The sequence below is a fragment of the Lepisosteus platostomus genome, chromosome 16 (genome assembly GCF_059453375.1).
Source record: "Lepisosteus platostomus isolate fLepPlt1 chromosome 16, fLepPlt1.hap1, whole genome shotgun sequence".
Classification (NCBI taxonomy): Eukaryota; Metazoa; Chordata; class Actinopteri; order Semionotiformes; family Lepisosteidae; genus Lepisosteus; species Lepisosteus platostomus.
In genome coordinates, this window is record NC_142626.1 from 9,584,235 (window position 1) to 9,639,668 (window position 55,434).

A 55,434-nucleotide genomic window follows, 5' to 3' on the forward strand; every position below is an offset into this window, starting at 1 on the left:
AAATGTAATACTGAGAGAGGAGGACAAAGTGAGTAGTGCTTAAATACATTGAGAGGAGAGGGTGTGTTGGTAAGTGAGCAAAGCGGTAGGTTATGCGGTTAGCGCTGTCTTGATCAGGACATCTGGGTCGTAACATGGAAGACAGGGGCCTCTTTAGCTACATTCTTGTGCCCTTTCTGCTTGGTCAATACACACAAAGATGATTAGAAAAGTATTAGAATGATCCTTTGAAAAGCTCAGATATAAAAAATGGAATTAACAGGGGACTAATTAAACAGGTTTTACAATATACAGTAAATAAAAAAATAAAGATAATCAGAAACCTTGTATGAGGAAATTGCAATTAGGATGTACTTTTTATTAAAAATAATTACTATGATTTCAGATGAGAGTCACTGGTATTTATAGAATATCTGGCAAGTGGAAGGGGGTTCAGAAACTTACATTTTGTAGCAAAAACAAAATACAGAAATAAAAAGTTAATAAAAGTTTGGTAGTTAGGGATATTCCAATAGTATCTGCTAATTAACATAACATGATAAGAATTTGGAAACATAATTGATATCATAATGAACAATTGGATTGCTCTGATTGAGAATGATTTGAAAAGCACAAGAATCAAACTTCACGTATAGAATTATACAGTGTCTAGATGTCTAGATGCTCATCAATTGCCACACAGTCAAAATTGATGTACGCAGTACAGCCCACAACTGGAATAGAGGGACAGACAGAACACTAAAGGAACTAAAGGGAAAATGACTCAGCACTCCACAACACTTGCCAGTCATCATATAATAATAGTCCTATGAATCACCACACAATTTGCAGTCATATCCCTAAAGTCCTATTAAAACCCACCTGAAATATGGTCCCCAAGTGTATGGTATGCATCTTAAATAACAAAACGAACAGCCTTTACCAAACCACAACTTACGTATTATGTCTTTAGAAGGTCCTTCAAAATAGATAGCCTTTCAATGGTAAGAACTTTGGGAACGTCAGACGTGAACAAAACTATCGTTTGTATGCCAAAAATTTGATACTTCAAGATAGTGAAAGCATATTTACTTGTATGTGTGAATAAATGTGACTTAACTGGTTGAGACTGATATAACCTAAAAGGTTGACAACAGCAAATTTATAGTCGATATACAGATCCTGCCATTCAGAATGTCACAGCTTTTTAAAAAAATACTCAGTTGTGGGGCTGCACTATTTTGTAAAACCACCAGGTGGTGAAAGTTTAACAGGGGGTGTGGAGCATTTGGGCTTTTGCCAGAAAATACCTGGTTTCAAATCCCATTCAATACTGAGGGATGATCTTTTTCAAATTACAGAACTTAAGTTGTATACTCTTTGACTTTTATTAATTTTACTGTATTACGGCATGGTAAATATTGATCTAATTAAAAAGGAGGCATATTTTATAGAAGCAAGATTGCTCAGTTGGATATATAAAATAGTTTATTATTATACTGTAGTTTGTGAAAGTAATGTGCCTCTTTCAGGTTCTTAATTAGTGTGGACTGTAGTTCAGGACATGTTAGTTGAAAACAAGTTTTTTTTATCTTTCTGTCTGTGAGAGAGGTAGTGTAAATATACTTATCAATAACTTTCAAAAATAGAATTGCCTTGCACGAGCACTTGTGAAACACTATAGAATTGATAAAGATGCCAGCTCATTGCCATTTAACTATTTCCAAACAGCACTAGAAGTAATAAAGCCATAATAAATTATTTTAGATTTTTTTAGCTTTTTAGATTGGTCCTGACATCATTGTTTCTTTTTTCACTCACACAAAACACAGTCACTTGCTCTATTCTGGTGAAGTTTTGTTATTGCAATATGTTCTTTAAAATGATAATGGAATCTACAGCAATAGACCTCACTAAAATGCACGCTGAATATAAAAAAACCATGTTACAAAGGATGAAAAGAGGTACAGTACAGAGTAGAACTGTTTAATCATAATAAGACTCTAGGCTAATTTACTCTACCAGGTGCCAGCAATTGCTTATTGCTTCTATTTTCAAACAAAAGGGGGAGGTAATTAGATCTGTTAGCCAACCTTTAAAACTGCAAAGGAATATGGTGAGGGACGTATGAAGCAGCATGAGAGAGATCACTGGCTTCAAACAGGCTGGGGGTGTAACAGAGGGAAACCTGGAGATGGTCAATGAGCTGAACCAGTTTTTAATAGGTTTGATTCGGGGCCTTCTGTGGCTCACCACCTACAGTGCCTTGCGAAAGTATTCGGCCCCCTTGAACTTTTCAACCTTTTGCCACATTTCAGGCTTCAAACATAAAGATATACATTTTTTATTTTATGTGAAGAATCACCAACAAGTGGGACACAATTGTGAAGTGGAACGAAATCTATTGGATTTTTGAAACTTTTTTAACTAATAAAAAAATGAAAAGTAGGGCGTGTAAAATTATTCGGCCCCTTTACTTTCAGTGCAGCAAACTCACTCCAGAAGTTCAGCGAGGATCTCTGAATGATCCAATGTTGTCCTAAATGACTGATGGTGATAAATAGAATCCACCTGTGTGTAATCAAGTCTCTGTATAAATGCACCTGCTCTGTGATAGTCTGTTGAAAGCGCAGAGAGCATCATGAAGAGCAAGGAACACACCAGGCAGGTCCGTAATACTGTTGTGGAGAAGTTTAAAGCCGGATTTGGATACAAAAAGATTTCCCAAGCTTCAAACATCCCAAGGAGCACTTTGCAAGCGATCATCTTGAAATGGAAGGAGTATCAGACCACTGCAAATCTACCAAGACCTGGCCGTCCCTCTAAACTTTCAGCTCAGACAAGGAGAAGACTGATCAGAGATGCAGCCAAGAGGCCCATGATCACTCTGGATGAACTGCAGAGAACTACAGCTGAGGTGGGAGAGTCTGTCCATAGGACAACAATCAGTCTTACACTGCACAAATCTGGCCTTTATGGAAGAGTGGCAAGAAGAAAGCCATTTCTCAAAGATATCCATAAAAAGTCTTGTCTAAAGTTTGCCACAAGCCACCTGGGAGACACCCCAAACATGTGGAAGAAGGTGCTCTGGTCAGATGAAACCAAAATCGAACTTTTTGGCCACAATGCAAAACGATATGTTTGGCGTAAAAGCAACACAGCTCATCACCCTCAACACACCATCCCCACTGTCAAACATGGTGGTGGCAGCATCATGGTTTGGGCCTGCTTTTCTTCAGCAGGGACAGGGAAGATGGTTAAAATTGAGGGGAAGATGGATGCAGCCAAATACAGGACCATTCTGGATGAAAACCTGTTGGAGTCTGCAAAAGACCTGAAACTGGGACGGAGATTTATCTTCCAACAAGACAATGATCCCAAACATACAGCAAAATCTACAAAGGAATGGTTCACAAATAAACGTATCCAGGTGTTTGAATGGCCAAGTCAAAGTCCAGACCTGAATCCAATCGAGAATCTGTGGAAAGAGCTGAAAACTGCTGTTCACAAACGCTCTCCATCCAACCTCACTGAGCTCGAGCTGTTTTGCAAGGAAGAATGGGCAAGAATTTCAGTCTCTCGATGTGCAAAACTGATAGAGACATACCCCAAGCGACTTGCAGCTGTAATCGCAGCAAAAGGTGGCTCTACAAAGTATTAACGCAAGGGGGCCGAATAATTTTGCACGCCCCATTTTCATTTTTTTATTAGTTAAAAAAGTTTCAAAAATCCAATAAATTTCGTTCCACTTCACAATTGTGTCCCACTTGTTGGTGATTCTTCACATAAAATAAAAAATTTATATCTTTATGTTTGAAGCCTGAAATGTGGCAAAAGGTTCAAGGGGGCCGAATACTTTCGCAAGGCACCGTATCCCCCCACAGCCACATGCTTCCTAAGCCCTCGCAGGTGCGACTGCCCAACACCTCCTCCATCCCCCCACAATCATGGCCATCTACAGCTACAACCCCCAACAGCTACTCACCCCCCATCCCCTGCAGCTGCCACTCTCCAACACCTCCACCATTAACACCTGAAGCATTGACAGCGCTATGAGCACCATCCCCCAGGCCAGGCTGACCATCACGGCTGACCAGGTGAAGAGGGAGTTGAAGAGGCTTCACCAGGGTAAGGCCACAGGACCAGATAACATTTGTTCCAGAGATTTGAGGGCTTGTGCCGATCAGCTAAGCAGAGTTCTCCAGCAACTCTTCAGCCTGAGCCTGCGCTTGGAGAGAGTCCCTGTGCTCTGGAAGACATCATGCTTGGTCCCATTACCAAAGAAAGGGCACCCCTCTGTCCTCAATGACTACAGACCACTTGCGCTGATTTCTCACTTCATGATGACACTGGAGAGGCTGGTCTTGTCCCACCAGTTCACCTACCAACCCAGTATTGGTGTGGAAGATGCAATCATCTACATGCTGCAAGGGCCTACTCCCACCTGGACAAGGCTGGCAACACAGAGAGGATTACGTTTTTTGACTTCTCCAGTGCCTTCAATACTATCCAGCCCTTACTGCTAAGGAGGAAGCTGGAGGAGATGCAAGTGGGTGCCTCCATGTTCTCATGGATCACTGATTATCTGACAGGCAGACCACAGTTTGTGAGACTTCAGAACTGTGTCTGAGCAGGTAGTGAGTAACACAGGGGCTCCTCAGGGGGACAGTTCTTTCTCCGTTCCTCTTCATCCTCTATACTTCGGACTTTAAATACAACTCAAAGTCGTGCCACCTGCAAAAGTTTTCAGATGACTCTGCAATTGTGGGATGTTTCAAGGGTGGGCAGGAGGAAGAGTACAGAGGACTGGTCAGCAGCTTCGTGGAGTGGTGTGGGGAGAACCACCTGCAATTGAATGTGGCAAAGAAGAAAGAGGTGGTGACAGATTTCAGGAGGAATGGGGTCCAACCTACTCGTGTCTACATCTATGGGAATGGCGTGGAGATAGTGGACTCATACAAGTACCTGGGAGTGCACATCGATGATAGACTGGAATGGTCTAAGAACACTGAGGCCATCTTCAAGAAGGGTCAGAGCCGACTTTACTTCTTGAGGAGGCTCACGTCCTTCAGTGTGTGTAGCAAGATGCTACATATGTTCTATCAGTCAGTTGTGGCAAGCGCCATTTTCTACACTGTGGTATGCTGGCATTCTGGGATTAGAGCAGGGGCTGCTAACAGGCTGAACAAGCTCATCAGAAGAGCAAGCTCTGTCATTGGGTCTGACCTGGACCCCCTGGAGGTAGTGGCTGAGAGAAGAATGGTGTCCCATCTCCCATCCCCTCTTTGACATGCTTGTGAGAATGAAGAGCACATTCAGCAATAGGCTGATCCAACCATGGTGCGACAGGAAGTGCTACAGAAGGTCATTCTTGCCTTCTGCCATAAGACTGTACAACGCATCCATTGTGTGTTTTTGTGCAATATATGCCAGGGACTTGTGCAATACATTCATATTTCTATTGTGCAATACAACTTTTTGTGTAATGCTCTGGTTTGTTCTTTGTATATTCTGGACTGTGAGTAACTCTTCTAAGTGCACTTCTCACTGACTGTGCAGATTGTATTGTATGTATTTTAGGGTTGTATTATTGTATAATTTCATTACACTGTGCTGTGCTGACTGTGTTAAGCTGCTGTTGCACTGCAATTTCCCTCACAGGATCAATAAAGTATCTATCTTTACTTAAACTTTCCAGTACAGTCTATCAGTGTTCGGTCATGCTGCGCAAGTTGTTTTGTGAAATGTCTCCTTCTAGTGGTTGGAAGTTGAAATGTCGTTTCAGAGTGTGAAAATTAGCTCCGGTGTTGTGCTGGGGACACCCAGGCGCGCCTGTCTCTGTGGATTGTGATTTATTTCAGACAAGGACACATCAGATCATCACCGCATTTTTCCCCAGATTACTACGGTGAGGAGTGTAGCTGCACACGCTCATTCAGCAAGCAGAGCACCAAGCAACAAGACAGCCCCCGCGGGACACACTGAACATATGCCATCTCATGTCAGCAAAGATCACCAGATATAATAAGAAGGATTCCACAAATTTAATTTTCTTGTCATTTTATTTAATATACTTAATTGTATAATTGTTTAGCTGAAGGTATAGTGATACTGGCAACAAATGCAGTAAAGCAATTGCTCTTAATATCACAGATCACGGGTTCATGGGCACCCCTGACATGGCCTTCCCCTTGCTAGGCAATAATGCAGCACAAGTTACTTTATAATGAATAGATGGAAAGGTCAGTGAGTTCCACTTAATGATAAATTTTTTGCATAGCTGACTGTCTGAACCTGCTCTGTCCTAATACACTTTAGAGTTGCTGAAGAAAACGGAATTAATTTTCTTTTATTTGTTCATATTAAGCATACAAAAAAAAATCAGCAAATACAGTCTGAAGAAACCAGGAGTGATAATGTCTGTGTGACACAATGCATACTATATAAGATTATTTGCAGGAATAGGAGGAAATAATATTTTGACATTACCAGATGATATTTGACAGTTTGATGGCAGCACAAAATATAGAGAAACTTAACGTTAAGTAGATATTATCCATGCTGATATTGGTAGATTTGTTTTATTTTTAATGTTTCTAATTCTTGATTATGTTGCACTGTGCATTCCAGCAAAAAGGAAAAAAAAAACAGCTTTATGAATTTCATATCTTCCTCTTCACTGGAATTATAAGTGCAAAAACAATGAGGGAGGGTATATGCTCCGTACAATCATGTACCACTGTGTGTGTGGCGTGTGAACAGTGTGGTGTTATGTGTCTGTGATGTACAGTGAGGGAGTACGTGTGCTCTGTACAGTCATGTGCAGCACAGCAGGAAGTTGCAGGAAGAGTCAGGATCATCTCGGGCCGCCTCTATGTTCTCCTTGCCCTGACGGGGGTTCCTGCACAGGAACTTCCCATTATCGGCTCTGAAGACAAAATACTCCCCGCAGGTGAAGACCTCAAACTCACAGTAGACATCAGCCTCAGCCTTGGCAGCCATGATGGAGTCAACCCCACCAACGCCCCCCCAGTTGATCCGACTGAGGTACACGCCTCTGAGGTCCTGCAGCAGCAGCTTCCCGCTGGGGGCCAACAGAGCCCTGAACTGGCTCCACTGGCCCCTGCTGGTCCCTGCAGCCTCAATGTTGCGGCCGACAGAGCTGTGCTCGGTGCTGCACCACAGCAAGCCATTGTCAGCTCTGAAGGACACCAGTGTGCCGCTGTTGATGCAGGGCAGGATTGTGCCCAGGCAGCTGGTGAGAGTCTAGGAAGGGAGATATACTATCATCACAAGCAGCAGTACTAGCGTCATAAAGCTCCACACCCTACCCGAGCAAAGAGCGCTTGTAACACACAGTAAACAGTTCCTACACCATCAGCTTTACAGCAGTAACCCAAAAAAGAAAAAGCTTTAAACTTAATATATAAAGCATAATCATTATATGTCTTCAGAGTGACCAATGCTCACTGTGTGTCCAGTGGACTGGTTAAACACACTGGTCTGTATGTCCTCATAGTGACCAATACTCACTGTGTCAAGAGGGCTGGTTTAACACACTGCTCTATATATCCTGAAGGAATGGATACTTATATGTATTAGCAAAGTAATATCATAGAATGTTTTCAAGCTTCAGACTTTTCTTATCAATATTAATACGTTAAACTGAGGGAATGTGAGAATAACTGCAGACGTCTGAGTGCCTTTGAGGCTGAGTCCTCTTAAAAAGCCATTTTAAGAGGAAGCAGCTGGTAGTTTAACCCCAAGAGAATTAACAAAGTCACAGAGCAATTTTGAAGTGAGCCCAGAGCGAGTGATTATAATTTTTTTGCCATGTTGCATGATTTTCTTCTGTGTATGAGGTCTGCAAACAGGATATTGGTATATCTGGGTAGAAGTGCAGTGTAACCACCTTCCTGTTGAGAAACTCTGCTGACAGTGCCCAGTCAGAGAGGCTGTCCCAGCGTTGAGAAACCTCTACCACCTTTTCACCACAACGGTGTTGCCTGATTGTTTCTATTCCTCAAAAGAGAACTTTACCTTCTCCCAAGCTTTCAATCCTCATAGTGACCAGTGCTCACTGTGTGTCCAGTGGACTGATTTACCACACTGGTGTATAGCTTCTCACAGTGAATATATGGGCACTGCTAGAAATCAAGGGCTCTTTCTCTGTGTGAGAGCTCAAAAGAATAAACGGTCTTACTGCCGTCTGTGGTTCCACATCTGCTGGACCTCCGCAGCACAGCAGGAAGTTGCAGGAAGAGTCAGGATCATCTCGGGCCGCCTCTATGTTCTCCTTGCCCTGACGGGGGTTCCTGCACAGGAACTTCCCATTATCGGCTCTGAAGACAAAATACTCCCCGCAGGTGAAGACCTCAAACTCACAGTAGACATCAGCCTCAGCCTTGGCAGCCATGATGGAGTCAACCCCACCAACGCCCCCCCAGTTGATCCGACTGAGGTACACGCCTCTGAGGTCCTGCAGCAGCAGCTTCCCGCTGGGGGCCAACAGAGCCCTGAACTGGCTCCAATGGCCCCTGCTGGTCCCTGCAGCCTCAATGTTGCGGCCGACAGAGCTGTGCTCGGTGCTGCACCACAGCAAGCCATTGTCAGCTCTGAAGGACACCAGTGTGCCGCTGTTGATGCAGGGCAGGATTGTGCCCAGGCAGCTGGTGAGAGTCTAGGAAGGGAGATATACTATCATCACAAGCAGCAGTACTAGTGTCATAAAGCTCCACACCCTACCCGAGCAAAGAGCGCTTGTAACACACAGTAAACAGTTCCTACACCATCAGCTTTACAGCAGTAACCCAAAAAAAAAAGTTTTAAACTTAATGTATAAAGCAGAATCATTATATGTCTTCAGAGTGACCAATGCTCACTGTGTGTCCAGTGGACTGGTTAAACACACTGGTCTGTATGTCCTCATATTGACCAATACTCACTGTGTCAAGAGGGCTGGTTTAACACACTGCTCTATATATCCTGAAGGAATGGATACTTATATGTATTAGCAAAGTAATATCATAGAATGTTTTCAAGCTTCAGACTTTTCTTATCAATATTAATACGTTAAACTGAGGGTATGTGAGAATAACTGCAGACGTCTGAGTGGCCTTTGAGGCTGAGTCCTCTTAAAAAACCATTTTAAGAGGAAGCAGCTGGAAGTTTAACCCCAAGAGAATTAACAAAGTCACAGAGCAATTTTGAAGTGAGCCCAGAGTGAGTGATTATAATTTTTTTGCATGATTTTCTTCTGTGTATGAGGTCTGCAAACAGGATATTGGTATATCTGGGTAGAAGTGCAGTGTAACCACCTTCCTGTTGAGAAACTCTGCTGACAGTGCCCAGTCAGAGAGGCTGTCCCAGCGTTGAGAAACCTCTACCACTTTTTCACCACAACGGTGTTGCCTGATTGTTTCTATTCCTCAAAAGAGAACTTTACCTTCTCCCAAGCTTTCAGTCCTCATAGTGACCAGTGCTCACTGTGTGTCCAGTGGACTGATTTACCACACTGGTGCATAGCTTCTCACAGTGAATATATGGGCACTGCTAGAAATCAAGGGCTCTGTCTCTGTGTGAGAGCTCAAAAGAATAAACGGTCTTACTGCGGTCTGTGGTTCCACATCTGCTGGACCTCCGCAGCACAGCAGGAAGTTGCAGGAAGAGTCAGGATCATCTCGGGCATCCTCTATGTTCTCCTTGCCCTGACGGGGGTTCCTGCACAGGAACTTCCCATTATCGGCTCTGAAGACAAAATACTCCCCGCGGGTGAAGACCTCAAACTCACAGTAGACATCAGCCTCAGCCTTGGCAGCCATGATGGAGTCAACCCCACCAACGCCCCCCCAGTTGATCCGACTGAGGTACACGCCTCTGAGGTCCTGCAGCAGCAGCTTCCCACTGGGGGCCAACAGAGCCCTGAACTGGCTCCACTGGCCCCTGCTGGTCCCTGCAGCCTCAATGTTGCGGCCGACAGAGCTGTGCTCGGTGCTGCACCACAGCAAGCCATTGTCAGCTCTGAAGGACACCAGTGTGCCGCTGTTGATGCAGGGCAGGATTGTGCCCAGGCAGCTGGTGAGAGTCTAGGAAGGGAGATATGCTATCAACACAAGCAGCAGTACTAGTGTCATAAAACTCCACACCCTACCCGAGCAAAGAGCGCTTGTAACACAAAGCAAACAGTTCCTACACCATCAGCTTTACAGCAGTAACCCAAAAATGAAAATCTTAATATATAAAGCAAAGTCATTAAGAGCATCTGAACTGCTGCACACTAAATTGAAAACAGTTACAGGAGCTCAGGTTGTTACAGTACACAGGTCAGACTTTTTGAGTCAAGAAAAAACATAAGAATGCCATTCGGTTGCTTCTTTTTTGTTTCAAGTTCAAAGTTTAAGTGAATCTGAAACTTCTTCCCTTACTTTGTTAGGAATTCCCAAAGTTAGAATTCACTGTTTATTGATAACCTTTTTCTTTGCTAAACTGAAGCCTTAAGTAATTTACCTGCTATTGAGTGTAATTGATATCTGGAGAAGGCCTATCTCATGGCATAATCAAGATTTGTCAAAACAGTCAAGAACTCATTTGTTGTTAATATAAAAACATAAAATCTCAGTACAGATGTTGAAATGAGTACTGCAGTTCTGACACATCACAAAGGGATTTTTTTTGACAATTTGTACATCTGGTCCCGTGAAATCTAAAAACAAAAGTATCTGGTGTAGCTGCGAGGCTTGTTAATAAGACAGAATTAAGTGTTGCTGTGCTTTCCCAAATGAGGCCCCATCTCTCTCTTCATCTCTGTGGTGCAGCCACAGAGAAACTATTCATGCAGGCTGATTTAAAGATGTTTTCTTTTAATAAGGGACAGCTCCCAAATGGGGATGCACTTAGCTAAGCCTGGCTATCATGATCAATGGTCATCCATTGGCGCCTATCTGTCTAGGGAGTGCCAGATGGACATCTGGATTGCATTCTTAGGTGTCAGGAGCAAGTGACTCATATCTCACCTTGATCAACCAATCAGAAACTGATAGGGCAGAGTAACCCACGTGGGACTCTGATGCCCATAAAACTTTCAGCCAATGAACGAGCTGAAGTTCCTCCAGGTAAAAACAGGCAACACAGAGAGCCTGTAGTGGACTTTTCTGAAAAAGAGAATTCTAAGGAATTCCCAGGAGCAGAAAGGCTCCCAAGGGCAGGACATTCTCGCAGCGCACCTTCTGACCATCCTGAGACTCAGCCTGGACAACCACGGAACGCCCAGTGTGTCCGAGTGCCAGAACTTTGCTTTGTTCTAAGAGTCGAGAGCGGAGGTTGTCAGAGAGTAACCAGAGGATCCACCTGAGGTTACCACCAGCAGCAAGTCTCGTGAACAGGTCGGAACTGTGGACAGCTGAATCACTATTCAGAACTAGCGCTTCATCAGGAATGAACTGGTCCTCTTCCTGACTTGCTGGGACCCACAGTCATCTTTTCTCCTGAGCACAACTCAGGAGCCAACACTAACTAGCCGATCAGTGAGCATCATCAGCGCACCGTCGCAATCCGCACAGCACAGCCTGGCACGGAGCCAGAGAGCCCGCAGGAGATCTGAATCCCCAGAAATTGGATGAGTATTCAACTTCAATGCATTACAGCTCGAGAATTCAATTGTTATCCCAACCAGTTGATATCAACTTAATTCCTAAGAGTTATGTACTTGTTTTGACTATCTAGTGTAGAAGTTGTTACCAAGTTCACATACGAAATGGTCTAAATGAATGATATACTGAACGTATGTCCTCTTGATATATGTAACTCTTCGTGACTGATTGAATATATACCTTTTGTATTCTGATAACCCTCTCGATAAGATCTGTTAGGTTTATATGCATATTTTATGTATTAATAAATGTATTCTTGTGTATTAGTACCTGTGTGTGTGTGCGTTGTTTGAGTTATACCGCAAGGTTGGATTCTAAAGCCATTAAAAGAATCATTTTGTGACTTACGGCTACAATTAATAATTGTCCCAGTAAATGCCCAAACCCTACAGAACTAGTGCCTCGTGAGAGTACACTTCACTGGTAATTGATCTTATTTGCTAGAAGATCTGTATGAAGGAAATAGCAAAAGCAGTATAAGTATCAGATACTTTTAGAACTTAGAAAAAATAATTCAGAATTTAAATTGATCAATACGTTAAATATTAAATAGTATAATTAAAAAGTGATATTTTTACTTTACTGACTATAACAGAAATTTAAATTCAATTGCTTGGATTTTTTTGGCTTTGGTCACAACTTTTCAGAAAGTTGTTAAGAGTCTTTAAAATGGATGCAGGAACTCAGTAAGACTATTCAAAAGGACATCTCAGAGCTTTGCAATTAGAGAATCATCTGACAAGGATGCCTAATATCTCCTTTTCTGTTTTTATTAGTAACTCAGACTTTGGTTCTTCATATCAATAACAGCACTGTGAAAGTTATAAACATTTTGGGTAGAGAAAGTTAAAAAAATTTAAGATAGCAGATGACATAACTGTTTTTCATTAGGACAGAAGAGAGCTGTATGATGCAGTTTAAATTAAGGTTTAAATTTATTTTCATCTGTTTCAGGTTTATTTTTAAAATTAAAAAAGTGAACTATTTACTCGAAGATTTAGGAACAATTTGCTAAAATACCTCTAAAGGAAATGGCAACATACCCAGGTAATAAAATTTGTAAACAGCAAGAAGAAAGATGTAGCATGAATTTTACACGCATTATACAGTAAACAAAACAAAAAAAAATCAGTTCTCATTACATGACTGAAAAATCCTCAGGGCTGTAAACATTGTCAGTTACTTACAAGACACCTCGACTCAAAACAGAAATAATAATCACTTACAGACTGAGACATCTCTCCCTGGAGTCACCGTCCGTGGTGAAACTGTGTGCTGGTGTGTTATTTAACAAGCACTGCTTCCCTTCTGAAGAAGTCTGAATAATTATTTTTTTTCTGTTTTTTCTGTTTACAAATGTTGAAATCCACCAGGCCGCATCACGGCTACGCCCAGTCCGCACAGACTTCAGAAAACACATGCCCACGTTTGACAGCTACAAAGCAAGATATTTTCTCTTAAAGTTTTATGAACAACTGATAATTTACCTATACAGAAAGTGACAACATTCCTGGGTACTTATATCTGTAATTATCAAGAAGAAAGATGTAGATTGGATTTTGTACCCATTTTAAACAAAACAAAAGATTTCCATACTGGTTAATTCCAGGCTTATCGCTGGCAGACGGTGTCTTCCTGTCAAGAGTAGAGTACATTCCTCATTTTGTGTGTGCTTCCATCTCACTGGACGTTCCTAAATATAATAGTGATGATTTTGACAAATGAATTCATAAGGTGGCTTGAACGTCTTACATTTTTAAACCTCAAATATAACTTTCCACTGGATTAGAAGTGATATTTAAACGGTGGAACCCGACTCCCAATTGGTCTTTCAAAACATAAGTGATCTTGAAATAATTCGAGCCTGAAGGGTTCGTTTGTCCAGCCAAGCTTTATTGTATGCAGACAGGGAACCACAATGAGGACCATAATAGGTATAGTACCTATCGTAGCTCAAAGGGGATATGGCCCTACATAACTTATATATAGTGTGATAGCGTCGGTAGTGTTAGGAGGCTTCCTGAGCACTGGCAGAGCACATGTTGTCTTCTGTGCGGTGTGCCGGTGTGTAGTTGTCTGCAGAGGTTTCGGTTCTCTGGTACAGGAGAGAAATCTTTCTCTAATCGGAGAAATTAGTTTGTGTCGCTGGTGAGGGGAACACATTCGGTTCTACCGTGAACATCGTTTGCGGGCGTGTGGGGATCTTAAATCGCAGCGCTGATTGGCGTCAGGTGTGGAAGCTACACATTCCCACGCGCCGCTGAGTGGGAATCTTTGATGTACCTCCAGGAAATAGAAACCTTCCTTTCTCATCAGGAGTTTAGTGTAAACATTCACCGTTTGGGTAAACATTCACCATTTGAGGGTAAGTACGGTGGGGGGAAGCATCTGTGATCAAGCAAGCGTGATGGTCACACTTCAGCATGTAAAAGCTGTTAGCAGGCTCCATCAATCCCCCATTGGAAAATAGAAACATACATCTTCCATTTTCTACACAAATGCGGAGTCTGCTGTCTTTACTTCATACTTATGTACTATCCTAACATTACTATTGGACTGTTAGGACTGTGAGGCTGAACCTGGACATGGGGAACTACATATCCTAAATAACATGATCTGCCCCAATTAGTCGGAAACCATGGGTATGCACGTTTCCCACAAATAAAATACATTCCATAAGGCACTCCTAATCCAGCAGAAAACAAAAAAGCTGCACTAAACTTAGGACTGCTCTTATCCCACCCTGGGATCTGAAGAGTAGAATTTGAGAGACCAATATAAAAGGTGAGATTGCATTTACCCCAAACCATTATACCATTATATGGTGATCTTCATGGTTCTCAAAACAAATCCCCCCCCCCCCCCCCCCCGCTTATTGTTTAGGGTGATATATGCGGGATTCCGGCTTAGGTTGTATTGTGGGCCATAAGACGCAGCAAAACTGGTGCTAGGTTCTAGTCCCCATTCCCTAAAATACTGCAGCGTGGTGCAGTTTACAGTAGTATCGTTACAGCAGCCATACTTGGTCATGTTAAAATCCCCTATATGATCTCTCTATATGATCATGCCTATAACGTCTTCAGGCACCACGGGACGGCCCCCATGGCTCCATACCTTGGTAGTGTAGTGCATACCCAACAGGCGCTCTGGTTTGTCTTTTCAGCCATCAGATAAGACAGGGCCAAAAAGGTGTTAACCCCATGTTCACTTTACGGGGCTGGTGTTCGTGTACATTCTGGATACAGATACACAATGTGATAACAGAAAACAAAATTAGAACAGTCTTCATGTTTCGGACTCTTCCTTTTCCACCGGAGGTTGGGCACGTCGACAGAAGGAGGCATACAAGGGTTTTGCGGAGGGGGTCTTGCCACCTGCGTGAAAAAAACAGTAAAATGTTTGAGTGCCTATAGAGTTTCTATTTTTATTTTCGTGAGAAAAGTTGATACCATTTCCTGGACACCCAGTCCCCCATCAGTGTGCGGTGCCCAGGGAACAATCTGTAGGGGGGTGTCTGAAATTCTGGGGGGGGGGCGATATTTCGGTTGAAACGGAGCTGTACGGTGCAGCTACCCAAATGAAATCTCGCAGCTATGCAATTGATTAGTGCTTCATGATAGAAGATAACGACTAGCAATCTGGTATTTGCGATGAAGTTCAGTTTCACATTTTTCGTCACCCTCGTGGTTTATATTGCCTGGAGCGAAAAGTACCATAAGCGTTCATTTTTGCAGCTACATCGATGGAGGTTCTGAATCGTTAGGAAAAAATTGTTGTAAAACCAACAGAAAGCAAAGACTGCTATAACTAGTCCTAGTTATATAACGGTTTTAAGTATAATGATAACTGCAAGGTTTTAGTCCACCTGAGCAAACATGATCGTAATGTTGACACTCACTAACGACACTGATATGTGCAGTTCCTGGACGGATAGCCCTCCTGCCCATCAAACAGACTGAGAGACTGTTCGTGTCATTTAGTGTTGTCTGACCATTGACAAAGTACAACTATTTTTTTTAGGGCGCAAATTAAGTTAGGTAAATCTTTTTGCCCAAAACTGAAGGGGCGACATTCCTCCCTCCCCCCGTGATGCCAGGCCTGTCCCCATCCTATTCCATAATGTCATTATATATAATACCATACAACAGTGACCGATCCTTACTAACTGCATGCGTTAAAATTGCACATCAGCTCATAGCAGGGGGCACATAGCCGCGATGTATTATCAATGTTAAATTTCAACCATAATATCGACAACATTAATAAACGCATACGTTGAGAAAATATCGAACCCAGCATATTTTCCGGTTATATACCACAATGCATTGCTAGTATTCGTTGGTCACCATTTTGGACACGTTTTTCAAACGTAGAAGTATATCCGCAAATATCTCAGCAATCCTCTTTTGACGAGTAAGTATGAACAATAATAATACTATCTGAATACATACAGATCTTTCTTAATATTATTTTGATTAAAATAGTACGTGAATAAGCAAAAAATGGCACATAAAAATAGTGTGAATGGGGAAGATAACACAAAATCGTTTTGCCGTTTCTCTATTCTTATTCTATGTTGTACTTTCAAACTTTGGGTACTCTTTAATTAGGACAGACTTTATTGCTCAACTGCTATGATGCAAGCCAAATTTTATACATTTATTTCAGCTTTGAGCTTAGTAAACCGTTCATTTTTTAGATTATACTAAAGAAGATATTAATCATCATTTATTTGGGAAGTAATATTATATAATTTTCTCCTAGCTGCGGTGCTGAAGTCCCACCCTACATCAACAGAAAAAGAAATAAAGGAGCGTGCAATGTGTTACTTGAAGAATGCATATGCAAGGCAGGGGGCCAGGAGATCTGGACACTGAAAATAATAGGTTTTTGGTTCTAACTGTTAGGACAATTAGACAGGGTTTGCAAGTAGTGGACAAAAATCATCTTAACTTCCATTGTAATATTTTTTTTCTTGGAAATATAGAAGTTGTACATTTTAAAATGTATATTTGAATCAAAATGTGGTTTTGAGTTAGTGTGTTAATGTAATTAGTTTGTGTTTGTCATTACTATACTGTATATTGCCGTTACCAGAATTTGTAGCTGAAGTCTAAGACTAGTTGTGTTTTTTATGATTATTGCCCATATGTTGATTGTTGATTGATTGTATACAATGTAGAATTTGAAATACATATGTTTCAGGTGTGAATGTGTATTTTCAGAATAAATTTCTAAACCTAATCATTGGCTTGGTTTACTTGTTTCTACACCTATAAAACCAATCTTTGATGTATAATAGACCTCTACCCATATACGTATAATAGACCTCTACCCATATACGTATAATAGACCTCTAATGTTATCCGTATAATAGACCTCTAACCATATACGTATAATAGTCCTCTAAAGTTATCCGTATAATAGACCTCTAAAGTTATCCGAACTCCAACCATATATGTATAATAGTCCTCTAAATTTATCCGTATAATAGAACTCCAACCATTTATGTATAATGAACGTCTAAACATAGACGTATAATTGACGTATAACTTTAGACGTATATTAGAATTTCATTCTAGACGAATTGCAGACCACATTTAGACGTCTAAGGTATGCGTTTAATAGACGTATATTATACGTCTTTTGCCCACTGGGGAGCAGCGATCATTGTTTTTCAGTTCAATTCATTTGAAATTTAGTGTCTTTTTCATATGTTTTTCGTAGATTAATGGTACAATCTTTAGTATTTTTTATTAAAGGAAGCTCACTGCTTTTTAGTTTTCATTTACTCCGTTTCTAGCACTTGGAAAGTTGAAATTTCAAATAAATATTGATGTAATAGAACACAAGTGTTGAGGACTTTATTACTGAAGATATTGCATTTTTTCTTACTCTCCCGGGTGTAATTCCTCTTTCTCTCCATAATTACTGTATATGTTTGTGTTTTCCGAGAAAACGAAAGCTTGTAGAATGTGCTCCCACTGGCGCGGGTGACGCATTTCATTCCTCTCTTCCTCTCGCTGTCTTGGCCTGCCCCTGGATTCAAAAGAGTCCCGCTTTCTCCCTCAGTAGGATTGTCCTTTAGTCTGATCTACACGAATACTTCTGAACTAAGGCGTGCAACTAGGGGCCATAGCTAAACGATCTGATTTTAAAAACCAAGAGGCTGTAAAATATGTCAGTTTTCAAGTGTTATCCCCAACATCTCAATCGGCTGTGTTAAAATGGGTGAGAAATGATGTGTCCTGATGTTTATCGTGTTCTGGAGCCCAAACACAGTGGGTTTCAATGTCATTGTATCCACCACAGTCATTTAACACTGGTAAAGCGTGATCTGACAGACTCGACAGAAGAGAAGGCGCACCAGACTTTCAATTACATTTCACATGTGTTAGACCAGTCCACCATTCATTGCGATTTCACACACCCACCGAAGAGCAATCCCATTCTGAAACTCTAACCTGGGCACACAACACCCCAGGGTCGCTGAAGGCTCTCACACACCACAAGCCTGAGCTTAAATAAGAACAGTTTCATTGTGGAGTTGGAAATATGTCCTTTAGCATTTTACTGCCATGTTTTGTGGAGTCGTTCTTTGAGCAGTTCATGGAATTCCCATTCACCTTTCTCCACCCTCGTTTCTTGTAGCACAGCCTCTAAAACCAGCGCTCAGCGACACCTCAATTGCACTATAAATTGCGCCACCTGTAATATATTTGCAGATATTGAGGCATTCAGTTGGTGACTGTCCCTTCTAGGACGTGACTGTCAGAAAACTCCTGTTGATGCCTAATAAAATAACAGAAATATGTCTCAGTCAACTATTCAGGTTGGAATAAAATCCAGAAGACACTGTGCCCTTCAGGAACTGAGTGTGAGCCCCCTGCTTTATAAGCTCAGGGAGCTGTTGGCCTTTTGAGGAGAAATGGTGTAAATAAAGGTGTCTCTCTAAACAGAATCAGTTTATAGTGTACTGAAATAGGTGGAATTCAATCCATTTGAATAAAACATAACTGACAGAGAATTGGGCATCAGCGGGCCTGTAATTAAAGTTCCAAAACACAGAGCTTGTACAGGGATGATGCCTGTTAGAAATCTCAAACAGCGATTCAGACTGAAGAGAAACCAGGAGACACAGAATTTCCATGGGATCTGTGCTGGGAATTTTTTGGTATTGACAATTATTGACTTTGATAAAAAAAGAACAATTTCACAGTTACTTTAATAATAAACTTCACAGAAACGACTAAATGACGGATATTCAATGGGATTCAATTTAAGTAAAGGCAATCGATGGGACATCAGTCAGGTTGTGAGTTCGGCCGGTTCGGAAAGTCCCGCTGGCTCGGGTCGTCTCTCGCAGGACAGAAACCTGCGTGTGGTGTCGGGCAGCTGGATGGATGAGTCTGTTTCATACTTAAAAGGAAGGAGCAGCATCAGGCAAGGACGCTAATGATGACGAGGACCGGTTTCACACGTTCCCAAAGATTAATCCCAGCCGCTATAACTCGGGTCAGAGACCACAAAACGCGTTCTGCCCTCTCGAGAAAATCACAGCCCCTCTGTGACCAAGAGCGCGCATGAGCCTGGGCGATTGGCTCAGCTGCGGGCACGGCGCCCCTGGAGTGGAGCGCGCTGCTCAGAGAGGCACCTTCAATGCGAACGACTGTCTCCGAGGCGGTTCCCCCTGGAAAGTGAGTCATGTTGCTCATGGCGTTGAACACGGAAACAGAGTGAAGTCCCAGAGGGAACGGGCGGCACCGGGGTAAAGTTAGCTTGAAGTTCAAAAATGATTTTGGCACGCCTGTAGCGTTTTCACAAAACCTCTTAGAGTTGCGAGAACACTTGCTTTGTCTATAAAATACATCGTGAATGCTTTCTGAGCCTTCACTTTTTCGTTTTTTTTACTTTTTTTTTTACCAAGCACGAATATTCTTTTGTCCATATCTTCAGAATGGAAGCACAGAACGCCTTCAAACCAAATGCATTTTAAAGACCAAGACTTGTAGATATTTCCACAGCCTCTACATCAAACTATCAGTGAGATAATTATCTTTTTTTAAACCTCCAGTTTTTCGTCAATGAATAATTACGCACTAACTGGAACCCAGGAGACCTCTGTGTACACGCGTTCACAAGGTGAGAAATACTGTTCAATACGGCTTCGTGCGAAAAACCCATATATGACCATAGGAAGCAGAACAGCGTAGTCTCCAAATACTCAGACTGTAAACACGGGAATAAAGCTTTGTTTGATTTCTGAAACCCTTCCCTTACGTCCTGTTTTCATTCAGGTAAGGGTCAACTATATTGACAATACTACTGACAGCAGGAAGTTTAAAATATTCTTTACTCAGCAGCTTATTAAAAACAGCTCCCATGATGTTCAAACCAACTTTGTACACAGAACACTGACACAGCTTTGCGTTCTGAATCTCTTTTTCTCGTGCTTTTGGCACAATGCACTGGGATAAGGGTATTCTGTTCACAAACCAATAGCATTTAAACCACAGCACCCACAATGCTGCAAGTAAGTGTTTTGCACACTAAGCAGGTCCTCTGACCTTTCCAAGCTTTGCTTTGGATTGTGAAACCTCTTTTATTTTTTAATGATTTTTTCAATACGGCACCATTAGACATGCAATACACTGGGATAGGTGGGTCTTCTTCATGACTCAATAGCTTTTTAAGCACAACAGCCACAGTGCTGAAACCAAGTGTTTTACACACCAGACAGCCCCCCTAACCTTATACAACCTTGCCGTGGCTGTGGCCCCTTTCTTTATTTTTTTTATGATTTTTTCAATATGGCACCATTAGACAGGCGGCACATGGGGATAGGGGGGTGCTATTCACGAGTCAATAGCTCTTCAAGCACAACTGCCACAGTGCTGCAACCAGATGTTTTACACACCAGACAGCTCCCCTAACCTTATACAACCTTGCTTTGAGTTGTGGAACATTTCTTTATTTTTTATGATTTTTTGACAGTAATCAAGTGTTGTGCTCACTAGGCAGGCCTCCTGCCCTTTCACAGTCATGCTTTGTTGTGTGAAAGTTTAATTCTCTTTTTAGGATTTTTTTAACATGGCAACTTCCACCGAGATGGGTGGGGGGTGCTTTTTAATAGCTTTTTCATCTATACAGACAAATGGATGTAACCAAGACACTTAGAACCAACCTGAATTCCAAGACACCTGCACCCCCCTCCTGAACCACTCTGGTATCAACACCCCCAAACCCATCCATACCAGCTAACAAGACTCAGAATCGGTGCAATCCTCCAACCTGGACCAAGAGCAGGATGGGACAAGAACCTGCACCACACTACGTAAGAATGGAATGGAAAAGAGAGAGGAGAGGAAGAGTATGTGAGATAGGAAGAATAGAGAGGAAAAGAGAGGAGAGAGAGAGTTCAATCAAACTTTATTGACAGAAAAAAGAAACAAAAGTATTAATCAAGAGTCTTAAAACCCCATTTTAAGAATTAAGAAAATAAAATCATAATTGGAATAATATTCTTTCATTATTTACAGTCCTGCACAGGACATTTCCAAAACACCAAAGCTTTTCAAACGTTCCGAGGTCATTATGAGATTTATAAAACAAAAATTCGAACAATATTTTTTTGTACGACCCACCCCAAACACCAAAATAACGTCGTTGAAGGCCAGGCCAAGGTTGGTGAAGAGCCGGATCAGTACGGCAAACATCGGCGACAGGCGGGGGCAGGCGATGTAGCAGTGGAACACCGTCTCCCTCTGAGCGCAGAAGGGACAGGCGTCAGACACCGCTGGGTCCAGAACTGACACAAATGAGTTGACCCCCAGGATGGTGTGCAGGACCCTCCATTGCAGATCACCAGCCCTCTTGTTGAGGGGAAATCTGTAGAGGCTACCCCAGGCAGGCCGGACGTCATCCGGCACTCCCAGACGAGCCCTCCAGGGAGTGTCAGGGAGTGCGGACAGCTGGGCCTGGTGTCTAGATGTTACAACTAGTCAGACATGTCCCCCCAACACCAGCTAGAGACCTCTCCTCTGAAGCAAGGGGCTCAAGGAGAGATCCTGTCGGTCCGGGACTGAGCGCAGGAGACACTAGCAGACCAGGGAAAGGAGGCTGTGTGGTTGGAAGGCAATGGTCCTCAAACAGACCCTGGACCAGCAGCATCTCCTCGAGAGGCAGAGCAGAGCGAAGCTGACTAAGAAACCTGTCTACACACCGCCGTAAGTGTAGTCCCAGCACGTCACACACCCACTCCATGCTGCACCAGCAGCCCTGATCCACATCCAGCAGGAGGTGGAGCTGTGTGATGTTGGCGCTGACCAGTCTGCTGGTAATGTCCAAGGAGCGGCCCGGTTCTATGTCCATTCGTGGATTGTGTATTAATGGTTCTCTGAGTGTCCAGTATAGACTGGGCAGCTCCTCTTCTCTCTGCACGCGCAGATGCCGCCAGGCCTCCAGGAGACTGCGCTGGAAACGCGCAGTGGAGACAGGTCAACCCCACTGGTGTCCATCAGGAAGAGCACACAGTCGAGCCCGAGGCGTCCTGCTCGACGCAGCAGGGTGAAGGTCAGCTCCCTCCAGGACAGCGAGGCTGGGCCGAACAGCAGCTTCTGCACTGCCTGCAAGCGAAAGGCGTCCACCCAGCTCCGGATGTCAATGAGTCCTTGTCCTCCGTCCTCTCTGGGCAGATAGAGGACGCCCCTCCGCAGCCAGTGCAGTCCGTCCCAGAAGAAGTCGAGGAGCGTGGCCTGCAGCTCCTCGACCAGTCCGGCTGGTGGCTCCAGGCACACCAGGTGATGCCACAACATCGAAGCCACCAGGGTGTTGACAATCAGAACCCGGCCTCTGTACGAGATCTGGGGGAGCAGCCAGCGCCAGCGCTCCAGACGACCTTTCACTTTTTTGAGGAGCCCCTCCCAGTTCTTTTTCACGCTGGCCTCGTCCCCCAGATGCACCCCCAGGTATTTGAGTCCCCCTCTGGTCCAGCTGAGCCTCTCTGGCAAGACTGGGGGACCCATCTCGCTTCACTCCCCCAGGAGTAGGGCGCTACTCTTGGCCCAGTTTACTTTGGCTGATGATAGCCGCTGTCATCAGCGTACGCCGTGATCTTGACAGTGGAACCGGGGCAGCCCGGGATGGACAGGCCCCTGATGACCCGGCGCAGCTGATGTAGCAGAGGCTCAATGGCAAGGGAGTAGAGCATTCCTGAGAGTACACAGCCCTGCCTGACTCCACTGGAAATGGAGCACTCAGCCCTCAGTTGACCTTAAGCACACTGAAGATGTCACTGTAGAGCACCTGAATCATGGCAACAAAGACGGGGCTGAACCCGAAGGACCTCATGGTTCTCCACAAATACTGATGTTCAACCCTTTCAAAGGCCTTTTCCTGGTCTAACGAAATGAGACCAGTATCTAAACCCAATAGTCTGGAGGTAGCCAAAACATCTCGAATCAGAAATATGTTATCAAAGATTGACCTTCCGGGCACGCAGTACGATTGGTCGGAGTGCACCACGGACCCCAGCACCACCCTCAGTCTGTTGGCCAGAGCCTTGGACAGGATTTTATAATCCACACACAGCAGGGCAACAGGTCTCCAGTTCTTAATGTCACACAGGTCCCCTTTCTTAGGCAGCAGGGTGACAACAGCTCTCCTGCAGCTCAGTGGCAGGTCCCCCTGCTCCAGACTTTCCAAATATACATCGAGCAGGTCAGGTCCCAGCACAGCCCAGAAGGTACTATAGAATTCGGCCGGCAGGCCATCGAGGCCAGGGGTCTTGCCATTGCTCAAGCCACTGAGTGCAGTGGAGAGCTCCTCCAGGCAGAGAGGCCTCTCCAGCCCTGCCCTCTCCTCTTCGGGGACCTGTGGAAGGTCTTCAAGGACCGAGTCCTCCTAGCCTCGCTGGAGAAGAGCGCTTTGTAGAACTGCATGGTCCTCTCCTGGATCTGCCCGGCCTCAAGCAGCTCCTGCCCTGTCTCCGAGTGCAGGCAGTGGATTTGCCAGCTCTGGCCCGGCTTCTTCTCTGGGCCGAAGAAGTAGTGAGTCGGTGCATCTACCTGTGATGCACTCTGAACCCTAGAATTTATTAGAGCTCCTTGTACTTTTGTGTCCAGAAGGCCAATGAGTGATTCTTTTTGGGTGTGGAGGTCATCAATTAGCCTCCTGTCTGTACAACACTCCAGAGCGTCTCTCTCCAGAGCCTTCATGGACTCACGGATACCTCTCGTGACACTTCCAGTGTACTGCTGGCAGAACTGGCGAATCTGCACCTTGCCAATATCCCACCACTGCCTCAGGGAGACAAAGTGGGCTTTCTGACTCCTCCACTGCTGCTAGAAGAACACGAGGCAGTCACAGAAGTGAGCATCGTCAAGCAGTTGGGTATTAAAGTGCCAGTAGGCACTGCAGGACCTCGCTGATGGCACAACAACTGTGCAGACAGTGAGACAGTGGTCCGACAGGCCCACTGGACAGATGGAGCACTGCTTGACGATGCTGTAATGATGTTTACGGCAGTAGAATCGGTCTAGCCTGGCCAGAGAGAGGGTGTTCCCCCTGACCTGGGCCCAGGTGTACTGCCTCGTGTCCCCATGACATCTCCTCCAGATGTCAGTGAGATCAGACTTGACGAGGATCCTGCGCAGCTCCCTGGCCGATGGGCCATGTGGCTCTGCGTGATTCCTGTCCAGTGTGCTGCTCTCTGTGCAGTTAAAATCACCCCCCAGGAAGACCAGCTCTTCAGGCTGGCAGGTCGCCAGCGCATTCTCAAGCTCTCTGAAGAAGGTGACCCTCTCCCCGCCGTCGGTGGGTGCGTAAACGTTAATAAAAACAAAGGTTTTCTTCCCGAGAACTACTCGCACAAGTAGCAGGCGACCCTTCACCACCTCCTGGATTTTTATAGATGATAATTCATTTCCTCCCCACACCGTGTCTACAGTTTTCGCTGTCGCTTGGGACGCGTTTTCCTCCGTCGGTGTCACGTGTCGTCATCTCTCTCTCATCCCTCCAAAAAAGACAGAAAAACAGAAAAACACAAAACCAGTGAAGAAACACTGCCACACGATTCAAACACACCGAAGCTCCGCCCACTCACTCAGTCAGTCTTGTGAGAAAAACACAGAGAGAGGAGAGGAAGAGTGTGAGAGAGGAAGAACAGAGTGGAAAAGAGAGAGAGGAGAGGAAGAGTGTGGGAGGAAGAACAGAGTGGAAAAGAGAGAGAGGAGAGGAAGAGTGTGAGAGAGGAAGAACAGAGTGGAAAAGAGAGAGAGGAGAGGAAGAGTGTGAGAGAGGAAGAACAGAGTGGAAAAGAGAGAGGAGAGGAAGAGTGTGAGAGGAAGAACAGAGTGGAAAAGAGAGGAGAGGAAGAGTGTGAGAGGAAGAACAGAGTGGAAAAGAGGAGAGGATGAGTGTGAGAGAGGAAGAATAGAGTGGAAAAGAGAGAGATAGGAGAGGAAGAGTGTGAGAGAGGAAGAGTAGAGCAGAATAGAGAGAGGAAGAATAGAGTGGAATAGAGAGAGAGTAGAGAAAAGAGAGGAAGGAGAGTGTGAGAGAGGAAGTCTGTGGAATATAAAGTCTCACAGTAGCCCAAGGGAATTAGGGCGATTGGCTGCACCTGGGGGACACCAGCCCCCTAAATGAGCACTTGGTGTAAGAGGTTGTCTGAGAAGACCCTCACTGTCACGAATGACCCGCTGAGCAAATTGTGCGAGGGAGAAGGTGCGCTGATTGATGGAGTGTCGTGGTTGGCTGATTGGCAGGAGCACTGTCGTTTAGCAGATGTGCTCGGGGCTGGAGTGTGATTAGCGTGAGTGCGCTTCCATGTGAGAATGTGGTGGGATGAAGGCGTGACACTCACAGTTGCTTTGTACAGTGATTGTATAAGATCTAAGGAGGAGATTGTATTAAAATCAATTATCTAAAGGTTACGCAAAACAACATTGTATCGTATTCATTCCTGGGCTCTGTTTCTGCCTGAAAACACGAAATAGGAGCACAGATGGCTGATCTGATTGACTGAAAGGTGGACAAGGAGTAGAGTGATAGGTATCGTTGATGGTAGTGTAACAGTGGTCGAGTGTTATTGCCTGTAGTGGGGCAGGAGACTGCCTTCCTGGACAGCAGCTCTGACCCTCCCTGTATAAGTTCCCTTCAGGTTCAAGTTGGAGACAAGTGACACACAGGGGCTCAGTGGGAGAGGTGGACATTTCCTTAAGAATGAACAGAGAGTTATATCGCATGGTTGGATTCTAAAGCCATCAAAAGAATCAATTTTGTGATTTACTGCTACAATTAATAATTGTCCCAGTAAATGTCCAAACCCTACAGAACTGGTGCCTTCAGAGAGCACACTACAATGTCCTCTTTCTTTTTGCATCTTCTAAATGCTTTTTTGAAACATTCAAAACTAAAAAAAATAATTTCATGCCTTTTTTAAAATCATGGACAACTTTATTTCTTCAGGAAATATTTTAATACAGAGACGGCAGAAGGACAGTGCGATCTGGAGTGGGTCCTCCCTTGTCTTCTGTTCGAGTGTGCCCACAACTTGTGACCCACTCATCTCACCAGTCCAGTAGCAGCTACACTTCTTATGTTAGAGTGCTCCTCCTCTCCGGGGTCTCTTTGATCACACAGGGGTAAGAGGAAGCATTGTAACACCTGTAAAAATCCTCTGACTACACCCTGTCCCACACTGCAGAGAATAAAGACAGCACTGAGTCACTCAACAAGTTTTTCTAGGGCTTAGGGAAGAAAATACAAATAAATGAGTTCTTACCTCATGATGATTAACGATTATCATTCTATGTCATTTGAAAATACGTTTTGGTGTTAGACTTTATTGATATTCCATCCATCCATTTTCTAGCTGCTTGATCCAATTCATGATCAGGAGGGAGCCAGAATCTCTCCCAGCCAGCAAACAGCACGGGGCAGGATACAACCTGTACAGTACGTGACAGCAGTCCACCACACGGCAGACACTGAAACAAACATGGTCATTGTCAAACCACTTTCCCAGAAGCCTTGTATGTGCTTTAGACTGTGGGCTGAAACTAAAGCACCAGGAGAAAACCCACTTGAACCAGGTGAAATCATACAAAAGACATGCAGAGAGCACTACAGGAATTCAACCCAGTGCTCAAGTGCTGTGAGGCAGAGATAGTAGCTACTGTGTCAACTGTTTTTATCTGCAATAAGTGAAAGACAATCTGTGGTGCAGACTGAACTTTCACTCTGCAAGCAGATCATAATTCTTTTTGTCATATAGATATGTATAAAATAAGGTTGTTTTCATACTTCAGAAAAATCTCCCTGCTCCGAGCAACTGCTATAATAACAGTCTATGGTTTACTGACCAAGGAAACCAATTTGCATAGAAGAGACACTTTGCATTGGCAGCACATGCTTCAGTGCTCTGGGAGTGTTTATAGCCCTGTGAGTTTAACACTTCATGACTGAGAGCTGCCCTTCATGGCAACAGAACCCACAGCAACAATGACCTTCATTACCATCTTCATCTCTGTTGTCTTTCTCTACATTCAAGGTAAGAATGATATACAGCAGAAAGATTTTGTGGAAGATATATGTAAACAAATATTGTACTACATATTTGAACAAAATTCTAGTATAACTTTCAGTGTTTCTTGTTCTGTCTTATTCCTTTCAGAGTCCAGTGGACAGGTTACTGTGACTCAGTCTCCCTCAGTAAGATCAATTCTCCAAGGACAGACAGTCACTGTGAGCTGTAAAACCAGCAGTCCAGTTTGCAGTAGCTCATCAGGTGAACGCATGACCTGATACCATCAGAAATCTGAAGGAGCTCCAAGAGTTTTGATTTAGCTTGTAAATAAACTAAACTCTGGGACCCCAAGTCATTTCAGTGGGAGTGGATCTGGGACTAACTTGACTCTGACCATCACTGGAGTCCCGGCTGAAGATACAGGAGATTATTACTGCCAGAGTTACCACGGTGGTGGTCTGTTCACACATTGTTACACAGCCGTACATAAACCTCCCTCAGCAGGACTGCACAGCGACTGCACTGCTGCAGCTGGGACCTTGTGCAGGTGCTGAGAGTGAAGACAATGAAACGCAGACACACTGAATTTCTTGAATGACATATCTGTAGTAATATGGAGTTCAATAATTAGACACAGTGGCTCCAGCTATATTCATACCCCAGATAAAACAGGAACAAACAACATCATATGAAAGCTTCCTTAAAACTATTCTAAAAATGCAATACTATAACACTAATAGCACTAAACAAAATAAAAGCCATGTTTTTGATTAATAATTGATTGATTCCCATAAAACACAAGGGTCACTTCTGTTCACACCTCACGTTCAAGTTTGTTGTCGTATGTACCCGAGTACAATGAAATGCTTACTTGCCTGTTTCCTCACATAACAGATGACAGCACATGTTGTTGGAGACAGGAGCATAATGACATGTGTGCCAACAGCATAATGGTAAGAAGCAGTATAAAATAAAGCATGTGATTAATACACAATACAATAGCATTTGTATAAATCAGAAGTATAACAGCTGTAATGTTCACTAGCATTCAGCCAGCAGCAGAGTGCAAAAGCCCAGCAGAGGCAGTGCAGCGACAGTGGGGTGTGAGTGGAGATTGGAGGGTTAAAGGGTGGAGTTTAGGAGTCTAATGGCTGTGGCAAATACTTATTTTAATACTGTAAATACTTCCATTTTAAAATAAAATTCAACAAAATTAAATCAACAATAACATTCCACTGTGTAATTACAATAAACATGTCCAAGAATATATAGAGAAACATCTAGAAGCCTTTAACAGGTTACTGTTTCCCTGGGGTATAAAAAGGAGGCAACATACAGAAAACACTCAACTGCAGATGGAATTATCATAGTGAAGAGCAGAGAGCTCCTTCAACACTACAGGGAGATGGTAGTTAACCCCACAGTGTGAGGGAGTGGCTGTAAAAAAAATCTACTTGTGACAGATAGCCTAAATACCTGTGGATCATGTGGCCTCAGCAAATTAAAACTTGCAACTGTAGAATAATTATAGAACAAGGAGTTTTTATTAAAGCAAAACTTTCCTTTGGAGGCTCTTCAAACAACACCAACCTCCACCTTGAATTCCCTGTATATACTATAACAGAACCCTTCATCAGACCGGTGTGTGAAAGTGTGAACTCTATCCTCCAGCAAATGGAAAGAACAGCCCCTCAGTGTAGCTCCCTCTGCTGGTGACTGGAGGCTACAAGTCCCTGCTCTCTTCTACAGGGAGCTGAGAGCAGGCTGTGTGAGAAATTCCTCCTCCTGGGTTGAGATCGTGAGGAGAGCAGGGTTGTAATGATAATGCTCTCCTCACAGTCCCCAGCAGAGGGAGATGTTGTACAGAGTGAGATGTTTTGATCTCTCCCTGGCCCTCACCTACTGGGTCTCATGTTGGTCAATGTCTCTTTCAAATTCAGTCAGTGATCAGACAGACAGCCCCTCTATCTCATCTTTAAAAAAAATGTGACTAATGAATGATGCAGAACAGAGGAAAACTATCCGTCCATTTTCAAGTCCTACCTCTGCTCACTGCTCAGATCACAATGGCAGCTCTGGCACAGGATTTACATACAGGAGAATAAAGTGCTTTGCATACCAGAGCCACACTGTTTTAATTAACAACTACAGCAGCTGCTCTTCTCCATTTTCTACAGACACAGAAAGACAATTTGCATAGAAGAGACACTTTGCATTGGCAGAACATGCTTCAGTGCTCTGGGAGTGTTTATAGCCCTGTGAGTTTAACACTTCATGACTGAGACCTGCCCTTCATGGCAACAGAACCCACAGCAACAATGACCTTCATCACCATATTCATCTGGACTCTCCTCAACTTTGTTCAGGGTATAATTTAATACTTGGCTAGCTGTTGTCTTAAACATATTTTAAATTTGTGATGGAAGATATAGCTATTAGCATATTATATACAAGCTTTACAGAAATGTAAAAATAGCTAAAATAAATTAAAGCATTCTAGTTCTTGAATTCCTGCATTTCCTGTGTTTTGTCTTGTTTTCAGAATCCAGTGGACAGGTTACTGTAACTCAGACATCAGAAGTAAAATCTGTTCTCTCTGGACAGACAGTCACTGTGAGCTGTAAGACCAGTCCTGCAGTGCATGGTAATAACCGCCTTGCCTGGTACCAACAGAAAGCTGGAGAAGCTCCTAAACTCCTGATCTATTATGCATCTTCCCGTTATACTGGGATCCCAGAGCGTTTCAGTGGCAGTGGATCTGGGACTGACTTCACTCTGACCATCACAGGAGTCCAGTCTGAAGATGCAGCAGATTATTACTGTCAGAGTTTACACAACATCAACAGTTACTGGCCACGCACACAGTGTTACACAGCCGTACAAAAACCTCCCTCAGCAGGACTGCACAGCAACTGCACTGCTGCAGCTGGGACCTACAGTACTGCAGGTGCACTTACATGTTTATTTTAGTACTATAAGAGACCTTTTCACAAAGTTACAGTATTCAAAGAACTGTGATTAAATTATTTATCATTTGAATCATTTTGACTGTGAGGCAGGGGAGAGAGATATTGATTACATGTGCCATCTCTGATATCCAAGGGGTTTTATTTTCCTGCACCTGAGAAGTGTTGTGTTTGAAATAATAAAGATACAAAAAAAACATAGATACAGGAAGAGAAGGAAAAACATAAGTAACACATACTGTATATCCAGAATACAATATGATTCTTCATTACTTGAATTAATTGCAAAGGGTGCCAAAGCAGGATACACTCTGGATGTGAAGCCAGTCCATTACAGAGCAGACAGACACAAACACACCCACTCACAGTGGGGTCAATTTCCTCAGCAGGCAGTAATTCTACCAGCATGTATTTGGACTGTGGGAGGAGACCAGTGCACCTGGACGAAACCCACCAAACACAGGGAGAACATGCAAACTCCATACAGTTAGCACTCAGGGAATTGAATCCAGTGCCCCAATGCAGCCAGGCAGCAATGCCATAACTCAAGAAATCATTCCTACAAACTGTATTTTTAATCACACTGCTCACAGAATGACACGTGAGCTCAATACCAGACTGTAGAGCTTTTTTTCTTTTTGGAAAAAAAACATTTTCTTTAAAGTCTTTATCCTCCTCTGTTTACAGTTGAATACTTCAAAGATACATTGTAAGTGTAAGATTATATCTCCTGGTACTAATGAAACACCACTGGTCTGTTTTAGAGATAGTTGGATTGGGATAGTTTTTATTTCTTAAACTTTAGAAGAAACTAAAGAAATCTGCAGTTTTATCAGCTCAGGAACACTGTGGTGTCTGGGTCTGGCTGTTAGTACAATGTACCAGTTTTCTCTTCCGACCTCGCGGCAGTTCTACAAGTCAGCTGGTTGCCATAGTAATGCATTCGGACAGGAAGCAGGCTTCACCTGTGAATCACCACATCCTCCCCGTCCCCATGGTAAAGAAGGCTATTTAAGGTCTGAGTGAGTTCTGCTCTGGGCTGTGGTTTAGAGCTTCATCTCTGAGGCACTGCCTTGTTCCTGGCTGTATCTGAGTTTCTCCTTGGACTATCGAACAAATTTGTCTCAATTTGAGCTTTGCACTTTCCTTAAGTTTCACTGTGCTGTGTACTTGGACTGCTTCTCTAGACCTTGACTTTCAGATATTTCCTTGTTCCTTTGCTGTGTCTCTCCAGCTCCGAGCTGGGATTGTTTCCTGACTTCAGTTCTGGACTGTGCTTTGCCTGTTTGCTGCTCCTGCCTGCTGCTCACGAGCTGACCTGTTCCAGCTCTAGGGTTCATCTTATGACTGTTACAGTTCCATCTTTAACAGCCTCATTACACCCATAGGTCTTGTTTCTCTGTACCTGGATTCCATGTCATAGTTATGGGACCCTCATATAAATCACATTTAACCCCCCTCTCTCCTTGCACAAGGAAGAGACCCTGCAGAGCGTCCACTATTAGAGCTGGACTAAACTCTTCCTGATCTTCAAGGAGGAGTTCTGGGAGAAGGAAGGGATCCATAGGGGCAAGTCCATCACGGATCGCCCGTCAATCTTTTTCTACTACGTTAGCGAAGCGCTTGAGAGCGGGGTCGGGCTGGTCTGGTGTCTCACACCTGGTCGTACGAGTCCGTGTTCTTCCTGGGGATGAGCGACGAGGCTTGCCAGGAGGCGGCGCTGAGCGACCTGGCCGCCATCCACAGCAAGGGCATCCGCGCTCTGTACGAAGGCGGGCTTGTGAAAAAGTGGAGCCTGGATGAGTCCAGCCTGGGTGCCTTTGTGCTCCTCACACCGTTCCAGCTGATGGATTATCACCAGGACCTGCTCGTGCCCTTTCATAGAGTCTGCTTATTGCTCCACGCAGGGATTGAGATGTCCAGGAAGTCTGCTGTGAGGGTATGTGAATGACAAAGCATCTGCCGAAGCCGTTCCATGTATAAAGACGGAGCTTTAAAAAAATCTGCAGGGCCTCTGGGCTCTTCTTTCCAAAGCACAGTGATCTCTACAGGCTGGAGGTCTGTAGAGATCACTCCAGAGATCAGAGTCTCACTGAGAGTCAGTCTCACATTTCCCTGGACGTGAAAATAAATCCAGAGCAGTGGCTCCCAGCCCTGGGGCTGCAGGAATACAGTCTGCTGGTTTTCATTCCAGCTGAGCTCTGCTCCTCCAGTGCATTTTCATAACTTCATTGATATTCTTGCTTGTTTACACTTTTATCACACTTCAGTTGTGATATTCATTCACACTTTACACGACCTGTTTTTAATTTGTCAGCTTTTTATTCTGATTGAACAGCTCCCACTAGTTGATTAATTGAAGATGAATAGTTAGGTGGGAGTGATGTGGTATCAGACACGCCCACAGTGGGAGTGACACGTTATGAACCACTTTGGAGACAGACAAGGTATCAGACACACCCAGAGAGGTTTTTCCTTCTACAGATCCAATTGGTTGCATTTCAGGCATCAGAGTGAAACTCCAAAACATGTACAGATCTGAAACCTATTACAAATCCGATGATCTCCAGTATGTATAATTTTTAATATGATTGCATTTAGTAAGAAACCAGGATGATACTCTATTTTCCTGCCAGGACCCACAAAGAGCCTGTTCTGTACTGGATTGAGGTGCTTCAGGGGGACTGTAGTGTTTGGAAAAATAACCTCTTTAAAAGCAGGAAACACAACTGGTGCTACAAGGGAATGTTTGGCTCTCTGACGGTTTTCAGGTTTTGCACAAGGTCAGTGAGTTCTGGAGATGGAAAATTATATTGGCTTAGAAAAGTACTGTACATTCAATGTACTTTTTCACAGTTTTCGCAATTTCTTTTCACAGAAAAGTAAAATCACTTTGGTGCCACCAGAGGGCAAACTCCCCCAGAGTCAATTCTTGAAGTCAGAGATGTTCTGTTCAATGTGCTGCTCAATAGCCCAACATACTGTACAAAGTGCAGGAATTGAGGAGGGACTTAATCATCGGTGTCACTGAACATTAAGAAGAAGTTAACTGATGTCTTATAATACCAACTTACATTTTAAGCTTTAATCCTATAGTCCTGCTACAGTATGTCTGAACACACAGAGCCATTTGCTGCTTTAACCAGACTCACCAAACTCCACTCCATTCCAGCTATGTTGAGTGGAATAAGGGCTCAGCTGATTGTGTCTCAGCCTCTGCTCCTTATAGGCATACCTTAAAGAACCCACTTAAAACATGCTGGTCACAGTTAACTGTTTGGATACAGCCTCAAGGAAGATAGGTGGGATAAACTTGATTTGTCCCAGCTACAACCCTTAACTGAATACAGGTTTGTCTGGATATTCAGAATGCTGACAAAAAGAGTCCGACTTCCTCAGTTTCATCAATCAAAAATTAACAATTGGTTTGCGAAATATACTTTAAGATTTCATGTGTTGTAGGAAGAATATCTCGGGCAGAATTCTTTACTTTAGTGACTCACTGTCTGGGTCTTACAGTATGTCTTGGAGAAAAGTTAAGTCCTGATCTGGACAGTTGCAGTCACGTGGTTGGTAAAGTCCAATTTGCCAAGTTAGTCAGAGATAGAAGTGTAGCCAGTGAGTTTACCAATGCAATGAGTTGGTGGCTATATTTTAAGGTACGAAATCACAGCTGAGGACTGATTAGGATGTTATCAGGTCCATCAGTGAATGATCATGCTGAGGGTGTCTGAATGTCTTGGGCAGAAGGGCAATAGCAAACTGAGGGGAGCCAGGCTGCACCAAATATCAATAGGGTATTTCAGAATGAATAGTAATAATAGCATTGAACTAGCGGATACTTTTTTTTTCTCCACAGGCAGTATGTGCACAGCTTCTTGTTCAGCTGCTGTGCTTCCTACTGCAGTTTCCTTTCTTATTCACTGAGCAACCAGACAGTTCCTGCTCAGCAGCTCCATTGTCTGTCTTACCCCAGAGTGTCTCTGCTCTGCCACCTGCCCTTCCCCTCAACTATCAGCCTGCTTTCTGCACAGTATCAGCCTGTCTTCCACATCTCTCAGCAGGAGCTCCCTACACTTACCTTGTTGACACCCTAGGAAACTCCTGCACCTGCATTCCCACCTGACGGCTCATCCTGCTACCAATCTCCAGGACCTAGGTTGTAACTAAACATATTGCATACCTACAGGCTCTATGGACTTGAGTAGAATCCATATTGCTTACAACCCATAAATCTGGGGTTCTTGATGCGATTCAATGGCAGTGGCTCTGGAACAGCCTTTACACTGACAATAACTGAGTCCAGGCTGAAAATGTAGAAGATGTTTACTGTGGGAAGATTGGATTCTACTCTATCCTGCAGAGATGCTGACTCATTAAAAAAGAGGCACGTGTGTATAAAGATTCAGAATTAAGATTAAATAAGAGAAACAGAAGAAAGCATTTTAAAAAAAAGATTGGGTATAAAGTGTGGTTAGGTTCAGATAGTGTGAATTGTGTAGATATCTCTACGGACTACAGTAGAATCCATATTGCATACAGCCCATCTGTCTGGGTTTCCTGATTGATTCACTGGTGGTGAGTCTCGAACAGCCTTTACACTGATAATCAGTGGAGTCCAAGCTGTTCTCTCAGCTCAGGCCTTTTCTGTCTGTGACAGGATTTGCATACAGGAAGGAACTTTGCATACCTGTGCCGCCTCACTGCTCCAAACACTTTAAGACACTTTAAGAGTTTAAGACTGAAGTGTGGATCAGTCACTGTTCAGCCCTTTCAGAGCCACTGACACACACACAGGACAATGATGCCTCTGATTGTACTACTGGGGACACTGGGGCTCTTTGCTCAAGGTGAGGATTAAAAAAAATACTTCTCTAATTTTATTATATTTATTTTATTAACATTAATGTCACAACATTAACCTTTAAAAGTTAAAGTTTAAAGAACTGAATAAATTTAGAATAAATCTAAAATTTAGAATAAATCTAAAATTTAAAGAACTGAAGAGGCAAATATATTTACAAATTTGTAAAAAGTGTGTATTATAATTAATTATTGGCTAGGTGTTGACTTTAATATATTTTATGATTTGTGGAGTATATAGCTGTTAGCATATTATGTAAACAAGCTGTACAGAAAAGAGTAAAATAGCTAAAAGAAATTAAATTCCCTGTGTTTTGTCTTGTTTACAGAATCCAGTGGACAGGTAACTGTGACTCAGACTCCAACAGTGAAATCTATTCTCTCTGGACAGACAGTCACTGTGAGCTGTAAGACCAGCCCTGCAGTGTATGTTTATAACTCTAAGCACTACCTAGCCTGGTACCAACAGAAAGATGGAGAAGCTCCTAAACTATTGATCTATTATGCATCTTCCCGTTATACGGGGATCCCAGAGCGTTTCAGTGGCAGTGGATCTGGGACTGACTTTACTCTGACCATCACAGGAGTCCAGCCTGAAGATGCAGCAGATTATTACTGTCAGAGTTACCACAGTGGTGGTGTGTTCACACAGTGTTACACAGCCATACAAAAACCTCCCTCAGCAGGACTGTACAGCGACTGCACTGCTGCAGCTGGGACCTCCTGCAGGTGCATTTACAAGTTTATTACACTACTCTTAGAGATCATTTAACACAGTCACATTATTCAACTTTGATTATTCTATTTCTCATTTAAATCATTTTGACACTGAGGCTGTGGGGCAGACAGATACACAAACACAAACACTCACACACTCACACCAAGGTCCATATTCCCAGCAGCGGGGGCGCTGTGGAGTTGGCTAGTTTTACCAGTCTGGCCGGTTGCTGTGGAAACGCAGTCAGACAGGCAGCTGGGTTCACCTGTGAATTACTACGTCTTGCTGAACTTTAGTCTTTAAAAACAAAGTTTGTACACCTTTTGATTTACTGGTTCTGGCCCAAGGTAGACAGGTGAGAGAACTTGGTTTGTCCCAGCTACAACTTATTTTTGAATATATTCGGACATGCAACATGTTGACATAAGAAAGAGTCCAACTGTCTTAGACAGCAAACATAGACAGCAAAAATAACAGTTGGTTCATGAACACAAGATTTCTTCTGTTGCAGAAAGAATATCTTGGGCAGAATTCTTTACATCACAGTTGGTGATTGGCTGAGATGCTGTCAGGTTAGGTTCTGGTACAACCCTACAGATCTCCCACTGGAGGATCTTTCTTTGGGTGATGAACAGTGACCTTGGACCTTATGATCATGTCCAGATGACTCTCTGCTAGACATCCAGCCACCAGAAGCAAACATCCACCATGGAGAGTACTGGGTCATCACTATCCTGCGAAAGACAAACTCATCTCCCTCACTTCCCCACACACAAAGAGCACCAGGTCACTCAGTGGGTGAGACAGGGGCCTCTTCAGCTGCATTCTTGTGCCTTTTCAGCTTGGTCAAGGCACACCAAGATGATTAGAAAAGTATTAGAATGGTTCTGGTACTCCTCTTTCAATGTAGAAAGAACATGATCATCCGAAAAGCTCACAAAAATGGAATCAACAGGAGACAAATTAAACAGGTATCATGATAGAAATTAAAAAAATAGACAGAAAACAGACTGTGTTGTATGAGGAGATTACAAAGTAAGATGGACCTTTTATTAGAAATAATTTCTATGACTTCAGATGCGAGACACTGGTATTTCTAGAATATCTGGTGAGTGTAAGGGTATTCAGAAACTAGTACTGTGTAGCAAAAACAAAATACAAAAATAAAAAGTTAATAAACGTTTGGTAGTAAGGGATTTTCCAATAGAATCTGCTAATTAACATAGTCTGATAATAATTTGAAAACACATCATTGATATCACAATGATCAATTTGATTGCTCTGATTGAGAATGATTTACAAAATTATCTCTATTAGTAAAATTAGCACAGCAGAAGCTTCTTCACATAAAGAATCATACAGTGTGCCTAGATGTTCAATTACCATACAGTCAGAATGGATGTGTGCAGTCTGGCCCACACCTGGAACAGAGGGACAGACAAGAACACTAAAGAGAAGGAACTAAAGGAAAAAAGACACAGCACTCCACAACACTTGCCAGTCATCATATAGTAATAGTCCTATGAATCACCACACAATTGGCAGTCATATCCCTAATGTTCTATTAAAACCCGCCTGAAATGTGGTCCCCAAGCTTCTGGTCTGCATTTTAAATAACAAGTGGAACATCCTGTACGATTCCCAACCACAATATTACATCTTTCCAAAGTCCTACAAAATAGATCACTTTTCCAAGATAAGAAGTTAAGACCAAAAAAAAAAACATATGAATGCCAAAAATTGTATTGACACATGTTTGAAAATTCATGATAGTGAAAGCATATTTACTTGTATGAGAGCATCAATGTGATTTAACTGCTAGAGACTGATATAACCTTCAAGGTTGACAACAAAACTTTATATTTGATATATTTTTTGAGATATGAGATCATTAGTTAATGGATGTGAAATATATATTAATCCTGATGTTGCTAAGTTTAACCCTAACCCTGAGGGAATGATCAATCTTTCCTATCACAGCAGATCATTTCACAAATATATTTGAATAAGATTCATAGTTTATTAAGCATGTTCTTGTGTTCTATCAATAAGTTGTACACCATGTATGTTATGCTGCAGCTGCTATTAAGCCCTGCAGTGAAATGACAGGTTGAGCCCCGAGCGCAGGGCTGCAAGGATCTTTGGGAGATTAGAGAGATGAGATGGAGGTGAGGCAGTGAGCAGGAAGCAGAGAGTGAGAGATGTGTGGGCTGACTGGGCTGGGAGTGAGTGAAGGCTGCAGTCTGCAGACTGGGACCTGTCTGTGGAGAAGGTGGGGAGACCAGTAAGAGAGGAGCTGTATGGAAAGTAGACAGCAGAGTCACTGGGGAGAGTTCGCCGGGAATAAACAGACAGAGGAATAGCAGGTTCTGTAGCAGGCCAGTGGAGGACTGGGAGCCCCAAGTGCTGGCAAGAGGGCCTCTAGAGGAAGGCAAGTCTCTGCTGGATCAGTGCTTTCTGAATGCTTAGAGAAAGGACTATTGCTTTTAAGAGGTGTTTATGCAGAGTCTAAATGTGGTAGAGGTCTAACGTCAGAGTACTGATCTAGCAGTACATGCACTACACATTATATTCACAACAGACCCAACCCTTGCAGATATTGCACCTGTTCTCCCAGCTCAGGCCCTTTCTACTACATATTGTAACACTAAGGGGTTCACGTGGGCACCCTCGCCTGCTGCCGCATCAGGTCAGCCCCCCACCATCGGGGACTCGAACCCAGGCCTCCGGCGTCACTCAACAGGGACCCAGCCTGTTGAGCTAAAGAGAGATCTCCCCTCACCCCAGCGGCTGTTGTCCTGCTATTACAGGGAAAGGCAGCGACGTCACCGCTCTGGTAAGCCGGCTCTCACAATCAATGGTGGCCGTATGCGTTACACTATTATATACACATAACAGACCCAACCCTTGCAGATTGCACCTGTTCTCCTAGCTCAGGCGTTTTCTAACTGTCTGTGATAGGATTTGTATAAAGGAAGGAGCTTTGCATACCTATGCCGCCTCACTGCTCCAAACACTTTAAGACTCACAGTGTGGATCAGTCACTGTTCAGCCCTTTCAGAGTCACTGACACACACAGGACAATGATGCCACTAATTCTACTGCTGGGGACAATGGGGCTTTTTGCTCAAGGTGAGGATTAAAACCAATACTTCTCTAATTCTATTATTTTTATTTTGTTTTCATTAATTTCACAATATTAACTGTTAAAAGTTAAAGTTTAAAGAACTGAATACATTTAGAATTAATCTAAAATGTAAAGAGCTTCAACAGAAGAGTGGCAGATGTGTTTTCTGAGGCACATTTATTTACACGTTTAAAAAAGTATGTATTATAATGAATTACTGGATAGGTGTTTACTTAAATATACTTTTTGATATCTGCAGTATACTGTATACCTGTTAAGATATTATGTAAATAAGCTTTACAGAAAGGCGTAAAATAGCTAAAAGAAATTTAAATTACTTTGTTTTGTATTGTTTTCAGAATCCAGTGGACAGGTTACTGTGACTCAGACTCCAGCAGTGAAATCTGTTCTCTCTGGACAGACAGTCACTGTGAACTGTAAGACCAGTCCTGCAGTGTATGGTAATAACCACCTAGCGTGGTACCAACAGAAAGCTGGAGAAGCTCCTAAACTCCTGATCTATTATGCAACTAACCGTCAGACTGGGATCCCAGAGCGTTTCAGCGGCAGTGGATCTGGGACTGACTTCACTCTGACCATCACAGGAGTCCAGGCTGAAGATGCAGCATATTATTACTGTCAGAGTGCTCACTACCTCAGCAGTAAATGGGTGTTTACACAGTGTTACACAGCCATACAAAAACCTCCCTCAGCAGGGCTGCACAACAACTGCACTGCTGCAGCTGGAACTTATTGCAGGTGAACTTATAAGTTTATTATACTACTGTAAGAGATAATTTAACACAGTCACAGTATTCAAAGAACTGTGATTATATTATTTCTCATTACAATCATACTGACTGCGAGACAGGACAGGGAGATACCAATCACATATGCCACCATATTCAACCAAAACGTCCATCCGTCCATTTTCTTACCACAGAACCCAGTACAGGGGCGCAAGTCTTACAGTACAGTTTTACGGGAGATTGAAATATGCGTTTTTAAAACCATATACCCTTAAGTATATTTTTGTTTGAATTATGTTGTGCGAGTCAAAATAACGAGCACCACATAGTTATGCAGTTGGCCGCTTGATGCGAGTGTCTCATTGGTGCATTGGGAATTTTTATTTTATACATGTGTTTTTATTTTATACATAGTACAAGTTGATGTATTGAAGGTATTTAGCAAATGCCACGTCCCATCATTCACATCTATAGTGTGTAAGCAGAGTCAAACTTACTTGTGCGGAATGCAACTATAGAAATTACCAATATTTTAAATAGGAAAAATGTGTTTAAAAATACACGAAATTTACAGTACACGTGGGTTTCCGGAATGCAACCTCCACGTAAATTGAGAACCCTCTGTAAAACTACATGACTTGAATTACTTGCAAAGGTTGCAAGGCAGGATACACTCTGGAAGAGAAGCCAGTCAGTTGCTAGGCAGATAGACACAAAAAGACACACAAACACTCACACTGGGGTCAATTTTCCCAGCAGCCAGTTATTCTAACAGTGTATTTGGACTGTGAGAGGAGATCAGAGCACCTGGTGGGAAACCCATATGAACATGGGGAGAACATTTTGCACAAGCAAAATACAGAAATAAAAAGTTAATAAAGGTTTGGCAGTAAGGGATATTCCAATGGAATGTGATGATTAACATAGTATGATAAAAAAATTGAAAATGCATCAATGATATCATAATTAACAATTGGATTGCTCTGATTAAAATAATTTTAAAAGCTATCTCTATTAGTGCAATTAGCACAGCAGAAACTTCTTCACATATAGAAGAAGATTCACACAGTGTGTCTAGATGCCTGGATGCTCTTCAATTACCATACAGTCAGAATGGATGTGTGCAGTCTGGCCCACACCTGGAATAGAGGGACAGACAGAACACTAAAGAGAAGGAACTAAAGGAAAAAAGACACAGCACTCCACAACACTTGCCAATCATCATATATTAATAGTCCTATGAATCACCACACAATTGGCAGTCATATCCCTAAAGCCCTATTAAAACCCACCTGAGATGTGGTCCCCAAGCTTCTGGTCTACATCTTAAATAACAAGTGGAACATCCTGGAAGATTCCCAACCACAATATTACGTCTTTCCAAAGTCCTACAAAATAGATAGCCTTTCCATCATAAGATCTTTGGGAAGTTCAGATACACAAAAAAAAATGTGTAAAACTAATCGGTATACTGGGATCCCAGAGCATTTCAGTTGCAGTGGATCTGGGACTGATTTCACTCTGACCATCACAGGAGTCCAGGCTGAAGATTCAGCAGATTATTACTGTCAGAGTTACCACAGTGGTTATGTGTTAACACAGTGTTACACAGCCATACAATAACCTCCCTCAGCAGGACTGCACAGCGACTGCAGTGCTGCTGCTGGGACCTCCTACAGGTGCACTTAAAAAACTTTATTTTAAAATAAAAAAAATCCATATTTTTTACTACTACAAGTGATCATTTAACACAGTTACAGTATTGAAAGAACTGGGATTATATTATTTCATCATTCTGACTGTGAGGCTGGAGAGAAATTCTAATATGTCATCTCTGATACTCAAGGTGTTTAATTTTCCTGCTCATGAGAAGTGTGTTCTCTGGTGACAACGAAAAAGTCCATCCATCCATTTTCTAACCACTATTTCCAGTACTTTATAAAGCACTTTTATAAACACACTCCAACAATATGTTGTGGCTTCAGTGGAACACGGTTTACGTTTCCCATAATTCCCCAAAATAACTCTAAATTTGTCTACATTTATGGACAAGAAAGTGACCCCATGTGTATCATGCCAGGCATGGAATGATCAGAGTTGGTTTGTTGATGTGCGTCCTGAAAAAGTGTATTTTTAATCATTTCAGTTTGGTTTTCTCATTGTGCACTTGGATTCAGGTCTTGTGCTTCTTGTTCCTGTCCTCTAGTCTTATTGGCTTCTGCTTTCCTCCTCATCTCTCTTTCCTCTCCCTCCAGTTCTCTCTTTATCCTTCTGCTCAGAGAGACACAAGCTCAGCAGGGAAGCTCACAGCTCTTCTTTCTCAGGACTTTATTCCCTGAAGCTGCTGTTGCCCAGGAGGTAACTGACTACTGTCCTGCCACCCTGAGCTTCTCCTAAATTATAATGGAGGTGAACCATGTATAATAAGTTCCAAGGGCACTGATAGTTTTGTAAGATTCATTGAGAATGTTTTGTAATTTTCTATGCATTTTAACACAGAGATGTTCATTCACAGGACACAATTGTTTCAGCGCAGACATTTACCCAGAAACATTATATGTTATGTACTGAATCACCCAGTTACTGTATAAAGTAGTCCTACTGAATGACATATCAAAGCAAAGTACACATCCCATTCAAACAGTAAAGGTATCGTCTACTTCTCAAATCATGCTTGGTACATTGCTAGTTACTATACTGTAGTACTGTAGAGATTTGCCCTAGGGACTGGACCAGCAGTACTGCCACTCTGACCCCCTCTGCTCCACCCCTCCTCCCACTCCTTCCCTAGAAAAAGAGGGCTTTGCTGGGATTTGAGATTTTTTTTATTAGTTGTGGCTCAAGCTAATAAATGCTATAATTCATAACACCTTCTGTGACAAAAAAACTTATGTTTTCAACATTTAAACCAACTTTTCTTTTGATAAATTTGGGGTTTTACGATTGGGGAGTTAACCCCAGTGTCCTGGTCAAATGCCTCCCTGGTCTCCTAATAATCCCCATCTGTGAACTGGCTCCATCACTCTCCATCACTCTGAGAGCTGGTGTGTGGGGAGCCTACTGGCACACTCGGGCTGCTGGTGCTTCATCTAGGTGGGGCTTCACACTGGATAAACCAAGTCAGTTTATCCATGAGCTTTGCTTTTTTCATGTACAGCACTTTATCATTGATCATACCTATTGAGTTGGAAATGGTGTTATGTCATTTGCGTCACGCCCCCGGAGGTCTCATTGCCCTCAATCAACTCCTTCACATTCCAGTGGAGTCTCTAATTAAATAATCAGACACACCTTCTCCCATCTGTCTACTTCAAGCAGCCTGACACTCCACTCCTTGCTCAGTATTAGGGTTTTCCTATCCAGAGCTACATCGTTCCTGTGCTTCTCTCCAAGACTCCTAGTTTTACTGATTGTGACATCGGCTTGTTTACTGACTACTGTACGTCTCTTAGTTCATGATTTGATTGTAGTGTATTTTTCTGCCTTTTGACTCTGGCCTGGATTTTGGACTCATTAATTTTGATTTGTGTCTACAAGAAAATTTACGTTTAGAGGAATTCTGCATAGGGTCCTTAGACACGAGATCGTTTCAAATGGTACAGTTTTCAAGAGCTGCTAAGGCTGTTCCTACTCACCCTCTTTACCCTTGAATTGAAATACAATCGCATTGTTTTTTAACTTGATACATTCTTAAATTACAGTGAAACATCTGTGTTAAATGTGTAGATAATGTGGGGTTTTGAAATTGAAATACATCCAGAAATTGTAATAGTACATTGTGAGAACACTTGACAACTTTTATGAATCAATCAAACATTATAATTTACAATCTTGCACATAGATTCTAAATATATGACAAATAACAATGTAATAGACTATATTTGTGAAACAATCTGCTGTCTGCAATAGCTGATTCTAAACCTTGTTTGGAAGGGCTTTTGCTTAACTGGCTCTGTTTATACCCCTTTGTTCCAACTTGTCACCTTTTGGGTTCGTTTATATATATACATCCTAATTATAGTTGAACATAATATATGGAATGTGTCTAACTTAACTTTTTATTTGAAGGATTATTAAACACTTTGTTCGTAGGTCAGCCATCTTCAAACTCACACTAGCTTACTCTAGGGAGTGTCTCACAATTACTAGACTAACTAGAACACAAGGGAGTGTGTTAAAATTACCTATCATGACACATCTGTATTCAGTAACCCCATCTACTGTCTCCTCTGCTGTGTATTTTCACTGTGTATATCTTTTGTATTGTTTATTGTAGTTGTTCTGTAAAGTGCTTTGAGAAGTCACCTTTAAAGGAGCTATATTAAATAAAATCTTGTATTATTAAGATTAAATTAGATGAAAAGTTAAGTTATTACTAATGGTAACTGGGAGATAAGATGGGAAATAGACATAAATAGAAGGGATTTACTAAAAATATTAAGTATCAATGTTGAAGGGTTGGGGTCAGGTAGTGTAAACAGGGTAGATGTACAGTACGTCCACAAAAGTAATGTTGCATATCACCAGGGTGCCATGGCCATGACAAAACTAGCAAAAAAATCTACCACAAGAACCCCTTCTGTGCACCAAAAAAAAAAAAAACTATTCACCAGTCCTTATCCTGTTTGAAAGACTCCACTTTACCCATGGGCTTTACTCAGAAAAACAAATAGGCAAAAACCTTTTCCTTGATCCTAACGCATTACAGTATCTACCCTCCTCTCTCCCTGAACAGCAGGAGCTTAGACACAGCCTCTCCTGGGATTTGCTGGGATGTGGAATTACTCACTGGACCAATCACATGAGCTCCAGTGGCATTCCAGTCACACAGGACAGTGACCAGGCACAGGCCAGGTGTGTCCAATTCTCACTCCCAGGAGAAGCCCTGGACAAAGCCTGGGCTTGAGCCACCACAGAGTGGAAAGAGTGTTTATAGCATCAAGAGCAGCAGGTGCCTCTTTACACACAGAAGTGTGGGTGTGTGGAACAAGCTGTCATAGCTACAATGTTGAAGGTGATTCTAGTCAAGAAGAGGATGAGCATCTCAGATCATTAAAAAATCACCACTTAATTTGGTTGTCCTTTTTAAGACACCCCATTGGTCCAGCCAAGCACTTTATGAGAGCAATATGGTTGAAGTGCATTCTAAAAGGGCAGGGCAGAGTAGTGGTCTAATGCTAAACTGCTCATCATGCTCTGTCATAACACACAGCACCAAGTCTGTGTTACAGGTGCTGCTGAACCCAGGAAGACAATTTGCATAGAAGAGACACTTTGCATTGGCAGCACATGCTTCAGTGCTCTGGGAGTGTTTATAGCCCTGTGAGTTTAACATTTCATGACCGAGAGCTGCCCTTCATAGCAACAAAACCCACAGCAACAATGACCTTCATCACCATCTTCATCTGGACTCTCTTCATCTCTGCTCAGGGTACAATTGAATACTTGGTTGGATGCTGACTTAAAAATATTTTTTAATTAATGAAGGAGGAAATGGCTTTTAGCATATTATGTTAAGAAGCTTTACAGAAAAGTATAAAATAGCTGAAAGAAACTAAAGCATTCACATGATTAAATTCCTGCATTTCCTGTATTCTGTATTGTTTTCAGAAGCCAGTGGACAGGTTACTGTAACTCAGACTCCAGCAGTGAAATCTGTTCTCTCTGGACAGATAGTCACTGTGAGGTGTAAGACCAGTCCTGCAGTGTATAATAACGACTTCCTAGCCTGGTAATAACAGAAAGCTGGAGAAACTCCTAAGCTCCTGATCTATAGAGCAACTACCCGTCAGACCGGGATCCCAGAGCGTTTCAGTGGCAGTGGATCTGGGACTGACTTCACTCTGACCATCACAGGAGTCCAGCCTGAAGATGCTGCAGATTATTACTGTCAGAGTGGTCACTACCTCAGCAGTAACTGGGTGTTCACACAGTGTTACACAGCCGTACAAAAACCTCCCTCAGCAGGGATGTACAGTGACTGTACTGCTGCAGCTGGGACTTACTGTACTGCAGGTGCACTTACATGTTTATTTTGCTTTTATAAGAGATCATTTAACACAGTCACAGTATACAAAGAACTGTGATTAAATTATTTCTCATTACAATCATACTGACTGCGAGACAGGACAGAGAGATACCAATCACATATGCCACCATATTCAACCAAAAAGTCCATCCGTTTCTAACCACTGTATCCAGTACAGGGGCGCAAAGTCAAAGTAAATCTTATTGCTATTTTTGGGGTTTTGAGGAATTTTTGTGGTGTGCTTGAAATAACAGAGATACAAAAAACGATAAAAGAAAATAAAGAAATTCATAAATTGCACATACTGTACATACATAATACAATATACAGTACAGTGGGCTCGCGTCTTACGTGAGTTTGAAATATGTGTTTTTAAAACAATATACCCTTAAGTATATTTTTGTTTGAATTATGTAGTGCGAGTCAAAATAACGAGCACCGCATAGTTACTCCATTGGCTGCCCGATGCGAGTGTCTCATTGGTGCATTGGGAATGCTGGTACACAGTGATGCTATTGTTGAGAATTTTTTTCTCTCTCGCATTTTCTCTCACTCTCTCTCAAATTCCCTTTACAGTAATCATAACTGATGCTTACTAATATTTTAAATTTGGTTTGTCCCAGCTACAGCCCGTAACTGAACATGTTTAGATATTCAGAATGCTGACAAAGAGTCCAACTTTCACAGTTTCAATGATCAGTCAAAATAAAATTGGTTCATGAAAGAGAAGATTTAGTTTGTTGCAGTAACAATATCTCGGGCAGAATTCAGTTCTCGACATTAACACACACCATTTCAGTTCAGTGGTAACTCATTCCTCCCTCAGAGCCAGAGCCAGGCAGCACTGATTAAAATACTGATTAAATTAATATTGTGCAAAGCACATAGCGGGTACATATCAAATACCCAGACCAGATGCAAATGTAATCATAAATGTCATGTGAGAGTAAGATGTTAGTGGGTTTAGGAACATGGTTATCTACCTGTCCAAAGATTTATTGGATCAACTCGAGACCAGCTCACTGCCAGTTCTCAGTGTCACCTCTAGATGTCACTACAGGATCTTTAAATAGAATGAACAGGTCACACATCAACTGAGCACTCATTCACCTCAATATACTAATGTTCAATTAATAAAGTGTCTGTTTTTAAAGTTAAACCAATTACCAGTATTCCTACTTTTGACAGGCCAGTGAAATCCTTTCTGATATAAAAAACAGTTAAAACAAAAGCCATACTCTTCAGTGGAGTCGTAAAGCATCTACATTTTAAACAATTTTAACATAATGAGAAATGAAGCAGGATTAGTTAAAAACCTCAAAACAGCCAAACAATAATACCTGTTTAAATACTGTATACCTTGTTTATTTTCTCTATCTCTATTTCCACTGGTACTTTTCCCAAAGAGACACTCCTGCTCTCTTCTACCTGCTCTAATTATCAGGCAGATATCAGCCTTTTTAGGTGAGTTTGGTGATTTACTGTACTTCCATTTTGTGCCTCAGATTTAAGAGAATCCTTACTCCTTATTCCTTGGGGACTTTAGTATACAAATTGACTCAAGTTCTTCCAGTTTGGCTAAAGATTTTCTAGCTCTGTTAGGATGATACTTTCAATATAAAAGCTACTAGCTCCAAGCAGCCCTTGATATCATGGAACCTGCAGAGGCTCATGGATGGGATCATGGATGGGAGGATGAAGTCAGACCTGCTTGTGAGGTTAAGGTCAAAACCACATGCTACTGTCTCAAATGAAATTAGAGCTGCAACAACTGCCTAATTATGCAGTATCAAACATAATGCCTAAATAGGCCAATAAGAGAAATGTGGATTGATTGTATTTGTATGTTTATTTGGACTTGTGTTACTATATACAAATTTCTCTCTTCAAAGAGGTTCTGTGATAGATGTGCTCAAAATGTGACTGATGTACAGTAAACTACACTTTAGAGCAAATTATTGGTCTGTTTTACAGCTCAGAACCGGGGCTGGTGAACTCAGAGAAGGGTTCTGTAGCTGCACAACCTCATATTGTCCAACACTTCTCTATTTACAAGAAAACACATACTGTATGTTGACTCAGAGAAAATAATCTTGCCAGACCTTGGCAGTTTATCACTCCTATTGAGGGTTGCTTTCAAAGATACCCTCTCAACTGTAATCTTAAAGTATAATTATTGCACTGCAGATTCAAATGCTGTTCTTACTTCAATACTTTCAGTGCATTATATACAGAAACTGATGAAACAGAGTGAAACTGGTGAACATCCTGAAGTACAAAGAAGAGGTGTGAGGCAGCAAAGCATCTCAGACAGGTTCACAGGTAAGGTATCTCAATATCAGGCAGACTGGATTCTTAGGAGAGGCTGTATTGATAGGATGAAACAATCTGTTGGACAGGCAGGGTGAAATGAAAGAGCAGCACTGTTCTCACACACGGAAACAAGTGTCACAGTAAGAGGAGCAGTGATTTTTTTTTGGGGGGGAAAGACTGAGACTCTCAATTCAGTGTTCAGTGCTGCCCTCTAGTGTCAGTAATACGGCAATTACAGTGAGACAAGAGTCACGTCAGTAAGAAGAGCAGCAGCGTTTGCTAGCAGAGACTGAGACTCTCAATTCAGTTTTCAGTGCTGCCCTCTGTTGACTAATAAAACAGTATTTCCTGTGCAGCCTTTTACAAAAACATTAATCATTATACAGAACAGTATAAGTATAAGCAATTATAATAATTATTAAAAGCTTTTAGACTACAGTATGCTGACATCAAATGATTTGAATTTGGATTTACACAGCAAAATGCAGGAAAAGTGCATTTTGATGGGAGAAGAAACAATATTTCTGTGTCCGTTTGCACGGATGTTCATGTGTACAGAGACAGGGTAATGCCAAACAAAAACTTGTTGAAAAAGAAAAAGAATTCCAGGACGGCACACAGCCCGTATTACAGCTTGCACACAGTTGGCGTTCCATTTACTGTTTCCAGCGATAACATTTGGCATAAGTCTTACTATCAAGTCAAGTGAACGTATTGCGTTCAATGTTTAAAGAGGAGGCAATGTACAACCTATGTACGGGACATGTTTCTGCAGCTTCACATCAAGAAGAAAATACTGAAAGTTTGGAAAGCCATGACGTCTCTTCTCGCAGAAACGGCGAAAACGATACACGTTTAACCTGGGAATGCTTACTTACGGAAGCGCATTGCTGCCACTAAGGAAAACAAAATCCTCTATAAGGATTCTTTTCGTACGAGATAGTAATTCTCGCTTACTTTATGTGATCAGGCGACAGCACGATCGCCATATATTACCTCTATCGCTCCGTGCGGAGTTTTAAGCAGTGGAGCTGATTGACCGGGGTAAAGTTAGCTCGAAGTTCGAAAACGATTTTGGCACGCCTGTAGCGCTTTCACGAAACCTCTTAGAATTGCGAGAATGCTTGTTTTGTGTATAAAATACATTGTGGATGCTTTCTCAGCCTTTACTTTTTCGTTTTTATGACATTTTTTTGACCAAGCACGAATATTCTTTTGTCCATATCTTCGCAATGGAAGCACAGAACGCCGTCAAACCAAATGCATTTTAAAGACCACGACTTGTGGATATTTCCACACTCTTTACATCAAACTATCAGTGAGCTAATTATCTTTTTTTAAACCTCCGGTTTTTCATCGATGCGTAATTACGCACGAACTGGAACCCGGGGGACTGCTGTGTGCACACGTTCACAACGCGAGAAATACTGTTCAAATCGCTTCGTGCGAAAAACCCGTATATGACCATAGGAAGCAGAACAGCGCAGTCTCCCATTACCCAGACTGTAAGCACGGGAATAAAGCTTTGTTTGACTTCTGAAACCCTTCCTTTACGCCCTGTTTTCATTCAGGTAAGGGTCAACTATATTGAAAATACTACTGACAGCAGGAAGATTAAAATATTCTTTACTCAGCATCTTATTAAAAACAGCTCCCATGATGTTCAAACCGATTTTTTACACAGAACACTGACACAGCTTTGCATTCTGAATCTCTTTTTCTCATGCTTTTATTTAATATGGCACAATGCACTGGGATAGGGGTATTCTGTTCACAAACCAATAGCATTTAAACCACAGCACCCACAATGCTGCAAGTGTTTTGCACACTAAGCAGGTCCTCTGACTTTTCCCAGCTTTATTTTGGGTTGTGGAACCTTTCTTTATATTTTTTAGGATTTTCTGAAGATAACACTACAGGTGGGATGGGTGGGTTGTCTTCATGGCTCAATAGCATTTCAAATACAGCACCCACACTGCTGAAACCAAGTGTTTTACACACCAGACAGGCCCCCGAACCTCATACAACCTTACTGTGGCTGTGGCCCCTGTCTTTATTTTGTAATGAGTTTCTGAAGATAACACTACAGGTAATACACTGGGACAGGTGGGTCGTCTTCATGGCTCAATAGCATTTCAAATACAGCACCCACTCTGCTGAAACCAAGTGTTTTACACACCAGACAGGCCCCCGAACCTCATACAACCTTACTGTGGCTGTGGCCCCTGTCTTTATTTTGTAATGAGTTTCTGAAGATAACACTACAGGTAATACACTGGGACAGGTGGGTCGTCTTCATGGCTCAATAGCATTTCAAATACAGCACCCACTCTGCTGAAACCAAGTGTTTTACACACCAGACAGGCCCCCGAACCTCATACAACCTTACTGTGGTTGTGGCCCCTGTCTTTATTTTGTAATGAGTTTCTGAAGATAACACTACAGGTAATACACTGGGACAGGTGGGTCGTCTTCATGGCTTCATGATTTTTTGACTGTAATCAAGTGTTGTGCACTTGTGCAAGTGTCAGGCCTCCTGACCTTTCACAGTCATGCTTTGTTGTGTGAAACTTTAATTCTCTTTTTAGGATTTTTTGAACATGGGAACTTCCACCGAGATGAATGAGGTGCTCTTCAATAGCTTTTTCATCTATACACACAAGCGTATGTAACCAAGACACTCAGAACCAACAGAATCAACGTGAAGTCATAGAAAAACAAGAATGCCCCCGAGACATCTGCACCCCCCTCTTGGACCACTCTGGTATCAACACCCCCAAACCAATCCATACCAGCTAACAAGACTCAGAATCGGTGCAACCCTCCAACCTGGACCAAGAGCAGGATGGGACAAGTACCTGCACCACACTACGCACCCCTCATCCAGACCAGCAGGACAGCCAGACAGCACCATCATGACACACATAATGAGATCACTCTCTGTCAGTATGTGTAACATTCTGGGCCTGGGCTCCTCTGTATTTTGGCTGAAGGGAGTTCAACAACATTATTAAACGGACTGACATCATAATCTGACAAGATACATTGTTTAGGGGAGACTTGTCCACCCACTGTCCCCCTGGTAACGTGAAGATCATTGTCCCTTGGCTTACCTAAACCAGAATCACTTGGGTCTCCGGGGCGGATCGGTGTATGGTACAAAGTCTTAAAAACAGAACATTGTTGAATTGTCTATAAAAAACAACCAATATCCCTTGGATTTCCCAAACACAAAGCTGGAGCAAGTATACTAACTCCATACCCTTAAACTACAAAAGGCCTGTGGCGTAGACAGGGTAAACAGCCACATCATGTGACATAACTGCATGAGCCTAGTGATGAGCCTAGTTTAAAATACTCAACCCCATCCTGAAGTACGGATGTTTTCCTTTGGCCTGGAATCCAGGACTGATCACCTGACCCTAACAACTGCCGGAGCATTTGTGTGAACAGTAACCTGGGCTAGCTATTCACCAGTATCTTCAATACCCTATTACTGGCAGCTTGTCAAATACAGTGTCCTGAATAGAAGTCAGATCGACTTCATATGAAGCTGGCACATATCTGACCACATACGCACTCAACACACACTTTAAATGAACAGAAAAATAGTGACCTGTGTCTTTGATTTCTAAAAAGCAATAGGCTCTATTTTGAACAAATAACAAATATACAAACTTTCAATGTGGGGTAAGAGGTACAGTCCACAACTGATTTTTTTTAGCGTACTCAGAAAGTATAAGCGGTTTGAAAATACTTACATAAATTATTTTAGGAAGACTGTGTTGGTTTTTGTATCATTTGTGTTTGTGTTGACTCTTATTGAGATCTCCAGTCACCTGCCCTTATAGATGGAGAACAAAACAATTTTGTACTACAGTCTTACTTTACCTGGAGGTGGAAAAAGAAAGCCTCCATTACCAGTGTCTGAAATGTTGACAACTGACCACACCATTGTCAGTATAGAACGTTGGCTACGGAAATTCATGTTTGACATCTCAACATGTACTACCAAGAGAGTGCAGCATGTAGAAACTGACTACAGCTGGGCCCTGATTCACAGTGTTCTTTTTGCCTTCAATGGGGACACCATCCATGCATACTTAAATCGTGCAATGAAAGTCTGCCAAGGCAAACTTAAGTACACAGAACTTCAGATGTTCACTGTTCTGCACCTTTGCTCTGCCCATGTCATAAAGGCTGTCTCTCAAGCAATTAGTAAAAAAACAACAGACAAAGGACTGCGAGACTTTGCAACATTTTCCTTTGCCATCCTGCAAAACAGCACAACTTTGAGTGTCGCCAGAAATGTTTTCAAACACATGTGTATTGTACTCTCAAGCAGGAGGTTCACAAATGAAGTCCAATCTAGTGTCTGCCTCCTTAACGCTTACATTTCTCAAACAACCACACCAGACCAGATGGAAAAGGAAGCAGAAGTCAAAGACACAGATGAGGTACTGTACCCAAAAATGAGAGGCAGCCTGGGCCGCTCTCCTTTCGCTGTGGAGTTCAAAGGTATTTATGAAGACAGCATATCAGCTCAAGGACATGATGACTATGGGACACAACACAATGTGAACCCCTATTTCTGTGAAGACATAATAAGATTTCTGTTGCAAAGATACATGGCACTATTTCCACTGTGGAGTGGAATTTTGTTGGGTGACCTGGCAAGATATGCTTCAGACAGCAAAAAAGACATATCAATGTCAGAGGTAGCACAAACAAGAGCCACTAATTGTCATGTTGAGACCTGGTTTGGCATTGTCAAGCATTCAATACTTCAGCACAGGAGGAAACTGAGGCCAGCAGAGTTTATTACGATAATGAGACAATCCCTCCAAGGCCGGTACAGAGAACATATAATCCAAAATGCTCTCCCCAAAAAGGTTTTGACGGCTCCATTGATCACCACTAAGACACGTCATGAACATGCACAGGAACAATGGGCAAAGAGAGCACCAGGTGTAGGCAAAGAAACAAAAAATAAATTCTACAGCGCACCACAGAAAATTCCAATCCCCAAAAAAATGAGAACACAGGAAAAAAAAGTTAGCAATAGAAATATTGAAACAAATGAAAAATCGCCAGATGACAGCAACGGCCTGCAAGTACAGCAGGGGAAAGCAGGAACCACAGAATATAAAGAATGGCAGCACAAAGAAGAAAGGAAAGTGTCACCCAAGCAAGCTGCCGTGGGCATGGCTGAAGTGATCACACCACACTGTGATGCACGCCCCATCTCAAAACTTATAAAAGAGAAAACAGATTTCAAAAAGAAGGTAGGATTTGTATTTCAAATATTTCTCTGTGTGGACATTCACTTCTTTTTCAGAGCTTATGAATGTCATCTTCTACTACTGTAGGTGTTCTTTGTCGTTTCTCTCTAACTTGTTATACTTGTTGACATACTTGTGTTATACTTGTGGTGTGTAATCTCAATTTTCATTATGTTAGGTCCAGTGATCTCTTGTGTATGCTTTTGGCTTGGTAAATCTTTTTTAGGTACACGCCCTTTGGAACATCAATCCGAGTGAATTAGTGGTTGCAGTTTTGCCATCCATACACAGTGCAGACACATATATTCTCAGACACTCGGAGTTTGTGTCTCTGAAACCAGATGAGTGGCTCATAGGCGAGGTAAGATGAAAGTGTTTGATTGCATGCATTTGTTAAGGTTTCGGAGCTTTTGTGTAATCAAATGTGTGTGAGTGCGTGAAATCACATCTTCTTCAATTGTGTTTGCTTTTTCCATAAGACCATTGAGTGTTACTTTCAAGTAGCGAAAGAATCCATGGACTTGGGGAAGAAGGTTTTCCTAATGAACCACTACACAACTGGTGTAATCATGAGTGGGAATAGAGAGCGCATGGCTAGACAACGTTTGTCCAAGGTAAGGACATCAAACACAAATGTTGATGGATTACATTAGTGAGGGGGCAAACATGGTTTTTCACTAACTGATGATTGTTTTATCAATAGAGAAACAAGGAGAGCTACAAGCAATCAAAACAGGTCACAACTGTGCCCATGGTGCTGCCTAAAGAAACTACCTTTATAGTCAGAAATCAAAATTCAAAGGTAGCACACCATCCCTGTGAGGCAGCCTGTTGTACTAATCTTGTCATTTTTTTCATTACAGGTCAACTTTGAAAACTATGAAGCCATTATTAGCTTTTTTAACACTGGTGTCCACTGGAAATTGTTGGTAAGTGTGGTGCAGGTAATCCAAAACAGCGTAGGTTTATAATTACACCTGGAACCATTACAGTTCAAGTGATTATCCTTGTTGCATCTAAAAAAATTACAAAGTCACAATGTATGTGTTCCTCTCCTGTTAAAAAAGGTGGACATTGATAGTGAGTGTCCAAGGCAATGGTGACAGTGCACTTTTCCTAAATTATTATTGTGAATACTGCTGTGTAATGAACAGACAACCAAACAAGTCAAAGTGTCATGTAGGAAAAAAAGTACTGTTAGGTCATTTCCTGACTGTCTTTGCCGAGGTTTGCAAAATATTAAAAGTTAAATAATATATAAATATAAATATTATATATATAAAATATTCAAATATTAAAAACCTTTGTTTAAACAACATAAAACTCCTGAAACTGCCTGTGTGTCTGGCCCCACATTAAATGCAACTTCATGTCTGATGATGGGCCCTTTGTTTCTTGCAGTATCTGTATGCTCCATCCCAGAAAGTCTTTGTGGTCGACCCTATGGGGAGTGATGAGATGGGAGACTCCACTGCAGCGGCAAAAAGGTTCAGGTAAGAAATCAAGCATTAGTTTCGTGGTGAAATTCTGCAGGGGCACACATACATTTCAGGTTCAAGTTCAGCATGACAAATATTTCCTCATTTATCAATAACCTATTGTTTTGATTCACAGGGACTTTTTTAAGATGCGAAGGAATGTCCTAGGAAAAGAAGACTGGTTGAATATCAACTGGCACCCAAGCGTGATTGGTCACACCAGGCAAGCAGATGCCTCAAGCTGTGGGGTCTTTGTGATGCAGGTCAGCATAACCTTTCCACGCCGAAATTTTGGACTTAAAACTATTGTATGAGAGATTTTTAGGGAAATAATTGAAACAAACTTTTGTCTGTTAGATGGGCGCAGACATCATTAACAATTTCCCGGATATTCCAACATATATCGAAATAAACAGCAGTGCCAAAGAAATGAGAAAGTTGCGGGAAGACCTGTCAATCAGAATTCTTGAGGCTTCAGGTATTGTACCATTTGATCCTCATTGCCTACGTTTCTTGGTGTATATTATTTTCCTGAAGCATGTTCTCTCTCTGTAACAAGTCTGGATGAAAAAGATTCTCAATTTATTTATATGCAGAACTCATTTGGGTATTCTTTTTGTACTATATAACACAGTGATGAAAAGTTAATTAAATCACATTTCACACAGTTAAAATTCAATGACACTTTGGCCTTCGTCGTGGTTGACACAACCATTGTCTGGGAAAAGTGTGGGTCTAAATTGCCCATAGTGAA

At 42.4% G+C, this 55,434-nt stretch overlaps 2 protein-coding genes and 1 pseudogene across 4 annotated transcripts in view; 2 read left to right on the forward strand and 1 right to left on the reverse strand.

Annotated features, from left to right (window-relative positions):
- Window positions 1-4,508: 4,508 nt before the first annotated feature.
- LOC148646833 (uncharacterized) lies at window positions 4,509-13,083 on the reverse strand. 2 transcript variants are annotated; one of them, XM_088608976.1, is made up of 5 exons: window positions 12,854-13,083; window positions 9,588-10,064; window positions 8,183-8,659; window positions 6,951-7,245; window positions 4,509-4,824 (listed from the first exon to the last, which is right to left on the reverse strand). In XM_088608976.1, exons 1-5 carry the CDS (start codon window positions 12,863-12,865, stop codon window positions 4,790-4,792), a joined length of 1,296 nt encoding a protein of 431 aa, XP_088465102.1. In that variant the 5' UTR covers window positions 12,866-13,083; the 3' UTR covers window positions 4,509-4,789. The 2 variants fall into 2 exon arrangements, with proteins under 2 accessions (XP_088465102.1, XP_088465101.1); XM_088608975.1 differs by lacking the exon at window positions 4,509-4,824 and having other exon boundaries at window positions 6,023-7,245; window positions 12,854-13,075.
- Window positions 13,084-29,350: 16,267 nt separating this feature from the next.
- Window positions 29,351-39,593, forward strand: LOC148646834 (Ig kappa chain V region K29-213 pseudogene; annotated as a pseudogene).
- Window positions 39,594-51,823: 12,230 nt separating this feature from the next.
- LOC148646835 (uncharacterized) overlaps window positions 51,824-55,434 on the forward strand; it is a 6,235-nt gene continuing 2,624 nt past the window's right edge. The window contains exons 1-7 of one of the 2 annotated variants that reach the window (XM_088608960.1): window positions 51,824-53,205; window positions 53,429-53,563; window positions 53,682-53,816; window positions 54,066-54,131; window positions 54,604-54,695; window positions 54,817-54,943; window positions 55,038-55,158. In XM_088608960.1, the coding sequence (XP_088465086.1) occupies window positions 51,853-53,205; window positions 53,429-53,563; window positions 53,682-53,816; window positions 54,066-54,131; window positions 54,604-54,695; window positions 54,817-54,943; window positions 55,038-55,158 (2,029 nt within the window). In that variant the 5' untranslated portion in view covers window positions 51,824-51,852. Of the gene's footprint in view, window positions 53,206-53,428; window positions 53,564-53,678; window positions 53,817-54,065; window positions 54,132-54,603; window positions 54,696-54,816; window positions 54,944-55,037; window positions 55,159-55,434 lie in introns of those variants that run through there. The other variant, XM_088608961.1, reaches the window with a different exon arrangement.

Bases quoted from the DNA above. Each gene is read 5' to 3' on its own strand.
- LOC148646833 (XM_088608975.1), bottom strand. The intron at 8,660-9,587 runs GTAAGACCGTTT...CTCCCTTCCTAG, and splicing joins ATGTGGAACCACAGACCGCA to ACTCTCACCAGCTGCCTGGG. The intron at 7,246-8,182 runs GTAAGACCGTTT...CTCCCTTCCTAG, and splicing joins ATGTGGAACCACAGACGGCA to ACTCTCACCAGCTGCCTGGG.